The sequence below is a fragment of the Lemur catta genome, chromosome 1 (genome assembly GCF_020740605.2).
Source record: "Lemur catta isolate mLemCat1 chromosome 1, mLemCat1.pri, whole genome shotgun sequence".
In the NCBI taxonomy this organism is placed as follows: domain Eukaryota; kingdom Metazoa; phylum Chordata; class Mammalia; order Primates; family Lemuridae; genus Lemur; species Lemur catta.
The window spans coordinates 121,054,805-121,125,832 of NC_059128.1; the positions used below are offsets into that span (position 1 = coordinate 121,054,805).

General features: G+C 48.1%; 2 protein-coding genes and 1 long non-coding RNA gene across 6 annotated transcripts; all 3 read right to left on the bottom strand.

Moving 5' to 3' along the window:
- Positions 1-306: 306 nt before the first annotated feature.
- On the bottom strand, positions 307-7,272 carry LOC123639818. Of its 2 annotated transcripts, none has more exons than XR_006735808.1 (3): positions 7,071-7,272; positions 590-725; positions 307-382 (listed from the first exon to the last, which is right to left on the bottom strand). It is a non-coding gene; the product is annotated as an uncharacterized LOC123639818 (long non-coding RNA). The 2 variants fall into 2 exon arrangements; XR_006735809.1 differs by having other exon boundaries at positions 590-716; positions 7,071-7,271.
- A 7,344-nt stretch (positions 7,273-14,616) lies between these two features.
- Positions 14,617-29,989, bottom strand: LOC123639798 (cytochrome P450 4F2-like). Its single transcript, XM_045553934.1, has 12 exons — positions 29,792-29,989; positions 25,083-25,227; positions 24,713-24,766; positions 24,496-24,623; positions 22,988-23,109; positions 21,992-22,262; positions 21,589-21,655; positions 21,262-21,391; positions 15,573-15,706; positions 15,413-15,477; positions 15,167-15,249; positions 14,617-14,791 (listed from the first exon to the last, which is right to left on the bottom strand). Exons 1-12 carry the CDS (start codon positions 29,987-29,989, stop codon positions 14,617-14,619), a joined length of 1,572 nt encoding a protein of 523 aa, XP_045409890.1.
- A 7,026-nt stretch (positions 29,990-37,015) lies between these two features.
- LOC123639780 (cytochrome P450 4F2-like) lies at positions 37,016-53,102 on the bottom strand. Of its 3 annotated transcripts, XM_045553922.1 has the most exons (13): positions 52,901-53,102; positions 51,608-51,724; positions 49,521-49,547; positions 48,253-48,306; positions 48,033-48,160; positions 46,698-46,819; positions 45,729-45,999; positions 45,338-45,404; positions 45,012-45,141; positions 37,911-38,044; positions 37,751-37,815; positions 37,505-37,587; positions 37,016-37,193 (listed from the first exon to the last, which is right to left on the bottom strand). In XM_045553922.1, the coding sequence occupies exons 1-13, from the start codon at positions 53,100-53,102 to the stop codon at positions 37,016-37,018; spliced, it is 1,578 nt and encodes a 525-aa protein (XP_045409878.1). The 3 variants fall into 3 exon arrangements, with proteins under 3 accessions (XP_045409878.1, XP_045409863.1, XP_045409872.1); XM_045553907.1 differs by lacking the exon at positions 49,521-49,547 and having other exon boundaries at positions 48,253-48,312; positions 51,587-51,724; XM_045553916.1 differs by lacking the exons at positions 49,521-49,547; positions 51,608-51,724 and adding an exon at positions 49,736-49,874 and having other exon boundaries at positions 52,899-53,102.
- Between the last annotated feature and the right edge of the window lie 17,926 nt (positions 53,103-71,028).

The following is a 71,028-nucleotide window of genomic DNA, read 5'->3' on the forward strand; positions in this document are numbered from 1 at the left end:
CATTTTTAACATCAGGGAAAAAGTGTCAACTGTCCTGTCTGAATTGTTTGAACATGAATAGACTGAATGTCACAAGATGACTATTATTAAAACAATGATGTTCACATGGGTTTCTTAATACTATTTCTAAGAGAACTATATTGCAAACATTTATTAATAATATCTGTGACACATTTCAGCATATATTTTTGAAGAATATTTTCCAAGAATAAATAAATATGAAGATGGGCTCATTTCTTTTGTTTGCTTGTTTTTACAATTTCCTGTCATTCCAAGATTCTCTCCAGGGACAATTGCTTTCTCTTGTGAGTGCAAATTACTTTAAATTTCTCCTGGGATTTTTCATACTGATCTTCAGTGTTCTGGTCTTCCCATTTTTTTCCTAAAATGTAGATCCAGAAAAATCATTATGAATTATTACAAAATTATAGAAAAATTATTAGGCTCTAGGTTCATAGTACTCAGCAACCATCATGTCTGATCTAACACCAAAGTATTTCCTTTCCATGTTGGAAATCATGGAACAGCACTGATGAACAAAATCACTTGTTCTCTAATAGACTAAGTGAAGGGACGATGTCATCCTCACCTAGAGAGGTCAGGTTCCTGAAGGTTTCCCACATCACATCTCTGTAGAGATTCTTCTGGGGAGGATCCAGCAAAGCCCACTCCTCCAGTGTGAAGTTCACAGCCACATCCTCAAAGGTCACTGAGTCCTGAAACATCTCACATGTGCACAGGAGGATGGCTGAGATTCATACCATTGGGGACCTATACTGTATTCTTAAGATCATAGTATTCTGTAGTCTCCAGACATTTATTCCATGGACTTGGTCATCAGATTCTGACTCTGTCTACACTCACTTCCTCCCACACAGCAATTCTGATGCTAGAATTGAACTATCTGGTAAAGTAACAGCAGAAGAGAAACACACCTGTAGTTGTTAGGTCCAGGGAGTAAGATTTGCAGCTAGGTCACCCCTAATTTTTACCTCTTTGCACAGTGTGTCTATAGTACCTGTGATAACAAAGTCTCACTAATTTGTGTACAGAAGGGAGTTTATGTGAGTAAGCAGACCTGAGACTGCATATTCACAGAAATGCTTGTTCACAAAGCTCGACCTTTGACAGTATCTGGGATCTGGATTTTGGGAGAGACTCCACCAACCTAACAGATAAGAGAATAACTTACTGTATCAGAAACCCCAAAACTGAAACTTCCATGAGAAACAGTACAATAAAAACCTAAATTCAAATAAATGAACTGCCGAAGGCTGAGTGTGGACAAGTTTGAGAGTCAACACTCCAGGGGACGCAGTCTAGGGGGTTCCACTAATTTGTGAAATTTATCTCCTGAAACTCTACTGGTAGTACTCACAGGGAAGATTAGAGAAAAATTGCTTCCTCCTTCTAGCAGGAGGAGGGAAAGAGTAGTAATTTTGTAACATGTCCCAAGAATTCTGTTCTTAACACAGCTAAGTGATGAGAATGAGAAGTATAGCTGACCCTTGAACACAGGTTTGAACTACGGGGGTCCACTTATACCCAAATTTATTTCAATAAACATACTGGAAAAATTCTTTGAAGATTTGTGATAATATTGAGATGCCCATACTCCCCAAAATGATCTATAAATTCAATGCAGTTCCTATAAGAATCCCCAGTGACTTCATTGTAGAAATCGAAAAGCTGATTCTGAAATTCACAGAGAAGTGCAAGGGACTCAGATTACCAAAACAATCTTCAAAGAGAGCAAAGTAGAAGCATTCACATGCGACAACTTCCAAACTTAATATAAAGCAAAAGTAATCGAGACGGTACAGTGATGACACAAGGATAGTCACTTAGATCAGTGAAATACAACTAAGCATCCAGGGAGAGTGAGGTCAATAAGGTGGCAGAGTAAGCCAGTCCAAACACTCAACTCTCAACAAACAAGCATAAGTGTCAGAAACAGACTTTGTCAAAATTCTCAGAAACCATCAAGCGTTAACAGCAACCATGAACACAGAATCCCACCTCCTCCCCCCCCAAAAAGGCAAGTGAAAAATGGTAGGAAAGTTTTATGGAGTATCTACTTCTCCTTGGCCCAACCCATCCCCCATTTGATGGCCGTCTTGAAGACAGCCACCTGAGTTCCCAGTCTAGGACCCTGCTCCATGTCCAGAGGGAGCAGAGCAGATCATATTTGCAAATTATTGTATTTATATGTTCCAATCTGTCTGGGAACTACCTGAAGGTCTACCACAAGTCTTTCTTTCTTTTTGTCTAAGACAGAAGCAAATAAGGGTGCAAAATTGCCAGGAATTGCTTGAAAGTCTTGTAAACAAAAAGCCTGAAATTGCCTGGGACAAGAATATGGTTGAGACTTAATATGACCACTAAAAGCCCAGGAGGAAAACTAAGGAGAAAAATTTCTTTTGGAACTTATGGTATTCACAGGCACCCAGGTGTACTAGGGAATTCAGAAAACCCCATGCATGCCCAGGAAAGAACACATTTTCAGAAAAGACCTGAGGAGACCCTCCCCCTCCCCCTCCCCCTCCCCCTCCACTGGCTGAAGATACCTACAGGAACAGAGACTTCAGTGACTATACACCACAAGGAATACAGTCTCTGAAAAAATACTTTAGAAAAGTTATGAAACAGTCAACTATAGCCTTCAACAAACAAGAATAGCAAACACCACTGGAAAAGGGGGAGAATGTGATTTCCCAAGTTACCCCATTATAATATTCAAATGTCCAGTTTTCAACAACAAGAAAAATCAGGAACAGTACAGAGTACAGAGAAACAGGAAAATATGGTTCATCGATGGAAAAAAAACTGAGATAAACCATCTCTGAGAATCCCCTGATACTGAACTTACTAGACAATGACTTTAAGCAAATTTCTTAACTACGTGCAGAGGTAAAGGCAACCATAGAAAATGAACAAAAGGAAACAAAGAAAAGGATGTATGAGTAAAATAATATCAATAAGGAAAACAGAAATTATAAAAATGGCCATATATAGAAATTAAGGAGCTTCAAAATACATGTGAAATGAAAAACTCTCTAAAGGTTTTCAACAGTAGATTTTAACAAGCAGAATAAAGAATCTGCTAACATGAAGATAAAACAGCTAAAATTATCTAGTCTGAAGAAAAGAGAGAAAAAAGTAAAATTAAGGGAATGGGTCTCTGGTATATGTGCCTTGCAAGAATTCTTACGAGAAGCTCTTCATAGAGAAGGAAAATGATGTAGGTTAGGAACTCGGTCACATATAGAAGAGTGTTAGAAAAAAATAAAATGGAGGCAAAACAAATGCTTTACTATTCTTATTCCTATCTTATCTAATAGATAAATGTTTGCTCAAAATTATCATATAAACAATGTATTGGGTGGTTATAGTTTCAGATGCGTAAAACGGATGACAGCAATTTCCTATGGCATGGGTGGGAGGAACCAGGAACATTCAGTTATACCTGTATACCACAAACCAGTCTGCAATAGTGTTATTTAAAAGTAGATTTACATCAGTTGTAAACGGAAGGAAATAACTAAAAATAATTTAAGAAACAAGTACACTTGATATACTCACACAGGGAAGAAAACAGAATCCTGTAGAATGCTCAATTAAAATGATAAGAGAAGAAGAGGGGAAATTTTAAATAAAAAGAACTACAACTAATAGAAAACAGTTACCATATCTAACTATACCGAAAATCACTTTAAATGTAAATTATCTAAATACACCAATTAAAAGACAGACTGACAGAACTAAAAAGCAATATTGAACTTTGTGTTGTCTACAAGAAAAACATTTTAAATATAAAGGCATGGGGAAAGGGGCAATGTTGGTCAAAGGACACAAAATTTCAGTTAGAACAAGTTCAAGAGATCTATTTACAACTTGGTGATCATAATAACAATATATTCTAATCTTGAAAATCGCTAAGGGAATAGATCTTAAATAAAATAAAATTTTAAAAAATCAAACAATCCTATCAAAAAATGGGCAAATGACATGAATAGAAATTTTTCAAAAGAAGATATGAGAATGGGTAAAAAAACGTATGAAAAAATGCTCAACATCCCTAATCATCAGGGAAATGCAAATCAAAACCACAATGAGATACCACTTAACTCCGGTGAGAATGGCCTTTATCAAAAAATCCCAAAACAACACATGTTGGCGTGGATGCGGAGAGACAGGAACACTCATACACTGCTGGTGGGAATGCAAACTAGTGCAACCCCTATGGAAAGCATTATGGAGATACCTGAAACAGATTCAAGTAGACCTACCATTCGATCCAGCAATCCCATTATTGGGCATCTACCCAGAAGAACAAAAGTCATTCAATAACAAAGACACCTGTACCCGAATGTTTATAGCAGCTCAATTCACAATCGCAAAGATGTGGAAACAACCCAAGTGCCCCTCAATCCACGAATGGATTAGTATACTGTGGTATATGTATACCATGGAGTATTACTCAGCTATAAGAAATAACGATGATACGACATCTCTTTGGTTCTCCTGGAGAGAGTTGGAACCCATTATATTAAGTGAAGTATCCAAAGAATGGAAAAACAAGCATCACATGTACTCACCAGAAAACTGGTTTCCCTGATCATCACCTAAATGCACATCGGGGAAGGATACCAATTGGATATCAGACTGAGATGGGGGGTGGGGGGAGGGGATGGGTGTATGCCTACATGATGAGTGTGCTGCACACCCTCTGGGGAATGGTCATGCTTGAAGGTGCTGACTCCGGGAGGTGGGGGGGGATGGAGGTATGACTACATGGTGAGTGCCAGGCGCACTGTCTGGAGAATGGACACGCTTGAGGCTCTGACTCAGGGGGATGGGCGGGACATGGACAATGTATATGACCTGAACTTATGTACCCCCATGATGAGCTGAAATAAAGAAAAAAAATAAATAAATAAAGAGACATTAAATATAAAGGTATACAGAAATTTATACCATTCCTAACACTAATTCAAAGAAAGCAGGAATAGCTATATTAATTTCAGATGGATCAGGTTTTAGATCAGTTCCAGAGAAGACATAATAATCCTTAATATATATGTGTTTAAAAGTCTCTGATTACATGAGGCAAAAATTTATAGAACTGCAAGGAAAATAGAGAAATCCACATTTTTATTTGGACACTTCAACACATCTCTATCAGTAACTGATCAAAAAAGTAGAATCAGTTTATCAATAATGATATAGTTGAAGTCAACAACATCATCAAACAACTGGATTAAATTAACATGTATAGAACACTTCATCCAACAACTGCAGAGTACACGTTCTTCTCAAGATCCCATAGAATATTGACCAAGGCAGACCACATTTTGGGCTCTAACACACCTAACAAACTTAAAAGAATAGAAAACGTACAATGTTCTCAGACCAAACTGCAATTAAACTGGAAAATAATAACAGAAACATAGCTGGGAAAACTCAAAATAATTGGATATTAAACCATAAACTTCTAAATTACACATGGGTTAAAAAGAAGTCTCGGCCGGGCGCGGTGGCTCATGCCTGTAATCCTAGCACTCTAGGAGGCCGAGGCGGGTGGATCGCTCGAGGTCAGGAGTTCGAGACCAATCTGAGCAAGAGCGAGACCCCGTCTCTACTAAAAATATCAAGAAAATTATATGGACAACTAAAAATATATACAGAAAAAATTAGCTGCGCATGGTGGCGCATGCCTGTAGTCCCAGCTACTCGGGAGGCTGAGGCAGGAGGATCGCTTAAGCCCAGGAGTTTGAGGTTGCTGTGAGCCAGGCTGACGCCACGGCACTCACTCCAGCCCGGGCAACAGAGCGAGACTCTGTCTCAAAAAAAAAAAAAAAAAAAAAATAAAAGAAGTCTCAAGAGAAATTCAAATACTTCAAAGGAAATGAAAACAAAAGTTCATCCAATCAAAATTTCTGGGATGCAGAGGAAAGTTTTGTTTGGGGGGAATTTAAAGAATTAAATGCACATACTTAGTAAAGATGATCTAAAATCAATCATCTATCCTTCCACTTTAGGGAACTAGACAAAGCAGAAGAAAATAATCCTAAATCAAACACAGGAACATAACAACTAGAGAAGGTATCAACGGAATTGCAAACAGGAAATCAATATAGGAAATCAACAAAACCAAAAGCTGGTCCTTTGAAAAGTTCGATAAAGTGACGAAACTATAGCCAGGTTAACTACAAAAAGAGAGAGAGAAGACACAAATCACTGCTATCAGAAATGAAACATGGGATAAGACACCATCGCTACCAATCCTATGGATAAAGACATTGTGCTAACAAGTCTGCAATTCAGGAAGGTAAAGGGAAGAGAGGCACACAGGCTTTGGACAGCGGAGTGTCAGGTGGTCATGCTCTGCTTTCCTCTCCTGGTGAAATGTTCGCAAACAGAAAACAAACCTTTTATAATAATAGCCATTTATTGGTATGTGGGAAAATGACAATTTAAAATACTGAAGCTGATAAAATGTAGAATGCGGAACAAACAGATAACGTCTTGGTGAATTTCACAAGGACAGCTGGCATTTGGGAATGCAGTTAGGGGTTTAATGCCAGCCCTAGGAAGAGCTGGGCTGTGGGGACAGGGTCGTAGATTTGAGACTCTGCTTCCCATACCTTTGGAAGACTCACGGGAAACGGGTAACACCTGGAGAGAAAGGAGGGACTGGGGACCCCACAGACCGCAGCCCCGCCCACGCACGACCCCCACACACCGAGTCGGGACCCTCCCCCGATGACCTTCCCGCCGTCACTGCACAATCTGGGACCCGCGGAGGTGCGGGCGCGGAGCTGCCCAGACAGGGCGCCGGTGCCGAGGTCTCCGCGCAGGGACCGGACAGGACGTCCGGGAGCCCGGCTGCCGGTGAAGCCCCTCCCCGCTGGCCGGAGGGACGGAGGACCGAGCTGCACCAGCTGCTACTCGTGTCTGCAGACTCCTGAGCGGACCGCGGGGAGGCCCGGGTCCCGCCACAGCCGGTTCCGGCCGGTTCCAACCAACCCCTGCTACGCGTCTGCGGACGCCCAGCCCCGCACACTCACCATTTCCCAGCTTCCGGGGTGTCCCGGCGTCCCCTCCACCGCTCCTGCGACCAGCGCTGTACACAGAGCGCCAGAAGATGCGGCGGAGGCACCTGGGTCTGCAGACAGAAACAAGGCCCGGCGCGCGCAGGAGAGACAGGAAGACCCCCGCGGGTTTGTTGAAAGTCGCCCCCTGCTCCCAACAGCCCGACTGATTGGACAGTTCGCGCGTGGCCCCGCCCGACACCCCTGATTGGATGGTGCTGCTCCAGGCCCCGCCCCCTGAACTTGACTGACAGTAGACGCAGTCAGTCGCCAGGGTTTTAACCACTGCTCTGCCCAGGCCGGGTTTCCTTCTCGCGCTGGGCACCTGGCCCCACCGAGGGGATATTTGCATTTAAGCGGAGCTTGCTCCTGGCTTTCCAGAATGGGCACTGGCTTCTTCCTCTACTCAGTGGGCGCTTCCTGCTTCTTCCTTCCAGACATGGCGTCGCAAGTGTGCAAAGGAAATTCTAGACTCGGTGTCCCATGGAGCGACCCCTGGCCTCGTAGCAGGAGGGGCGCCCAGACCAAGCCAGGCCACACTGGATCAAGAGGGAGGGCCTACTGTCCTGCTGGGGTCAGTAATTTAGGATGAAGAGAGGCCAAGGCTTCCTCACACCTTAGCTCTCAATGTACTCATTTTCAGCCAAGAAGATAACACACCACCAAGGCTATAAAATTATTAAATGCCTGGAAAAACTGGAGTTATATGGCAGCAATATTCTACAAAGGAATCAAAAGGGAAGAAAAGCAAACATTTGAACGAGCTCAAAGAAGCAGCCTGGTGCACCCCCAGTTCACAAGGAAAACCCATATGGGGAAGGTGAAACATATTCCTGAACTTCAGAGTCAGGCTTTGCTGACATGGAGACCCAGAGTGGATCTCTCCCTGGTGATGAGACAGGAACAGCTAATGATTTAACTCTGGGAGCTCAACATGCCCTCCTATACCCTCTGCAGAGTGTGGAAACACTCCCTACTTCAACACTTTAATATTCATCAGCAGGAAACTCTCACCTGGGCTCAGTTTAAGGTTCTGACCTAAATAAACTGTCAAATTCATGAATCCTTTCTCCAGGAGACCTAGTGAGTCTTTCTGTGAGCCTGACATTTACAGATTTTCTTCATACACAGAAATTACAGGCTGACTCTAGTGACCTTATACATGCCCAAACCAAAAACACTGTCCAGAAAACGGGCCCGGCTCCTGACGTCCAACTACAAAAAGGACAAACAGCATCTGCACGTTTTGGGTTATTATAATATTCACTGCTTTCCTCTGTGTTGTCTACAAGAAAAACATTTTAAATATAAAGACATGGGGAAAGGGGCGATGTTGGTCAAAGCATACAAAATTTCAGTTAGAAGGAACAAGTTCAAGAGATCTATTGTACAACTTGGTGATCATAATAACAATATATTCTAATCTTGAATATCGCTAAGGGAATAGATCTTAAATAAAATAAAATTTTAAATAAAAAATAAAGAGTCATTAGATGTAAAGGTATGCAGAAATTTATACCATTCTTAACACGAATCCAAAGAAAGCAGGAATACCTGCTGTCTGGTTCTCTGGGGCTTCTCAGAATCCACACTCCCTCTGTGTCTGTCCTGAGCAGATAGAGGCCCTTGCAGGAAGCTGCCCAAGAACTCCTAGGGGAGCCCCATGTCCCTCCCTTTGCAGCCTCCAGACTGGCCTCAGCTTGGAGCCACTGGCCTCAGGCTCTGCTGCCCACTGCAGGGTGTTCACCTGCTTCTCACCAACACTGATCAGTTAAATGGGACAAAGAGCTTCAATCCCAGTGTTTGAATACAATACCAGCACAGTCCCTGTTTTCTTTCTGTGTTTATGCAGAGGAAGAAAATTCTAAGGTGATTTATATGGATTTAAAAAACTGGCAAATAGAAAACAAAGATGCTAGCAAAACTGATTTTCATGTTAACAAATTGCTCTATAAAACAACTAATCAAACAGGAACATTCTTTTCTTCTTCATCATGTCATGTTGTCACCAGGTGCTCTGTGCCTGGGGATATGCATGGCCAGTTCTTTCCATTTGAAACCCTCTCTCAACCCACCTCCACTACCATTAGCCCACCCGACTACTTCTGTAGCTAAATCCCAGGCATTGTGTAAGTAGATTTCCCTTTCAAGCAGTCTAACTGGCCTCAGGTTAAATCCAGCTGTGGCTCTCTCTCTTATGTCCCTTGACTTACATTATTCATTTGAAATTGTCTTCCAGGATAGACTGTGATATCCTAGGTGAGCACTTTATCCATTTTATTTACTTCTGTTCTTTCTAATCAGTCACCCCACCTGCTCATTGAGAGCACACACAGAATATTACAATATTGGGTCTTAATCCTGCGTTTCTAACTCAAGGGCTTCTAGGAACCTTGGACTCGCTGCAGTGATATGACTGTCTTTTGTATGTTAATGAGATTACTCTTGGCTGAGGACATCTAGATAGCTTCAGGATAGGGGCTGGGCTGGCCACCAGAAAGACCAAGGCATGATGAGAAGGTTGGAACTTTAAAAAGTTGTTTAAGTTTATTTTTAATTAACAAAGAGAGTTGGAACTTTGAACCACACCCTCTAGACATCTGGGAAGGGGAGAGGGGCCAGAGATTGAGTCAGTCACTTATGGCCAATGATCTAATCAATCATGCCTACATAACAAAACTCAACCCCCATAAAAACCTTTAAACAAAGGGGTTGGGAGAGTTTCTAGGTTGGGGAATACATAGAGATTCTGGGAGGCTGATGCACCCAGACAAGGAATGGAAGCTCTGAGCACTTCCTTCCCCTATACCTTGCCCTGTGCACCAATTGTATGTTGCTGGGTTGTATCCTTCATGATAAACTGGTCAGAGTAAGTAAAGTGTTTTCCTGAGTCTTGTGAGTCATCATAGCAGATTATCAACTGTGAAGGGAGGGGGAGATTGTTTAAAACTGATTTTGTAGCCAAGTCAGACAAAAGTGTGGGTAACCTTGTTACGGAGCAAAAGGCTCACTTCCCAACCTGTATAGAACCCAATAGTATGGCACTGGCTTTTGAGACAACAAAAGGCTTTATTGTGAGTCAACTTGCAAGGAGACAGGAGACGATAGTCAAATCTGTCTCTTCGATCTGGGGGTGTGTCAAGATTTTATGGCATTTCTAACTAGCCCCAGGTGATGCCAATGCAGCAGATCTGCTAGGCTGGTAGGGTTAACGATTAGGAAGTTAAGACCCTTTTGCTCATTGCATGTGCTGGGGCTACATAACTTGCAATTTTGGCTGTGCGACATCTGTAACAAAAGCAATGCTTAGTTTGAGCTGTTTCCACAGTTACCCTGTGGGCAGCTAATCCTTGTGACTGGTTTCTAAAGTGAGGGCAGTCTTGTAGGACTGAGCCCTTAAACATGTGAAGTCTGACACTAACTCCAGTTACTGTCAGAATTGAATTGAATTGTTAGACCACCAGTTGGTGTCTAGAGAGCTGGAGAACTGGTTGTTGATGTGGAAAGAACCCACACATTTGGTGTCAGAAGTGTTGTGGGTAAAAACAGTTCATTCCCTTTCTCCCTTGTCCAATGAGAAACATTTTCCATTCCATACCTGCAATCAGTCTCAAATCTTCCCACACATGTCATTTCACAATACTCTCACCCAGCCCTCTCAGTATCCTCCTGGGTCTCCCCAAGCCCACCCTTGTGTTCTACATCCTGTTCTCCCTACAGCATCCAGAAAGAACTTTCTAGAAACAAGTGACCATGTATCCCACTATGCTTAAAACCAACCAACTGGTGCAACCACTTTAGAAAACTGTATGCCAGTATCTATTCAAGCTGATATAGGCTTCCCTTATGACTTAGCAATTACATTCCTAGAAACAGACCTTCTATTATCCACTAAAGGAAATGGACTAGACATTCATAGGAACATCATTTATAGGAACTCCAAACTGGAAACAACACAAATGTCCATGAATATGTTCACATAATGGAATATCATACAGCTATTTTCTGTATGTATTAAAAAATATGTAGAGGTCCCCATTACCCTTGGAACAAACTCTTCCAGTGAACTTCATGGTTTTGCATGCTCTTGTCCTCCCACCTGTCTGCCTTCATGTCCCAGAAACCCTCCAGCCACATCCAACTCTACAGGGCTCACTGGACATACCATTGTCCCTGAATGCACCATGCTTCTGTCACCCTGAGCCTTGCACTTGCTGTCCCCACTACCTGGAAACCCCTCCTCCACCTGGCCATCTCATCTGGATAACACTGACTCACCTTTCAGGGAACTCACTTTAGACCACCTCCAGAAGCCTTCTGTAAGTCTCTGGTTGAGTCTTTGACTTAGCTCCTACACTTAGCTCCCCCAGGCCCCTGGGCTTCCCTTATCACACCTCTGACCACTCTTTCCTGGTTACATGACAGCATGCCCCCACTGGACCATGAGAAGCTGAGGGAAGAGACCACTCTGTCTCTGGTCATTGGTGTATGTCAGCATCTAGAATATTTCAGGGGCAACAGAGCTGGAGAATTTGTCCTCCCAAGCCCATCAGTCATTGGTGAAAAACTGTTCCCAAGAGAATGCAAATTCCTAGGCAGGAGTGCCCACAGGAATCAAGAAAAGTGGGTTCTAGTAGCCTCAATTCCTAAAGGTCAGTGAGAGCTCACCAGGTACTTCTGAATTAAGACACCTCCCACCACAACTCTCTAAGAAGTGAGCCCTTCCTGGGGGGTTCCCTGCCCTTCACAACCATAGCACAACTCTCCCTGGCTCCAGAATGGGGTGTATGACCCCACTGGACACTTCCCATTATGGGTCTCTGAACTCCAAATCCCCAGCTCTGACCTCCACACCCTTTCTATTGGTTAAGGGCAAAGAAGGCCACTGACTGTCCCTTTAAAAAGTATCAACGGACTATGTCCAACTGCTGTTCATGCTGAACCCTTCGCTACGTCAACAGTCCATTTGAATATTTGCTGCTGCGACCAAGGTTTGCTACTTGCACCTGCCAAGGTACAGGGCACATGGAAGACACTCTGCCTGGTTTACAGGTATAGGCTGAGCTGTGGGGAGAGTGGACAAGAGAACAGTTTACGGTCTTAGATGGTATGATCTGTGAGGATAAGGATGTCAATTCGTTCTCAAATTACATCTGCAATGCAATTGTACTTAAATCCCAGTGAATCCACTGTTAGTTTGATAAAAAACAATTCCAAGATTCCTTCAGAAAAATAAAAGACAGTACAAAACCATACTAATCTTATAAATATCGAGCAAAGAGGAAAGTTATCCCTTTCCAGGTTCTGAGACACACTATAGAGTCATAGTCGTTTTATTTTTTAAAATGTTTTGAAACTATTTTTCTTCCAGATTTATTGAGGGCTAATTGACAAACAAAAATTGTACATATTTAAGGTGTACCATGGAATGTTTTGATATGTGAAATGATTGCCACAATCAAGCTAGTTAGCATATCCATATCCATCTCCTCACATAGTTACCTTTTCTGCCACGAGGAGAAAACAGTAAAAATCTACCCTTTTAGCAAACTTCACGTATTATGTCGTAGGCTACATTATTAACTATATTCACCATGCTGTACATTAGAACTTCAGGACTTAATCATTCTGCATGATTGGAACTTTGTACCCTTTGACCAATATCTCCCCATGTCTCTCCCCTCTGACACACATGCAACCACTATTCTACTCTCTGCTTCTATGAGTTTGACTATTTTAGATTCTACATGTAAGTTAGATCATGTGACATTTGTCTTTCCGTGCCAGGCTTATTTTTCTTAGCATAATGTTCTTCACGTTCATTCATGTTGTCACAAGTGGCAGGATGTCCTTTTTTAAGGCTAAATAATATTCCATTGTAGTTACTGTGTAGACCACATTTTCTTTATCCATTCATTCAATGATGGACACTTAGGTTGATTCCATATCTTGGCTATTGTGAATAATGCTGCAATGAACATGGGAGTTGAGGTAGCTCTTCAAGACCCTGAGTTTGGTTCTTTTGGTAAATATTCAGAAGTGAGATTGCTGGCTCACAGGGAAGTTCTATCTTTAATTTTATGAAGAACCTCCACACTGCTTCCCTTAGCAGCTGCACCCTTTTACACTCCCACCCACAGTGTACAAATGTTCCACTTTCTCCACATCCTTATCATAACGTGTTATCTTTTTATAAACCATTCTGCAATAGCCATTCTAACAGACATGAAGCGATATCTCATTGTGGTTTTGATTCACATTTCCCTGATGAGTACGAATGTTGTACCCTTTTCATGTAACGTGTTGGTTATTTAGTGAAATGTCTTTCTAGGTGCTTTGCCCATTTTAATTCGAGTTATTTGTTTTTTTCCTAAGAGGTTGTCTTAACTGTATATTTTGGCTATTGACTCCTTATCAGAGGTATGGTTTGCAAATATTTTCTCCCATTCCACAGGTTGCCTTTCATTTTACTGATTGTTTCCTTTGCTGTGCAAACACTGTTTCATTTGATGTAGCCCCATTTGTTCATTTTTGCTTTTGTTACCTGTGCTTTTGGGGTGGTATCCCAAAAATTATTGCTAAGACCAATGTCAAGGAGATTTTTCCTTATCTTTTTTCTAGGAGTTTTATGGTTTCAAGTGTCATATTTAAGTCTTTCACCCATTTGGGTGGGGAACCTAGGGCCTTCTATTTTAATGAAATCTTTTTATTTTTATTAATACGTTTTTGTTCATGTTTTATATTTTTATCTTATTTTTAAAACCAATCTAGGATTTGTTCTATAAAATTTGAATTCAGTCGGAAGGCTGTGCTTAAGGACCTAGAAGAACACATGTTTTATTTGGTGGTTGTCTATTCTATTGCATTGGTCTAAATATCTGTTTTTATGTCAGTACCATACTGTTTTGATTACTATAGCTTCGTAATATTAATATATTTTGAAATCAAGACTCTCTGATGTGTCCTCAAGGAAGGATGCCCCAGGGCTTTGAGTGATGGGCACTGAGAGCTTTGGAGCAGGGCTGGAGGTGGTGGGTTCAGACAAATTCTACTTATTGCCTGATTTGGGGACCCCATGATATTATTTCAGTTGAATTCTCTGGGGGCTTGTTGTTTTCTTCGTTAAACATAGACCACCTGGTTATCAGTGTGAATTTTTTGTTTGTCCTCAGCTTTTTAATCACATATTAATAGGGAAGAGGAGATTTGTATAGTAGCCTGAATGGCTTCATGGTTCAGGATGCTGACTCACATCAGACAGAGACTAGGGTCCCAATTCTGGCCCAGCCACTTCCTGGCTGTGTTGCCTTGGTGAAGTGAATTGATCTCTCTGAGCTTCTGTCTGCAAATGGGGAAGCTAATAATGATAACACCTGCTTCATGACATGGTACATGTAAACTTGCTGGCACTTAGTAAATGCTCAATAAACGCTAGATAGTATTATGTTCTTTCATCATTCAGTGGGAGTCTGCAAAGGCAGGTGGGCGGGGTCGGAGTGGATCTAAAGCTTGCAGTGGTGGGTCACTGCGCGCCCGCTCTCAGCGGCTCCACCCGCCGCCAGAGGCCGCCCTCGGCTCGCAGGATAATTTCTGGCTTCCTACGCGGCTCGGTGTCGGGCAGGACGCGGAAGTGCAGCAGCGTGAGCGCCAGGGCCACCTTCATCTCGGTCATGGCGAAGTTCTTCCCAATGCAGTTCCTGGGGGTGGGGGTGGGGACTCTGACTGCACCCAGGACCCCTATCCGGGCCACATCGCACCTGAACCTGGCCCGGGACCCACACCCTCACCCTGATCAGCCTGAAGGGCAGAGGGGGTTATAACTATGCCTGGGACCCCCATATGGGCTCTCGTATCCCCTGAACCTGGCCCAGTTCCAGCCCCCAGCTCAGACCAGCAGACAGCAGATGGGGTTCTGAGCACACCCCTTTTCCAAGGATCTTGTTCAAATCTGTGTCCCCCTGAAACAGCTGCCCCACAAGTCAGAGACTGGTGGCTGGGGGATGTGACGAAATTGCCTCCTAGACTCTCAACACCCTCATCCAGTCTTCGCCTCAGACCCCCACTGGCCTCACCTGGGCCCCATCGAGAAGGGAATAAACGCCAGAGGTGACCTCTCCTGGGAATTTTCTGGGTCGAAGCGGAAGGGGTCATAGACCTAGGGACGGGGCAAGATAGAGCTGCTGAGTGGGGTCTCTCAGGAATCACAGCCACCCCCAGAAAAGACAAATGTGGGCACAGCAGAGGGAGTGTCTGATTTCACCAGTCAGGACCCCTCCCCCTCACCAGGTCCAGGATGGAGAAGGGGGGAGGGGCAGCACCTCAGGGTCTGACCAGACTGACGGGTTGTGATGAATCCCAAAGATGCTGATGGCACAGATGTTCCCTGTTGGGAGGAGGGGACAGTCAGGACAAGGCCCAAGCTGCCTGATGGGACCACCACCCCATCCAGGAGCCGCCTCCCCCTGCCACTGTGGGCACCTTTGGGGATGACCCGGCCCTCTGGGAGCACAACGTCCTGGGCACAGTAGCGGGAGATGGTCGGGGATGGAGGATACAGCCGCAGACTTTCCTTGATGCACATGGTGAGGAAGGGCAGCTGGGCCAGGTCCTCCCTAAGGAGCACCCCCAACAATTATCCAGGGAGCAAACACAGTCCTACTGATGCCCTGTGACTCCCTCTCACCATCTTTCTTTGACCCTTAGACCTATAACAAAATAAATTCCAGATGAATCCAAGATTTAAGCACTAGAAAATCAAAGTCACAAAGTGCTAGAAGAAAACTTGGCCTTTAATTTTAGAAGCATCTGTGAGCAAGATGTAACACTCAGGGGGTAGCCTTAAAAATGTGAATACATTTACATGAAAAGGTTTTTTAAAGTATATAATGAGCTAACAAAGCAGGGGGAAAATCTCCACAAAGGATCTATAAGGTTATTTGAATAAACAAGATCCCACTTCACACTATACAGCAAGATGATGTAATATAAAGGTGTCAATTCTTTCAAAATTAACCAATATATTCAATGCAATCTAATAAAAAATCTAACTGGATTTTTTTTGGAAGTTGACAATCATATTGTAATTGGAAGAGTCAATGTTCATCAAGAGGTAGGTCAATTTAGAAAGGAAAGATAGAAGAAAGAAACCCAACCTACCTGGTATTAAGACCTATTACAGGCTGGGCACGGTGGCTCACGCCTGTAATCCTAGCACTCTGGGAGGCTGAGGCGGGCAGATCGCTGGAGCTCAGGAGTTCGAGACCAGCCTGAGCAAGAGCGAGACCCCGTCTCTACTAAACATAGAAAGAAATTATACGGACAGCTAAAAATATATATAGAAAAATTAGCCGGGCATGGTGGTGCATGCCTGTAGTCCCAGCTACTCGGGAGGCTGAGGCAGGAGGATTGCCTGAGCCCAGGAGTCTGAGGTTGCTGTGAGCAAGGCTGATGCCACGGCACTCTAGCCTGGGCAACAGAGTAAGACTCTGTCTCAAAAAAAAAAAAAAAAAAAAAAAAGACCTATTACAAAGGCATAGTGATACTAATGAAATAAAGTTATTTTTAAAACCGGGGTTCTGCTGCAAGAACAGGAAAACAGACACATGGAACAGAGAACTTAAAGTCAGGCACATAAATAGGTGAGTAGTTGGCATCTGGTAAAGGAGTGTCCACACAACCCTGGGCAATGGATAGATACTTTGGTAAAAGGTATTCAAACAAATGGTAATGTGGAAATAGACAGAATCAGATCCTCGTCTACGCCATATACAGAATGGAATCTCTTCCTATAAGAGAAAGGCAAAACTGTACAGTCAAAAGTTGATAACAGAAAAGACATTTTTGTGATCTCAGAGTAGGAATTCTTAAAACCTCAAAAGCACAAAATGGGAGTTGAAAAAAGGAAAAAAAAATATGTATAAAATGAAAATTTCTGTGTAATAAAAGACACCACGGATGGAATCATCACTCCAACAAGAGATCTGGAGAAGATGTCCACAATAAATATATAGACCTAAAACAATATCTAAATCTAGAACAACATCTTGAATAGGTAAGGTATTCCTGAAAATCATCAAGAGAAAGGACAAGTCACCAGAGGGAAAAGTAGCCAAAGGATAAGATCTAAGAATTCAAGGAAGCTCAAACACAGGAGATTTAAGAAGGAATGCTCAAGGTTGCTGGTTATCAGAGAAGATGAAATTATCTAACAATGAGATGCCACTTCACATCTATTCGAGACAAGAATTAACAAGGTAGGTAATGCTAGGGGTTGGCTAAGGTTTGGGGTAGAGTGGCTTCATGCCCTGATAATGGTGTGGACAGGGGCTGCCATTCTGAGTGGCAACTGCCAGTATATGGTCAAGGAAACACGATGCATGTTTTACCACCCAGCACGCTGGCTCCCAAGTATATATCCCAGAGAGATTCTCGGACAAGCAGATAAAGAGACATGTACAAAGATGTTCATTGTACTGGAGGGATGGAAGCAGCCTGGGTATCTAGCGCTAAGAGATGATAGAGGAAAGGACTATATGATGGTTAAAAGCAACAAACTAAGTGTACTTAGAAGCATGGATTGGTAATAAAACCACAGTGCTCCATTTCGGGAAAAGTAAGAACCAGAACAAGATCTGGGATATAAGAACATATTTACAATTTTAAAATACATCCACCCCAACAACAAATTTTATGAATCCCATAAAATTCTAGAGAGACCCATCTCTCTAGAATCATATTGGTGGAGGGCTTTGAAGTGGAGAATGGGGGTAAATGGGAAGAAATAAATACTGCACGGAAAAAGCAGGAGAACTGGCCATGAATTGAAGAGCATTGTTAACTCAACTGAGGTCCCAAAAAGTAATTAATTAAAATTTCCAAGAGTATTTTTCAAACTAGCTAACCTGAGCATAAAGTTTAAATGGAAAAATAAGAACTCAAAAAATTTATAAAACAAAGTAATGAGACAGAACCAACTTTATCAAATATGAAAGTATTTTAAAAGTATGATAATGAAGACTTATTTGTGTTTATATATGGCTAATAAATAATGAAAAAGAACAGAGTCCAGAAATAAAGCCAAATGTATAAGTAATTTTAGCTTGTTGTGAAGCTGCTATTATTTAAAATCATAAGACAAGTACAAAATATTCATTAGATTCTGTTGGGACAATTAGCCATTTGGAGGAAAAAAAAGAGACTCCTACCTCAGTATTTATAAAAAAAAGGATTTCATAGAGAAAAAAGCATTAAATATTTAAAATATTAATAAACTTTAAATACATAAAATATTTGTAAATAAATAAATAAACCCTCTAAATATTTAGGGGAAAAATAAACCTGAACTGTATTTTAATATCAGAGTGTGAAAAGTTTTCCACGCATAATTTTAATAAAATAAGAAGAGAACCTTTAAAAGAAAGAATTAATAAAATTGCCTACAAATAAATGAACTAAACTAAAGCAAATAAACCAAAATAAAAAATAAAGTCAAAGACAATTGGAGGAAGAATTTTGCATAACACAAAAGCTAATTTTGGTGATATATAAAGAGTTCCTACAAAATCAATAAGAAAAAAACTAGAAGAACCCAAAGAAGGAAGGACAAATTATGCAAACTGACACTTCACAAAGAAAGAAATATGTATAGGTGATCAACAGTTGAACACAATGCTTAATTTTACCCATACGTAAAGTGATCTTCAATAAAATAATGAAGAATTTCATGGCACCTATCAGATTGGCAAACATTTTACAGTTTCATTTAAGGGCAAACATTTTACAGTTTGTGAGGATAAGAGAAAATTGGCACCCTCAAAATCTGAGTGTAGGAGTGATTTTTCCAATAGCTATAAAATTGTAAAGCTCAAACGGTCTTTGGTTTGGCAACCATGCTTCTAGGAATTTGTCTTGCAAAGATGCTCGCATGTGTAAGCAATGGTCAGTGTACAATGATGTTCACTACACCGTATTTGTTATAGCAAAAGGCTGGAGACTACACAAATGTCCACTAGCAGGGGAATGTTTTAATAAATTATGGCACATCCATATAACGGAATTCTATACGGCTATCGAAAAGGAGGAATAGGTATCACTCATCCCATCATACACTGGAGGGTAAATCACCACAGAGATACTAGCAGGAAATTTGGCAATATCTACTATAATTGAAAATGTTTGCATAAATGTCTGCAACAGAGGGGAGAGTCAAATAAACTCTGGAATGCTACACAGCACTCAGAAAAAGCTCCACGATACATTGGTGAGGAAAAAGAATAAGTGACTATTTTTTATGACAAACTGATAGCTCTAGAGACCTCTCAGAAGATGGAAGAGAGGATTAGGCTTGAGGACAAAGGTGACAAAAGTGAACCTAATTTTTCTTCCAGTGTCTTGTTTTGTAAAACAAAAGTGGGGGGACTTGTCCCGATGATTCATTTTACCATTCAAAATTAATGTTTCAAAACTTTATTTTGTAAACAAGGAAAAGATCTTGAAGCTGTATTGTCAACACACCTGCCTGAGTGCCCTGCCTGTACTCCCAGTTGTACTGAGACAGAGAGAATGAAAGATGGGCAAGAGGACAGAGAATGTGAACAGATGAATGTGGGCGTAGACTGAACTGTCTGGAAGGACACAGGAAGAGGAAAAGAATTGGGATGCTGGTATGAGAAGGAAGCCTATATTCATTGTAACCCTTTAGTACTGTTAGAATTTTTACCAAGTGCATAATTATTTTGAAGTTAGGGGAAGCACAAAAATGTCTCCCTACTTCACAGGATTGCTATACTAAGCAAAGCCTTGAAGTTGGCATCACCCCATAACGTGTGTCGAGTCCAGCACCTCCTCTCAATCCCTCAGCTACTGCCCCAGAAACTGTTCTCTGGACCTTCAACCCCCATCTTGTCCCCTCCAGTTTGCCCCCATAGCCACAGAGAGATATTTCTAATGCCCAGATCTGACCTGTATCTCTCCTGCTCAAACATCTCCCGTGGCTCCCCATTGCTCTCCAATGTTAGTCATGGAACTCTCTTCAAGAAAGAGTTTGCCATCCAGCTGTAAGGATTTAGGTGAGCTGCTAGCCTCCAACTATAGGATCTTCAGACTCTGCACCATTCAAGCTAAGACCACACTATCTTGAGCAGCCCCCAGCCAATGACTGAGCATGGTCATTCGCTAGTGTCTCACCATTTCTTCCCAGTGTCTGACTTCCCTAACAATAGCATCTCTGCCCACTTTTAGCTGTTATCTAACATCAGCTTCCCAAAGGACTTGAACTGACACACATCAGGTTAAAGTCCAATCTCTTTACATGGTTTCCATGGCATCCCAAGAAGGGCTTCCATTACCAGCTCCAACCTCCTGGGGAGCCCCTCCCTGTTCCTCACACTGTGCATTTCACAAGGATTCAGACACCTTTACTGCTCCTCACCCTCCAAACACACCAGGCTCCCTGGTGCATGCCTCCATCCTGGCCTTTGCATGGCTGTCCGCTTGAGTGGAAGCGCTGTCCTGTCCCCATGCCCAGTGTGGTGAGTTTGCATTCACTGCCTCCCTCCCCAGCCTCTCCTCCTTTTCCTTCTGCCCCAGCTTTGACCTTGTAGGATGGACCCCAAGTTAGAAAAGGTAAGGCAGTGTGGAAGTGTTTACTGAACGAAGAGACAGATGACTTTTACCCACTAAGATTTTTGTAAATCAATGGAATAGATGGTAAGGTGTGAATTAGAGGGAAGGGCAAAAATTAAGGAGGGTGAAGGTCTTGGAAAAATGTAACTTTAGCCAGAAAAGCAAGTGGGTGGAGGAGAAGCTTGTTGACTGAATACATGCTGGGAGGCATCTGCTCTACATACATTGTCACTAATTCTCCAAGCAGCCCTGCAGGGTAGAAATTCATCCACATTTACAGAGGAGAAAGTAGTTCAGAAGAGAATATTGCATTACTAATGTCAATAGCAAGTTATGGGACGATAAATATGGACTCCCTGATGTTTCCGCCCCAAAGCCTGCAAGCTTTCCTTTGCTGGCCAGGCTGGGTACCAGACCCGGCTTCTGCGTTCTGCTCCTACTGCCACTAGGCAATAATGGCCCAACCAGGATAAAGATCTTCCCCTTCCCACCTGGGCAGCCAATGAGAGGGGCTCAGGAACAGGCCATGAAGAGCTGCACTCACCATTCAATTTCTTTAGGCTCGCGGTCCCTCAGGAGCTCTTGCACCTCCTGCCGGCAGCGCTCCTGGTATTCTGGGTGCTTCGCAAGGTTGTACAGGACCCAGGAGAGGCCACTGGCCGTGGTGTCATGGCCTGAGGGGCAGCCAGGCAGGCTTGAGTCTCTGGGCTGCTCCAGCACCAGGGTGTGGACAGTGCCCACACATTGAGGCTCTCAGGGAGGAGGGGAGGAGGAGAGGACGGGCAGAATGAAGTGATCCAGGGTCCACCCACCACATCCCTGGGATGGAGAGACCCCTGTCCTCATGGCAGTGGTACACTGGAACCCTCACCTGCAACCATGAAGGTATCAGCCTCTGCTCGTATGTCCTCATCTGACAACTCCTTCCCATCTTCATCCTGGAAACAAGGCAAAACCCCCGAATCACACCAGCTCTAAGGGCACCTGAGTCCAACTTGAAAAATTCCTGAAGAGCCATCGTCCAAGCAGGATGCCGCCATTGTCTTCTCCAGAACTTCCCCACAGGCTTCCTCCCTGGTCTCCTGCCTCCTAATTGCTCTCCCCAAGCACCAAACAGGAGTCACCTCAAAAATTTATCTCTGACTTGTCCCTCCCTTCCTCAAGTGCCTTCCATAGCTTCCCAGTGCCCTCTGAATCAAGTTGAAATTGTTTGAGCTGACATTTGACATCACTGTCTATTCTGCCTCATGAATTCAAATCCCAGAGAAGCCCACCTTGGCCAGCAGGAGCACATCAATGAAGTCCAAAGTCTTGGACTTGGTCTTGATCTTGAGGAAGTCATCAACACCCTGGGTGGCAAGAGTGCGGCGCCGTTCCTGGATAATGGGAACCGTGAAGTTGCACACCAGGTTGCAGACCCTGCGGAAGCGCTTCCCACTGGGAGTGAGGTAGTACAGGAAGTCCATGTGCAAGAAGATCTTCTTGTACCATTTTAATATGAGAGCACTGAGCTCCAAGACAGCAGCAATGTATTCACTGGAACTCCTGCAGGACCGGGCCAGAGAGAGGAAGCAGCTCATTAACACACACAAAACCCTGGGATCACTTCCCAATCAGAATCCCAGAACCACGTTCCATCCAGGAAAAAAAGTGCCCCCGGCGCCCACTTCTCTCTCCGTCTCCCACTCTCTGAGAGCTGCCTCATGCTCCAGGTTCCCAGGGCAGAGCTTGGGCATCATGCTCATTTTCTCTCTTTCTTACTCAACACATGGTCCTGCCCATTCTTCCATGGTTTCTCCCAAATCTGTCCCATTTTCTCCACCAAGCTCAGACTCCTCCTGTCCAGGTCTCTCTCCATTCTGTCTCTGTGTAACAGTCAATTCTCTACAGAGTCAAATGTCCAAGCTCAGCCCTGACCATGACTGTCATCTGTTCCGTAGCTCCTTGGAAAACTTGAATAAAGTTTATACTCTTTTGCCTGGCTTTTCAATGTCCTTGAGATATGGCCATTGCCTACACCGCCTCCCACACAAACTCATTTCCAAGGTGTCTCCTTAATGCCTGTTGCACATGCTCTGCTTGGCCTATCCTCCTTACCTTCACACACACAGTTCCACCTACCTGGAAGAACTGCTCATTCTCTCTCCTATTCAGGATCTTTCAATGCCTAGTTTTGGCTCACCTCCTCCAGGAAGGTTCTTTTGGTTGCTCTGACCAGTCCTCTTTCCTCCACCTACTCTCAAGAGCCCACGCCCTGGGCAAGGACCCACTCCTGACAATTGCTGTCGAAGCTGAAGATGCATTTCAGCAGACTGTCCAAGATCATGAGGCTGATGTGCTCAAACATGTCCAGATGGACACTGCCCTCTGAGGCCAGACACTGCCACTTGACCTGGCCAGAGGAAGGGACAAAGCTGGAGCCAGGCCCTGGATCCCCTGAGCCCCTCCTGAACTCCCACCACCAGGATAGACTCCCCAGAACCAGACTCCTGGTCCTCTGCCAGAGGCACCCACCCCCAGGGAGGACCAGAGGTGGGTGGGAGAGGAAGCTGCTACTATTACGAGATGAAGACCCCAAGGCTGGGAGTTAGGAGACCTGAGTTCAAGTTCCAGCACTGCCTCCTATGATCTGAGTCCCCTTGGTCAACCCATTGCCCTCCCTTAGGTCCCACCTACTCACATCTTCAATACAAGTTAAGTTGACCTGCTTTACTTCCAGACAAACCAGATTGGGACCCCTGCCCCTCCACTCCTATCTCACTTACTAACTGGTTGAACCTGGGCAATCTCCCTGAGCTTTCTGATCCTCAGTTTCATCATCCATCATGTGGCCATCACGGTCATCTCTACCTCATAGGGTTGTGAAAATTAAATCAGACAACATGTACCATGGAATTGACATGTTTTTTCTGGTATGCAGTAAGTGCTCAGCAAATGTTAGCTCTCATTTTCAACCTCCACTTTAGCATAGAAGCAGGTGATGACAGAAATGTCCCCAATTTTTCATCTCTCCCTATATCCTCAGCTTTTTTCAATGAGACTTTGCATCTCCTTCCATTGGGAAGCAGAACCTATTTCTCCACCTCTTGAATTCCAGCTGGCCTTGGGACTTGCTCCAGCCAATAAAGGAAGGTGACATCACGATGTGCCCGTTCTGAATGTCTCTATGCACTCTCTGGAACCTCCAGCCCCTGAGCAAGCTACTGGAGTATGGAGAACAAATGCAGGAGTCCAGTTGACCCACCAAAGTCATCCTAGACCAGCCTACAGCCAGCCCCACACATGAGACAGAGCTCAGCTTGGATCTGCAGAGTGTTCTACCAGACCCACTCATGACCACATAGGAGGGAGCCTGGCCAGGATGAGAAGAATGGCCCTACTTACCTGTCCTTTCATGATCAATAACAAATACTAATTCTTTCAAGCCAGTGACTTTTAAAGTGTTTTAAGAGTTTTAAAGTTATGCAGAAAGAGTTACTTTATAAGTTTCATTATTATCATCCATACTCAACAGCCTGCAGGGCTTCTGTGAGAAATACTGAAAACTAATGCATTCTGAGCACCTACTATGTGCCAGGGGCATGACTCCACTAAGTCATCTTAGCTACCCTTCAAAGGGGAATTGCTATTTCCATTTTACATATGGGGAAACTGAGGCTGGGGGAGGACAAGCAATGGCTCCAAAATCACCCATCACATCCTGGACTCTAGATCAGGTCTCTCTGAGGTCCCTTTGCCCCCAAGGCTCCAGCTGGGACTCTGGGTTTAAGGAACTCACATACATGATGTTCATGCTTTTGTTGAAAATTGTAACGTAGGGCTTCAGGATCTTGAAATGGAAGGCGGGTGTCAGCATGATACGGCGGTGTTTCCACTTGTCACCAATGCTCAGCAGGAGCCCCTCCCCTAGTAGGACAGCCGAGGGCAGTGGGCAAAGACAGCATCTTCTGGCCCCACAAGGTTGTCCCCAGCCCTGTTCATCTGCAAGTACTCACCCAGCCAGGGCTTCAGGAACTTGCTGAGGACCATGTCCTTGTGCCTGATGGTGTCTGACAGAAGAAATAGACCCTCAGAAGCCATGGAAAGGAGCAGGTGGGAACTTCAGAAGTGAGGGGTGGGCTCCCAACCAGGGATTTCCCTTCCTTATCCTGCCTGGCATAGAAAGAATGAGGCCAGTGGTGTCCAGAACACAGGTGATGCTGAGGTGGGGGCTGGTTGAGTACATGTAGAGAAGAGGAAGGTGGCTGAGGGAGCAGAAGGAGGAGGGACCCAGGCACTGCAGGGGCCACACAGTGGCTTGGTGCAGGAGGAGCTGGAAGCCCTCAGACATGCCACAGCACCACCACCACTAGCTCTGCATGGTACCTGAGGCATTGAGGACAGATTGGACGAAGTCGGGGTGGCACAAAGTGACGACAGGGAGGGTGGGGCCCAGCCACTTCATAAAGCCCTGGGGATAGGTGGCCACCAGGTGAGTCACTTCCCACATCCCCTGCTCCGTGTTCATGACCTGCAAGCAAGGCAGGGCCGTCACCTCCTGTGACAAATAATTTCAGGTGCCAACATGACTGGGCTAAGGGATGCCCAGATAGCTGGTAAACATTTTGCTGGGTGTGTCTGCGAGGGTGTTTCCATAGAGATTAGCATTTGAATCGGCAAACTGAGGAAGGAAGGTATGCCCTCCCCAGTGGGGCCAGGCACCATCTAGTCCATTGAGGGCCCAGAGAGAACAAAAAGGTGGAGGAGGGGACTTGGCTCTGTCTTCTGGAGCTGGGACATCCACCTTCTCCTTGGACATCAGAACTCCAGCTGCTCAGTCTTTCAGACTCTGGGACTTATGCCAGCAGCTTCCAAGTTCTCAGACCTTTGGACTCACAGTGGATCGGTTCCTTGGTTTTCCAGTGTGCACACAATGTACCACGGGACTTCCCAATCTTCATAATCATGTGAGCCAATTTCCATAATAAATTCCCTCTTATCTCTCTGTATCTGTATCTATATGTATATATCTTATTCATTCTGGAGGACTGTGACTAATATACTACCCCAAGAGGAGCCACAGCAGGGCCCCCCTGCAGCCTCCAGACATGGCGCAGCCTCTGCAGTGACCGGCGTGTCCAGTTTCCGCACAGGTGGAGGGAATCTCTGCCTCCTCCTGCTCCTTCCCTATCAGGACTGTCTCAAAGTCCCAAGCGTTCATCCCAGCCCACAAAGAGGCCCACCTTGGATGGAAAAGATGGATTTTCTCATGTTGGGAGTGGTTCCAGCCCTGGGGGCAGCCACAGAGCGAGGTCCCCAAAGGGCAGCAGTGTGACCTCAGGACTTCAGCATCAGGGCTGATTTCCTACATCTTCCCAGGTCACAGCCAATGGGTTCCCAGTTCCTCCAACCAAGAAGAAAGAGTCTGCAGACCTGGGAACTTTTTCATGCCAGCCTCGGGGAGCGTGCAAAAATGTGGACTCAACTTAAGCCTGGCCTCAGCCAATCCCACAGGCAGCTCAAGAATGCAACTCAGTTGGAAACTGTCTTCAGCCTGAGGTCACAGGGAGTTCCAGACCATGACGAGTACAACAAGGATGTGGGCTCAGCTAATGTCTGGCTGCTGCCTGAGGCCCTGGGGATCCCCCAAGGGTGCATTGCATCACAGAGTTGCACCACTCAGAAGGAGGGAGAACTGGGCGTTTGCATACCCCTAGCAGTCAGTTACTGGCAGCAGGATCCCACCCCACCCTGGGAGTGAGGGATTCAGCCTCCCAGATTTCTCTGAGCAAGCCCCCATCTCTGGAAGTTCCCATGAGCTGAGGGTGATCCTCAGAATTCGGGGACAGCCGTGCATAGTGGGGACCACGCTCACAGCAGCTGGCAGAGTGTGCCCTGGCCTGTGGAGGGCTCTGGGCAGGATACCAGCAGCATCTACCACAGACACATGGAGAGAGACAGAGAGAGGGACACATGGAGGCAGACACAGACAACTGAAGGAGGACGCTGCAGCTGACAAGGCTCTTCCTCTAGACACTTTCCTCCTGGCTTCCAGGGCAGCTCCGTCTCCTGGTTTCCCTCCCACTTTCCTGGCAGCTCCTTCTCTGATATCTCACTTCTTCTCCTCCACTTGACCTCCAATGATGTTGGGGTTCCTGGGTTCAGCCCTGAGCCCTCCTCTCTCTCGGGGCTCTCTCATTCTCCCAGAACCCAGCTTCAGTCCCCTTTTCAGCCCTGGCACCCCAAAGCCCCCACTGCCAGCCACTTTCTGGGCAGCCCCCTGGACAGCCCAGACCTCCAGACTCAGGGTGACTCAAACAGCTCTGTCATTTTCCTGCAAACTGCTGACACACCCTCCCCGGCTCCCCACTGCCATCTGTATTAACCCCAATCCCCACCTCCTCAACCCCTTTTCTCTGCCCTGGTCACTCTGGTGGCACCAATTCTCTTTCATTGCTGAAAAGCCAGGTACTAACACTCCAGCCTCCAGGCCCGGGGGTGGGCTACCCCTCTATAGGGAACACACCTTCTCTTCTTTGCTTAAAAAATTCCTACTCATCTTTCCAGACCCACTTCTAACAACCCCTCTTCCAGGAAGCCTGCATGCCTGCCCCAATGGCAGAAACCTTGATTCCCCTCGGGGCTCCCCCAGCCCCTGTCTCTCCCTGGAACCAGCCCTGACCACACAAGATTAGGGGAGTCTCAGTCTCTCTAGCCCTGGGTTCCCAAGATTGAGTGTGCCTCCAGGGAAGGGCCTGGGCTGAGTCTCCCCAGAGATCCCCACAGGCGGCTGGCAAGTCAATGAGAGAAAGGAAAAGGTGACCAAGGTGCCCAGAGCTGCAGGGGCCTTGGGTTCTGCAGGGGCCACGCACGAGCTGGGCAGGGAGGGGCCATCAAGTTTCAGAGGGTGCCACGGCCCCACCACCAGGTGTTCCAGGTGGGTCCTAGTGGCATTGGCAACAGACCAGGCACCGTCGGGGTGGCAGAGACTGAGGAGGAGGAAGATGGGGCCCACCCACCCCTTAAAGCCATGGGGATAGGAGGCCAGCAGCTGAGTCAGGACCCTCAAGCCCTGCTCTGTGGGGTGACCTGCAAGGTGGCTGTCACCTCCCCAGAAGGAGCCACAGCCCATCCTCCCTGCAGCCTCCAGAGGCGGGTGGCCTTGGCAATGAGCTGTCTGTCTGGATTCTGCACAGATGGAGGGAATCTCTGCTTCCTCCTGCTCGTTTCCTCTGGGGACCAAGGTGCATCCCAGGACAGAGGGAGAAGACCCGCCTCCGCCCATGGAGACGGTCCCCTTGGCTCACGGGGAAGGGTTTCCTCATCCTGAGGGAGCCTCCATCCCGGGGCAGCCCGGGTGAGAATCCCCGCAGGGGAGGCTGGCAAGTGGCAGGAGCCCCAGGGCTCTGAACGCCTGAGGGGGTCACTGGGGCAGGGGGGCCTCTCCTGCAGCTGGGGCTGGGCAGGCAGCATTCATGCCTTATCCTCAGAGTCATGGGTTTTCAGCCCAGGAGTGTCGTGATCTAAACTAAATTTCGGAAAAGTCTCCTCAGGGCTGAGGAGAGAGTGGACCAAGCGGGGCAGGAGAGGCAACAGGGAGGTGTCCAGGAGACAGATGGCAGCGTAGGGGGCCGGGGGTGAAAGGAGGACGCAGAGAAGGGACCCACTGAGGAGAGACTGTCCAGGTGTCAGCACCATACGTGCTGAGAGATGGGATGTGTGGGCGAGAGAAAGAGGGGTGAGGGGACCCCAAAGCGTGAGGTCTGGGCAACTGATGGACTAGACCGAGGGTGGGGGCGGTGCGGGGAGGGGGCTGTGAGTTCAGATTCACACCCGTTGCGGTTGCAGTGTCTGCGAGACCCCCCACGAGGAGGGGCGGCATGGCCTCCTGCTCAGGAGAGACCTGACCTTGGAACTCCCCCCACCCCGGAGGGCACGATGGTCGCGCAGCAGCCGGAGCCCTGGGGGAGGAGGGGCCTGGGAGAGAGAGAAGAGGGAGGAGGGGCTGGGGCCCTGGGCGACCTCCACATGGGAGGGGAAACGACAGCAGAGAGAGAGGGTCCACGGGGAGGGCCGGGGGACCAGGCGAGGGCGGCATCCTGGAACCAGGAGAAGAGGAGGTGCAGGAAGGACGGGACAGTCAACAGTCAGAGAGCTGCGGGAGACAGACGAGGTGGGCCAGGAGGTACCCCTGGGATTTGGGGGCCTGGAGGTCGCAGTCATCTCAAGGGAGCATGATAGGGCTGAGGAGCAGGGGAGGAGGGAGCGGGGAAATAGAGGCAGTGAGTGAACACAGCTCCTTGCCCAGGAGGGGCAGTTTGGGTGCAGAATGAGGTGCCCTGCCCAGGGGCCGGGTGGGAATTTACATGTCACCGTCTGTCCTGTTTAGTGACTCTCTCCTGCACCCCTGCAGAGAAGCCTCAGAGGAGCTGGGTGGTTTATCCCATCCAAGGAGAAGGTTTCTCCAAAGAGCCATGAGGACGGGGTTCCAGGCTGGGCTCTGGGACGCATCGGGACAACACGGACACTGGACGATAGGGTGAGAGGAGGAAGCTGCCCCAGGAAGGGGGTGGGGAGAGACTGCGATTTCTCCCCGTGGCCCAGCTGTGCCGTGGGCAGGGGTCGCAGCTGATCCCTGTGGGGAAGCCGCTGGCCGGAGAGAGGCAGAATCTGGCCTGAGGCCGACTGAGATGGCCCAGGCAGGGGTCAGACCCCGGTCAGTGCTGCCCCTGAGGAGGTCTCAAGTCTAGTGATGAAGACTATGGGTGGAGCGGGGTCCCTGCTCTGTGCAGCCCACCCTGGAAGCCCCCAAGTAAGAGAGGGGTGCGCTACTGTGGAACAGATGGGCAGAATTTGACCCAAAGCAGGCTTGGGGCACGGAAAGGTACGAATGGCAAAGGCATGGGGCATGGGCGGGACTGAGGGAGGAAGGGATCTGGTGGGGCGGTGGGAAAGAGGGGCTCCCCTCGGCCGCCCTCGCTTCTCTGCCGTCCCAGACCCCAGCCCACCTCCGCCCCGGCTCCCTGAGCCCCTTCCCGGCCCTGGGGACGTCCACCCGCCCTGACACCCCAGCCCCGTCCTGCTGCCACACTCACCAGGCCCAGGTGACCCCAGAACCAGCTCCGCGTCGGGGGCTGCGGGAAACAGCGGAGGCGGCTGCAGGTGCCATAGAAGGCGTAGGTCCAGGCCAGGACGCGGGCCAGGAGCCAGGAGGCCCCGACCAGCAGCAGCACCAGCCACGGGGAGGCGGCCACCGGCCCCAGGCCCAGCCAGGACAGGCCCAGCTGCGGCATCCTGCAGGGCAGTGGGTGCAGGGGGAGTTCCTGAGGCCCCGGGGAGGGAAGGGGGCTCCAGGGCCGATGCAGAGGGGCAGGGCCGGGAGGGGTCACAGATGGGGACGCAGGGACTGAGAGCAGGGAGGGAGACCCAGGGACCCCAGGGGAAGAGGCAGAGTGAGGGGACAGAAACACAGTCAGGAGTGTCTTCTCCCCCTACAATCTCGTCTCCCCTCCTCCTGGGACTGCTATGCCCTGGTCTGTCCTTATACCCTGGACAAGGCTGAAAGGGCTGAGCTGGGCCACCCGGTCCAGGTCCCAGCTCGTCCCTCCCTAGCAGCCAACCAAAAACAAAGGGCATGGTGCAGAGGCGTTCAAACAGCCTGAGGCGCCAGATCCGGGTGAAATTGGATGGGAACCGAGCTCTCATGACTCTGCAGTGCTGAATCTACAATTAGAACACTCAGATTTTGGGGTTGGACGTCGAGCAGAAAATTCTATACCTGCCAAGGCTGCTTCTACAGCTGTGTGTTCACTGAGCACCTGCTTGGTGCTGGGCCCTGTTCCAGGCATTGAGGGTGCAATGTCCAAGTCCCTGCTGTGAAGGAGGAACATCTGGTAGAAAGAGGGGCCATGGCCACATAGAGAATCAAGAACACACAGTGAGAGAGACAGGAGGGCTTCCAGGAGGAGGCGTCCTTGAGTAGGAGCCAAAAGAAGAGAGAGTGAGGGCTGTGTGACTGAAAGGGCCTCCTTGATCATGGGTGAAGTGCCCAGTGGTGTGCACAAGCCAGTGTGTCCTTGCCCCTGTAACACCCATGCCCTGATGGCAGTCGGCGGCCCTGAGGAAACCAGCCAAGGAAGAAAAATCTGGTCCATTATCCAATCCAGAAGCAGGTGTCAGAGATTCCTTCAAACCCCAGCAGGTGTCTGCAGCCATCCAGGGGGCAGGAGGCAGAAAGCGAAGCAGCTTGGGAAGCAGGAAGTCTCAGGCAGGGATTTTTTCAGCCTCAGGAAGCTGGAGTCTCTCCAGTGGTTTCTCATCCAACAAGGAACTTCTCAGCTGCCAAATCACACATCCTGACTGATGCCATGTCCCCAGCGAGTGCTGTGGGGAGGGGTCACCTAGGGAAGACGGAGGCTGGTGCTTCTCTCCAAGGGCCCTCCCACCCCACCCGAAAGCGGGCAGTGGGGAAGTGAGTCAGAGCAGCAGTGGGGGTCACTCTGCGTGACCAGCCTCACACAGGACCCATCAGCTTATAAGCCTTGGTATTCACGTCTGCAAAATGGGCCCGATGAAGCTTCACAGGGCTTAGCAAGTGTTGCACCAGACAAAGCAGAGAGAGCAGGGAAAAGCCAATCTCAAATGATACGTGAGTGATGTGTATATACATCTCTGTATAAAATGTGTCAGAGCCTGTGTGTGTCTGTGCGTGTACATTTGTATAAAAAATTCCAGAAGAATGCACATATCACATTGGAAAGGAGGGACGTAGAATTGGAGTACAGACACTTCATTTCCTACATGTCCCTGTTGCTTTGTTTTCACGCTGAGCTGCTATAAATTTCAACGTTAAAGCAAATTAAAACATTGCAGTTTGTGTCGCCAAGAAGACACACCTCCCAGGAGTCAGCCTGGAGTCTCTCCAGGACAAGCATGCGGGCTGCACGCTGGCTGCGGTTTCACATTTCCTTTCCTCATACGTCAGGGGGGAACAAGTTCTGGATTCAGCAGAGCTGAGTTCAAATCCATGCTCTGTCACTGGCTGGCTGCGTGTCCCTGGATAAGTCGCTTGCCCTCTCTGAGCCTCAAATCCTCCTAGGTCCAATGCACAGTGACTCTGCACCGTTCCTCAGCAATGAAGTTTACTTGAGCCCCTACACGGTACCAGGCACAGTGCTGGGACCCAGGCATGAGCTGAAGAAGACAGGCGAGGTCTCTGCCATCCTGGTGCTCATGTCTGATGGGGGAAAACAAAAGTGTGTAAGACCAAGTGACGTGGTGGTGGTCATGAAAGAATTGACCAGAGTAACGCAAGCCAGAAAGTGACAGAGAAGGCTGCTCTGGACACAGTGACCAGGGAGGGACTCTCCAAGAGGTGACCTTTGAGCAGAAACCTGAGTGACATGTAAAAGGGGTCGTGCGTAAGAACCACCCTCTGAAGCCTTGCCCGGAGCGTGTAGACCCAGCACGCAGTGCCGCGATGGGATGATGCGAAAAGCGTGTCTGTCCTTCTTGCTTCCTTCCCCATTCATGCTGAACTGAACAGCCATGGAGCAGCCTCCCTCCCGCTCCAGGGGGAAGCAGGAACCCGCCTTGCTGCAGACGCACAGTGGTGATGAATCCCGCCCAGCCTCAGGTGGGAGGCGGTTGCTGCGTCCCATTTCTGGCGATACAAACCACGAGTGGTAACCAGCCCCTGAAGGCACGGCCAGGGCCAGATCCACTGGGCGAGGCTGCCAATGTCTTGGCAGAGGTACCAGGAGACCACATGAGCTGGTTTGGGGAGCAGTGGCCCAAGGAAAGCCTCAGAAAAGTCCAGCAGACCCACAGTAGTTGGAACCCACCTCCCCAGGTGGGACCCCTTGGTTGGTGTCAGTGCTGAGCAGTTGCCAACACCCCCACCCCAGCAGCCCCAGCCCCAGAAAGGAAGGACTCAGGGTGGGGTCCACAGAGAACATCCCTGTGGAGGGGGAAAGGGTTTTTTTAATCCAAAAATTGGGAATGAGACACCAAGAACATCACTCAAAAGGCACAGAGGCCAGGTGTGTTGGCACACTCCTACAGTCCTAGCAACTCAGGAGGCTGAGGCAGGAGGATCGCTTGAGCCCAAGAATTTGAGTCCAGCGGGGGCAATACAGGAAGATCCTGTCTCAGTTTTTTTAAAAAAGGAACAGAAGAGCTTGTGGGGTAGGAGGTCAGGGGTGGGGGGGCAGAATTTTGCTCCTCATCTGCACGACCAGCAGGCAAGGGAACCACCGGGGGCAGAGGCACTGAGTGAATCCCCCTCTGCAGGGGCATGCAGAGCCAGCGCTGACCCGCTGTGGGCAATGAGCTGCCACAGCAGTGTGTGGGCACCTGCTGCAGCCTCTCCAGTCAGATCAGGAGGTGGTGCTTTGGTCAGTGGGCACAGCCAGAGGAGATCAGAGGGGACAGGGGACTGATGTCTGTCCTCTGCCTTCCTGGAACAGCTACAGACACCCTCTCTGGGTTCCATCTACTCCCTGGTCCCACACCCTGGGCATCGTGACAGCTCTCAGATGATGCTACCCCCAGGGTGCTGCTCCCTCCCTCATGGTTTCCCTGGACGCTGCCCACACCTTTGGAAGTGGCCCCTTCTTAAGCCCCCCTCCGTTAGCCCATTTGAGGTCTCTGCCAGGACCCAAATGCTACACTCCCCCAGGGGATGGGACTCCCCAGAAAATTGGTTATGTGGGTGTTGATGTTTGTATAGGGACGTACAAAAAACCACTCCCAACTATTGGAATGGAAGGAGGAGAGAAAAGTAGAATTGTTTTCAAAAATGTCTACACCTACCAATTGTTTCCTTTTCTTATGTGAAAGCTGTTTGCTATTTTTAATTATAACTACTAATCTATATAATTATAAATTTCAGTTTTAAAGAAAGTGCTTAGTGCCATGCCTGACTCCACCTGTGTGACTTGTGGAACGATGGAGAGCATCGTAGGTTAAGAACCGGAACACAGGGTGCAGATGGCTTGGTTCAAACCCCATCTGTGGGCCCCTGAATGAAAGGCACTCAGTCCTTGGACTCTGATCCAAGGAAGGCCCTACAGCAACACAGTGGGGAGTCCCTCTGGGCCGCTGTCCCTGGTGCTGAAAGGAAGGGCCACATTCCCACCCCTCTGCCCTCCTCTCACTGTTGAAAACCCACACGACCTCCAATTCCTGGAACATCTAGATGAAAATGAAGCCTGGGTCTTGTCTCTATGACAAAAAAGTAAAAAATTATTTTTAGTTCTAAGCTTTGAGCCAGCTCCACACCACAGAACCTTGCAATTTCTCAGATCTAACTATGGATATTTTGTTTTTGTTTTTGTTTTGTTTGTCTTTTTAAAAATTTTTTGTAGAAGTGGGGTCTCACTATGTTGCCCAGGATGGTCTCAAGCCCCTGGCCTCAAGCAATCCTCCCACCTTGGCCTCCCAAAGTGCTGGGATTACAGGTGTGTGCCCCCACATCCTAACTATGGATACTTTGAACTTACTGAATATTCTAATGAATGTTTTTCAACAGCAGGTTACTACATTTCTCAAAACTTAAAGTTATCTTTTGTGACTTAGAACCTTTGCAAAATTTAAATTGCAATGCAAAAAGGAGGGAGAGGGAGGAAATTAACCCTCGTGACCTATTAATTCTTAACATATTTGGCTCCTATGTTATACATACTGGCATGTTCAGTTCTCACAATAGCCCAGTAAGGTGGACACTATTAGATAGTAAAAGAACTGAAGCTTAGAGAGATAAGAAGTTTTCCCCAAGCCAAACAGCCAGTAAATACAGAATGGGATTCTGACCTCGGTAGTACAACTCCATGGTGACGTGGATTGTCTTAGTCCACTCAGGCTGCTATAACAAGATACTGTAAACTGGGTAATTTATAAACACCAGAAAGGTATTGCTCACAGTTCAGGAGTCTGGGAAGTCCAATATGATGGTTCCAGCAAATTCAGTGTCTAGTGAGAGCATGTTCCTTGTAGATGGCATCTTCTTTGTGTCCAGCCATGGTGGAAGGGACAAACAAACTCCCTCATGTCTCTTTTTTAAAGACATTAGTCCCATTTATGAAGGCAAAGCCCTCGTGACCTAGTCACCTCCCAAAGGACTCTCGTCTTAATACTGCCACATTGGTGGTCAGATTAAAAGGTATGAATTTGTGGGGGACACAAACATTCAGATGATGGTATGGATTCAGGATCATCTGGCACTGACTGAATCTACCTAGCCGCCACATCTTCCCTAAAGAGCTGTCCTTGTCCTTAGGGTCCAAGAGGACCATGGACAGTGGTTTGAGGTGAAGGAAAGGGAGGTTTATTAATTTGCTGGCCAATGAGGAAAATGGCAGATTCCCATCTTAAAACACCACTTTTCCTAACTACAAGCAGAAATACAGAGCTTTTAAAGGAAAGGTTTTCAGCTTTGGGCTATTGCTGTTTAACTACAGTGTATGGTTCTGATCGAACCCATCTCAGGTGAAGACAATCTTGTGACCTCCACCCAGACCTCCACCGGAACAGTTCCACTGAGCCACCTCCTGTGGTACAAAGAACAAAGGACACTCCCCTGCCCCTCCTGACCACTGGCCTGAAGCAGGGATGCAGGTTTTAAATCCCAAAAAGAGTGGGGGAAGTTTTAAAGAGACAGCTCATAAAACATCTTTACCCTTTTTAAGGCCGTTCCCTCTGTTACACTGTCCCCACGTGGAAAAGTCAAAGATTAGGTAGCGATTCTGGTAACCTTCCTTAACAGAAAACTGCTCTCCCAAGTATCCCCCTCCTGCTTCCTGCTGCTTGCAAGATTGGTGTGGTATCTGGAGCTCAGTCGCTCAAGGCTGCAGTGAGCTAGGATTCTGTCACTAAATGCTGGGAGTGGGGGCGGGACTCTCAAAGCTGGATGCTTTTCCAATTCCTTACATGAATAAATGACATGAAGCCAGGCACAGTGGCTCACACCTGTAACCCTAGCACTCTGGGAGGCCGAGGAGGGAGAGATCACTCGAGGTCAGGAGTTCGAGACCAGCCTGAGCAAGAGCGAGACCCTGTCTCTACTAAAAATAGAAAGGCATGATTTGGACGGCTAAAAATATATATAGAAAAAAAATTATCCAGGCATGATGGCACATGCCTGTAGTCCCAGCTACTCAGGAGGCTGAGGCAGAAGGATTGCTTAAGCCCAGGAGTTTGAGTTTGCTGTGAGCTCGGCTGACACCACAGCACTCTAGCCTGAGCAACAGAGCAAGACTCTGTCTCAAAAATAAATAAATAAATAAATAAATAAATAAATAAATAAATAACATAAAAGGAAAATTTAAAAATGACAAAGACATGATAAAAAAGAAAAACAGAAACCTAAAATATACATAAATTATACGTTCACACTAGGAGCATGTCTCAATTAAGAAAATGTGAAACTCTGTTTTAACAACTTCATGATGAGAGGGGAATAATATCAAAGCCCAGGGGTGATACAAGCAGCGGAATTTGAAATAAGACCCTAGTCACTTAAGAGGAACCCTCAAAGGGCTCCCATCTCCCAGGGTGAGAGTAAACTGAAGTGGAGGAGACTGAACATGTGATTTCAGCTTAAATTTAAGCTGGCTTAGTGACCTTGAACCCCACAGGCCTTTAACTTCTTTTAACATAATTCAAATTGTAAAAATATTATTTCAAATATGACAGCCAATACCAAGGCAAAGATAACCAAACAGACAAAAATCACTGACCCCATGAGTGAAAACCAGCAGAAACGACAGGCAATATAATAGACACAGATACCGCAATGATCAGACACACACTATAAAGCAACCCGGCTGATTATGTTTAATAAACATAGTATTTTAGTAACCATAGAAACACAGTGAAGAAAACTTAGGAGAGAAAAGACTGGGTGTTTTAGATCAGACACAAGGTCAGGGTAGTAGAAGTGTAATGCCTCTGTGGGTTTGCTTCTGCGACTCAAGAGCCTCAAACCTGCCTCTTATGTCCCTCTTTAATCCTGGTCCTTCTCCTGCTCAAATACCTCCCATGGGTCCTCTGGCCCACAGAAAAAAGTCCATCCTTGGACCCTGGGAGAACCCACCATCAGTGTGGGAGCCCTGTGTTCAGCCAGAGAGTGACTCAGGTTCCTGGGCTCAGGGACACCACCCCGCCTCCACCAGGAGTCCCACCTGCAGGTGCCTGCAGTCCCCCCGCGCCCCCTGCTGGCTCTGGGTGAGGCTCAGGCACAGGTGACAGCAGTTTTATTCCTGGGAGTCTGCAAAAGCTGGTGGGAGGGTCGAAGTGGGTCTTAAGCCTGCAGCATTGAGTCACTGCTGGCCGGCGCTCAGCGGCTCCACCCACAGCCAGAGGCCGCCCTCGGCTCGGAGGACCAGCTCCGGCTTCCTGCGCGGCTCCGTGTCGTGGGGCAGGATGCGGAAGCGCAGCAGCGTGAGCGCCAGGACCACCTTCATCTCGGTCATGGCGAAGGTCTGCCCAATGCAGTTCCTGGGGGTGGAGGTGGGGACAGTGACGGCACCCAGGACCCCCATCCGGGCCCCATCGTGCCTGGAACCTACCCTGGCCCCCCCACCCTCCCCAGATCAGCGTGGGGGGCAGAGGGGCGAACTAACAGTGCCTGGGACCCCGCTGTGGGCTGATATATCCCCCCATGCTGGCTCAGACTCCAGCTCCCAACTCAAGAAGCAGATGGGAGAAGGTCTGAGAAAGCTACAAATGCAGACATGGGAGGGCTCTGATGAGGCCACTACTTGGACCACCCTCCCCCCATTCATGCCTCAGACCCCCACTGGCTTCACCTGGGCCCCGCCGAGAAGGGAATAAATGCCAGAGGTGACCTCTTCTGGGGGTTTTCTGGGTCGAAGCGGAAGGGGTCATAGACCTGGGGACGAGGCAAGATAGAGCTGCTGAGTGGGGTCTCTCAGGAATCACAGCCACCCCCAGAAAAGACAAATGTGGGCACAGCAGAAGGAGAGTCTGATTTCACCAGTCAGGACCCCTCCCCTTCACCAGGTCCAGGATGGACAAGGGGGGAGGGGCAGCACCTCAGGGTCCGACCAGACTGACGGGTTGTGATGAATCCCAAAGATGCTGATGGTACAGACGTTCCCTGTTGGGAGGAGGGAACAGTCAGGACAAGGTCCAAGATGCCTGATGGGACCACTACCCCACCCAGGAGCCGCCTCCCCCTGCCACTGTGGGCACCTTTGGGGATGACCCGGCCATCTGGGAGCACAATGTCCTTGGTGCAGCGGCGGGAGATGACAGTGACTGGGGGGTGCAGCCGCAGACTCTCTTTGACGCACATGGTGAGGAAGGGCAGCTGGGCCAGGTCCTCCCTAAGGAGCACCCCCAACAATTATCCAGGGAGCAAACACAGCCCTACCCCTGCCCTATGAGACCCTCTCACCTCCCTCTGAGCCTGAGTCATACAACAAAATTAACTCCAGAAGAATTAGGGATGTAAGCGTCAGAAAATCAAACTCACAAAAGCACTAGAAGAAAACTTGGCCTGGTAATTTTAGCAAAATACAAGCAAAAGCAAAACGCAAGTAAAGGGTATCCTTAAAAGTTTTAATGCATCTGCATGAAAATGTTTTAAAAATTACAAAATAAACTAACAAAAGCCAGGGTGGGTGGGACTCTCCAAGAGGGCTTATAAGTTTATTTGAATAAGTAAAGTCCACTTCACACTCTAGGGTGGGATGACCTAATATTGTAAAAGTACCAATTCTTTCTAAAATAATCAATATATTCAACACAATCCAATCAATATCAGACTGCATTTTTCTTTAGAATTTGACATTCTTATTCTGATTGGAAAAAACAAGCCTTGGCTAGAGTTAGGTCAATTTAAAAATAAAAGATCCAAGAAAGGAAACACAACCCACCACATATTAAGACCTATAACAAAGGCATAGCGTTATACTAAAAATGACATAAAACAATTTTTTGAAGTCTGTGGTACTGCTACAAGAACAGAAGAACAGGTCCATGGAACAGAGTAGAGAGCTTTCTGTCAAGCATGTGATAGGTGACAAGGGCAGGGACACAGACCAATGGAACAGAACAGAAAACCCAAATATAAAGCCATCCTCATATAGCCATCTAATCTTTGACAAAATAGACAAAAACATACTCTGGGGACAAGAATCCCTATTCAATAAATGGTGCTGGGAAAACTGGATAGCCACACGTAGAAGACTGAAACAGGACCCACAGATTTCTCCTCTCACAAAAATCAAATCACGGTGGATAACAGATTTAAACCTTAAATGGGAAACGATTAGAATTCTAGAAGAAAATGTAGGAAAGACTCTTACAGACATTGGTCTAGGCAAAGAATTTATGAAGAAAACCCCTAAGGCAATCGCAGCAACAACAAAATAAATGAATGGGACCTGATTAAATTAAAAAGCTTCTGCACAGCAAAGAAACAGTCACGAAAATAGACAGCCTACAGAATGGGAAAAAATTTTCGCATACTACACATCAGGTAAAAGACTGATAACAAGAATCTATTTAGAACTCAGGAAAATCAGCAAGAAAAAATCAAACAATCCTATCAAAAAGTGGGCAAATGACATGAATAGAAATTTTTCAAAAGAAGATATAAGAATGGCTAACAAACATATGAAAAAATGCTCAACATCCCTAATCATCAGGGAAATGCAAATCAAAACCACAATGAGATGCCACTTAACTCCGGTGAGAATGGCCTTTATCAAAAAATCCCAAAACAACACATGTTGGCGTGGATGCGGAGAGACAGGAACACTCATACACTGCTGGTGGGAATGCAAACTAGTGCAACCCCTATGGAAAGCATTATGGAGATACGTGAAACAGATTCAAGTAGACCTACCATTCGATCCAGCAATCCCATTATTGGGCATCTACCCAGAAGAACAAAAGTCATTCAATAACAAAGACACCTGTACCCGAATGTTTATAGCAGCTCAATTCACAATCGCAAAGATGTGGAAACAACCCAAGTGCCCCTCAATCCACGAATGGATTAGTATACTGTGGTATATGTATACCATGGAGTATTACTCAGCTATAAGAAATAACGATGATACGACATCTCTTTGGTTCTCCTGGAGAGAGTTGGAACCCATTATATTAAGTGAAGTATCCAAAGAATGGAAAAACAAGCATCACATGTACTCACATGTACTCAGGGAAACTGGTTTCCCTGATCATCACCTAAATGCACATCAGGGAAGGATACCAATTGGATATCAGACTGAGACGGGGGGTGGGGGGAGGGGATGGATGTATGTCTACATGATGAGTGCATTGCGCACCGTCTGGGGAATGGTCATGCTTGAAGGTGCTGACTCGGGGAGGGGGGGAAGGGATGGAGGTATGACTACATGGTGAATGCCAGGCGCACTGTCTGGAGAATGGACGCACCTGGGGCTCTGGCTCGGGGGGATGGGCGGGACACGGACAATGTGTGTGACCTGAGCTTTTGTACCCCCATGAAGAGCTGAAATAATAAATAAAAAATAAAAAAAAATAAAAAAATATAAAGGAGGATCCACACACCCCTGGGCAATGGATACTTGGTGGCAGGTGTTCAGACAGTTGGCAATGTGGCCACAAAAAGACCAGATGCTTGTCTACTCTGTATACAGGGTGGAGTCTCTTCCTAGATGAGAAAGGTAAAACTACAAAGTTAAAATAAGATAACATAAGAGATATTTTTGTGACCTAGGAGTAGGAATTCTTAACACCCCAAAAGCACAAGCAGAAAGATCAAACAAAAAATATACATGAAAATTAAGAATTTCTGTGCAATAAAAGAAACCATGTAGCAAATTACATTCTGATGAGAGATTCAGAGGAGATATTTACCATAAATATATAGCTCTAGAACAATGTTTTGAATAGGTAAGATATTCCTGCAAATCAACAAGAGAAAGGACAGGTGAACTAACAGAAAACTCAGCAAAGAATATGACCCAAGAACTTAGGGAAGCCCAAATAGGAGATATATTAGGAAGTGCTCAAAGTCGCTTGTTATCAGGGAAATGAAAATTGTCTAACAATGACACGTCACATCGCATCTATTCCAGCAAGAGTTAGCAAGGTAGGTAATGCTAAGGGTTAGCTGAGGATAGGGGTAGAGGAACCTCATGCACTGACGATGGTGTGGACAGGAGCTGCCATTCTGCAGGGCAACTGCCAGTGCACAGTCAAGGACAGACCACATGTGTTTTATGGTACAGCAAGCTGGCTTCCACGTATAGATCCCAGAGAGATCCTCAGATACGGAGACAAAGAGACATGTACAAAGATGTTTATTGCACTGGAGAGACGGAAGCATCCAAAGGATCCAACGCTAAGGGGTGGGAGAGGAAAGAATCATAGGATGGTTTAAGCAATAAAGTCACTGTACTTAGAACCATGAATGGCTGATGAACTCACAGTGCTCCATTGCTGAAAATTTTAAGAACCAACACAAGATCTGTGATGCAGTAACATATTTGGAATTTTAAAATACATCCACTCCAACAACAAATTTTGCAAATAAAAGGCTCTATCTCTATAGAATCATATTTTTGCAGTGCTGGAAGTGGGGTATTGGGATTAAATTTGAAGAAATAAGAATTGCATGGAAAAATGAGTAGAACGGACCATGAACAGAGGAGTGCGGTAAACTCTCCTCTTGACAGCTGAGGTCAAAAAGCTAATTAATTAAAAGTTTCAAGAGTATTTTCAAACTGGTCAACCTGATAATAGAGTTCAAATGGAAAAGTAAGAACTCAGAAAATACTGTAAAAGCAAACTAATGAAACAGGACCAACTTGATCAAATATGGAAATATTTTTAAAAGTGTGATAACGAAGACTTCTTGGTGATTATGTATGACAAATAAATAAATGGAATGGACTAGAATCCAGGAGCAAACTCAAATTTATACATAAATTTAGCTTATTGTGAACCTGCTATTATTTAAAATCATAAGACAAGTACAACATAATTGTTACATTCTTTTGAGATAATGCATTAGCCATTTTGAGAAAAAAATAGATTCCTACCTCAGTACTTATTCCAATGTAGATTTCATAGAGGAAAGATATTAAATATAATCAATTAATAAAATATTAAATAAAATATTTTTAAAATACATAAAAACATTACAGGATAACACACAAGAGTTTTACACTTTATTATTAGAGTGTGAAAGCTTTTCCAAGCATGATTTTTTTAGGGGAAAAAAAACCCCAGAAACTATAAATGAAAGAATTGATAAATGTGACTATAAATAAGTGAACCAAACCAAAATAAATAAGGCAAAACCAAACATACAAAGACAATCCAAGGAAGAATTTTGCATAATGGAGAAAATAAATAATTTTCTTAATATTTAAAGAGATTTTATAAATTGGTAAGGAAAAAAACTAGAAAACCCCAAAGTAAGAAGGGAAAATTATGCAAACTGACACTTCACAGAAAAAGAAAACTGCATGGTGAACACAATACTCAACTTTACTCATATTTCAAGTGACATTCATTAAAATAGCAAAGTCTTATATTGCACCCATTAGATTGGCAGATGTTTTAAAGTTTCATAGAGAAAACTGTTGTGAAGGATATGAGGAAATGGGTATTCTGAAAATCTGTGTGTAAGAGTGGATTTTCTAAGAGCAATTGAACTATAAAACTCAGGTGATCTTTGATTCAGCAACTGTACTTCTAGGAATTTGTTCAATGGTGCTCACACGTGTAAGCCATGGTCAGTGTACATGGATGTTCACTGCATCGTATTTCTTACAGCAAAAGGCTCAGAACTATCCAAATGTCCATCAATGGAGAAATGTTTTCATAAATTATGCTGCACCAGTATGATGGAATCTTATACAAGTAGCAGAAAGGAGGAACCAGAGATCACTAGTCCTATCACAAACTGGAGGCTAAATCAGTAGAGAGATACTAACAGGCAATTTGGCAATATCTATTATAATTGAAAATGTTTACATAAACGTCCTCAACAGAGGGGTAGGCTGGGTTAACTGAGGATTGGTACATATCACGCAGAAAGGAGGAGCTCCAAGACACTCATTGAGAGAAAAGAACAGTGACAATATATACATATGTAGACTATATTGCCAAGGGAAAGGTCTAGAAGGGCTTACGACAAATGAAACAGATAAGATTAGGCTTGAAGTAGAGGATAACAATGGTGAACTTAATCTTCCCTGTAATGTTTTCTTTTGTGAAAATGGAAAATAAAACTTGTTCCTCTGATTGTCTTTTCAATTCAAAACTAATTTTTCAAACTTCATGCTGGAAAACTGAAAACATCCTAAAGCTATATTGTCAGTGCGCATACCTGAGCGCTCTGTGTATACTCCTAGTTGTGCGGAAACAGAGAGAGTGAACGAATGCATGAGGGGAGACAGACTGAGCAGACGAACATGGGTAGAGACGGAACACTGGAAGGACACAGGACGCCATGAAGGCAAGAATGGGGTTGGGGTGCTGGCACAAGAGGGAAGCTTATAGTCATCATAACCCTTTTGTACTGTTTCAGTATTTACCAAGTGTATAATTTTTTGAAGGTGAGGGCAGGACAAAAACAGGACAGCTGTGCTGAGCAAAGCTTTGAGGTTCATGGCAATACCTCCAAAGTGTTTGGTTCAATGTCTCCTCTCCGTCCCTCAGCCCTTGGACCAGAATGTACCCCCTGGACTCACAGCTCCCAACTCATCCCCTCCACTTTTCCCCCTTGTAGCCACAGAAAGATATTTCTGATACCGCGATCTGACCTGGACCTCCCCCGCTCAAACATCTCCCGTGGCTTCCCATTGGCCTCCTATGCTAGTCATAAATCTCCCTTCAAGAAAAAAAATTGCTATCCAGCTGCAAGAAGAGCAAGGAGTTGTCAGCCCCCAGCTCTAGGGTCTTCAAGTTCTGCTGCACCATTCAGCCAAGGCCACACTGTCCTGGGCAGGCCCCAGCCAATGACTGAGCATGAACATTCACTAGTGCCTGATCATTTCTGCCCAATGTCTGACTTCCCTAACAGCAGCCTCTCTGCCCACATTTATCTCATATCAACTTCCCAAAGGACTGTGACTGGCACACCTCAGGTTAAAGTTCAATCTCCCTATTTTTTTTCTTGAGACAGAGACTCACTCTGTCACCCCAGCTAGAGTACAGTGACATGATCATAGCTCACCACAACCTCGAACTCTTGGGCTCAAGTGATCCTCCTGCCTCAGCCTCCTGAGTAGCTGGGACCACAGGTGCATGCCATCATGCCTGGTTATTTTTTCTGTTTTTAGTAGAGATGGGGTCTCACTCTTGCTCAGGCTGGTCTCGAACTCTTGACCTGAAGTGATCCTCCCACCTCGGCCTTCCAAAGTGCTAGGATTACAGGTGTGAGCCACCGTGCCCGGCCTAAATTCCAATCTCTTTACATGGTTTCCACAGCATTCCAAGAGGGGCTTCCATTGCCAGCTCCAGCCTCACCCGGAGCCTCTCCCTGTGCCTCGCACTGTGCATTTCACAAGGATTCAGACACTTTTACTTCCCCAAACACACCAGGCTCCCCCGTGCATGCTTCCACCCTGGCCTTTGCACGGCTGTCCCCTTGAGTGGAAGCGCTGTCCTGTCCCCACACCCAGCGTGGTGGGTTTGTACTCACTGCTTCCCTCCCCAGCCTCTCCTGCTTTGCCTCCTGCCCCAGCCTAGCCCATGCAGAATTAAGACGGGACTGTACACTACATCAGGAAAGGGCAGGCAGTGTGGATGTGCTTACTGAATGAAGAGATGGGTGCCCTTTACCCACTAAGATCTCTGTGAATCCGTGGAACAGACTATAACGTGGGAATTAGGGGCAAGCGCAAAAACCAAAAAGAGTGAAGTCTTGGGGGAAAAATGCAACTGTAGACAGAAAAGCCAGGGGGTGGAGGAGCAGTTTCTTTACTGCATACCTGCTGGGTGGCATATGTTTTATACACATTGTCACTAAATCTCCAAGAAGCCCTGGTGGGTAGAAATGTGTCCCATTTACAAAAAAGAAAGGGGCTCAGAAAAGAGGATTGATTATACTAATGTAGCATAGCAAGTTATTGGGCCAATAAATATGGACTCCTAGAACTTTCTTCCCCAAAGCCTGTAAGCTTTCTCTTGCTAGCCAGGCGGGGTACCAGGCCCTGCTTCTGGGCTCTGCTCCTATTGCCACTAGGCAATAATGGCAGAGTCAGCAAAAACCATCCCCGCTTCCCCACCTGGCAGCAGAGCCAATGATAACAGGCTCAGGAACAGGCCATGAGGACCTGCACTCACCATTCAATCTCTGTAGGCTCGCGGTCCCTCAGCAGCTCTCGCACCTCCTGCCGGCAGCGCTCCTGGTGTTCCGGGTGCCTCGCAAGGTTGTACAGGACCCAGGAGAGACCACTGGCCGTGGTGTCATGGCCTGAGGGGAGCCAGGCAGGCTTGAGTCTCTGGGCTGCTCCAGCACCAGGGTGTGGACAGCGCCCTACATTGAGGCTCTCAGGGAGGATGAGGGGTGGGGGAGGATGGGCAGAATGGAGTGATCCAAGGTCCACCCACCGCATCCCTGGGATGGAGAGACCCCTGTCCCCACTGTAGTCCCACACTGGGACACTTACCCCCAAACATGAAGGTATCAGCCTCTGCTCGTATGTCCTCATCTGACAACTCCTTCCCATCTTCATCCTGGAGACAGAAGGCAAAACCCCCAATCACACCAGCTCTGAGGGCACCTGAGTCCAACCTGAAACAGTCCTGAAGACCCATTGTTCAAGCAGAATGCCTCCCTTGTCATCTCCAGACCTGCAACACATGCTTCTTAACTGATCTCCTGCCTCCTGCTTGCTCCTCCCAGGCACCTCCTACACAGTCACCTCTGCAACTTATGTCTCACTTGTCCCGCCCTTCATGGCTCCCCAGTGCCCTGTGGATCAAGTACAAGTTCATGAATCTGATATTTGACATCAGTGTCTAGTCCACCTCTTGAATTCAGGTCCCAGAGAGGCCCACCTTGGCCAGTAGAAGCACATCGATGAAGTCCAAAGTCTTGGACTTGGCCTTGGCTTTGAGGAAGCCATCAACACCCTGGCTTTCGAGAGTGTGGCGCCGTTCCTGGATGGCAGTATTCGTGAAGTCGTGCACCAGGTCACAGGCTCTGCGGAAGCGCCGTCCGTCGGGAGTGAGGTAGTACAGGAAGTCTGTGTACAAGAAGATCTGCTGGTGCCGTTTCACTATGAGAGCACTGAGCTCCAGGACGGCTGCAATGTATTCACTGGGACTCCTGCAGGACCAGGCCAGAGAGAGGAAGCAGCTCCGTGACACACACAGAACTCCAGAAGCACCTCCCAGACAGCATCCCAGGACCACGTTCCATCCAGAAGATGTTGCCTCCATGTCCATTTCTCTCTCCACCTCCCACTCTCTGTGAGCTGCCTCATGTCCAGGTCCCCAGGGCAGAGCTTGGGCACCATGTTCATTTTCTCTCTTTCTTATGCAACATCCAGTCCTGCCCATTCTTCCTCAGTTTCTCCCAAAACTTCCCCATCTTCTCCACTGAGCTCAGACCTCCTCCTCTCCAAGGTCCTAATCCTCACGTCTACATGACCATCAATCCTCTATAGAGCCAAATGTCCAAGCTCAGCTCTGACCAAGACTCTCATCTGCTCAAACACCCTCCATGGCTCCCTGGGAATCTCAGGACAAAATTCCTGCCCCTCTGCCTGGCTGTCAATGTCCTTAAGACCTAGCCAGTGCCGACCCTCCACCTCCTTCCATGGCGTCTCCTTACCACCTGTTGCACGTGCTCTGCTCGTCCTCGCCTCCCTGCCTTCATGGACACGCCTCCACCTACCTGGAAGAACTGCTCTTTCTCTCTCCCCTTCCCTGTTTTTAATGCTTCCCACCTCTTCTGGGAAGGCTCTGGTCTGTTCTCCCTTCTCCACTTAATCGCATGTCCCCACGCCCTGAGCAAGGACTCACTCCTGACAATGGCTGTCGAAGCTGAAGATGCATTTCTGCAGACTGTCCAAGGTCAGGAGGCTGATGTGTTCAAACATGTCCAGACAGACGCTGCCCTCCGAGGCCAGGCGCTGCCACTTGGCCTGACCAGAGAAGGGCACAGAGCTGAGGCTGGTCCCTGGCTCCCTTGAGCCCCTGCCCAACCCCAACCACCAGGATAGACTCCCCCAGAAGCAGCCTCCTGGTCCTCTGCCACAGGCACCCACCCCCAAGGAGGACCAGGCTTGGGTGGGAGAAGAGGCTGTTACTGTTTGGAGATGAAGACCCCAAGGCTGGGATTCAGGAGACCTGAGTGCAGGTTCCAACTCTATCTACTATGCTCTGAGTGCCCTTGGTCAGCTCATTGCCCTCCCCTACGTCCCACCTGTCAAATCTTCAGTAATAGTTAAGTTGACCTGCTTTGGTGCCAGATAAACCAACCCCTCCTCCACCACTCCTAGCTCAGTTACTAGCTGGGTGAACTTGGGCAAGCTCCCTGACCTCTCTGACCCTCAGTTTTCTCATCTATAATGTGGCCATCACAGTCATCTCTACCTCACAGGGTTGTGAAAATTAAATCGGAGACAACATATATCATGGAATTGCTGCATAGTCTCTGGCATACAGCAAGTGCTCAATCTATGTTAGCTCTCATTGTCATCACATCAGCATACGGCTATGTGATGGCAGAAATGTCCTCAAGTTTTCATCCCTCCCCCTTTGCCATGAGATTTGCAGCTCCTTCCATTAGGGGGTAGAACATTTGTTTCCATCCCTTGAAGCTGAGCTGGACTTGGGACCTGCCTTGGCCAACAGAATGTGGCAAAAATGACAGCGTGCTAGCTCCGAAAGGAAGAATCAAGAGGCACTGAGTGTTTCTGATCACCCTCTTGGAACCCAGTTTCCACCATGCCAGCAAGCCCAGGCTAACCTCCTGGAACATAAGGGGCAAATGGAAGAGTCCAGTCGACCCACCAAGGCCAGTGAGTTTTAAAGTGGTTTGTCTTGCAAAAAGAGCTACCCTGCAATCTTCATCACTATTACCTTAAGCTTACAGGACTTCTGTGAGAGAGACTAGAAATCACTGCCTTCTGGGCACCCACGATGTGCCAGATACAGGTCTCCATTTCATCAACTTGACCATTCTTTAAGTAGGAATTGTTATGCCCATTTCACAGATGAAGAAACCAAGGCTCAAAGAAGAAAATCAATCATCCCAAAGCCACCCAGCAGAGCCAAAATTTCAGACCAGATCTGTCTGAGGTCATTCCCACTTTCCCAAAGCTCCAGCTGGGACCCTGGGTTCAAGGGACTCACATGCATGATGTTGGCACTCTTGTTGAAAATCTTCACGTAGGGCTTCAAGATTTCAAAGTGGAAGGCGGGTGTCAGCAGGCGGCGGTGGTGGCTCCACTTGTCACCGGCACTCAGCAGGAGCCCATCCCCTAGTGGGGGCAGGCAAGGGCAGTGGGCCTGGGTACCACCTTCCCCTGGCCCCCAAGAGTGTCCCCAAATCCCTTCACCTGCAGTTACTCACCCAGCCAGGGTTTCAGGAAGCCATAGAAAGTCATATCCTTGGGTGTGATGGCAGCTGACGTGAATGAGGACCGTCAGGTGACACGGAGAGGGCGAGGGGAGGGGATTAGGGTGGGAGATGGAGGGTCCCAACCAGGGGTTTGCACTGCCCCGCTCCAAGCCCAGCATAGCAGGGAGGGGACCAAGGGCAGAGGAAGCAGGGAGGATCCGGGTGGGAGGGACCAGGCCAGGCTGCAGCAGACAGTAAGCAGGAAGCATGACACGCCCTAACGTAGCACAGCACACCCTATCATGCCTTGACACGGCTACTACATGGTCCAACATATTCTGCAACACCGGCGCACAGCCCACACCCTACAAGACACCTTTAGAGGGACCTAAGATAAGCTGCCTGCCTCCGCACTCCCTGACATCTCCTGACATGGACCTGGGACATGGCACTTGGCCTGACACATGTTGGCATGCTCCTGACCGTGGCCACAACATACATGACCTGTTCTGACATGACACGACATGCTCTGACATGGACCTGAAATGGTCTGACGTGACCTCAATTTGCCCCACAAATGAGCCCCAGATAGGACTTAACTATGGTCCTGCTGGTGTCCCAGGTGTGGCACAGACATGACCCAGACTTCCTCAGTGTCCTGCTCCACTCCACACTAAGTACCAAGTGCTTACGGTCAAGGGCTCCTCTGTCCTCTAAGAGACCAGAGGATGCTACCCCTCAGATGCTGAGCTCTGCCCACCACGATGAGCTGCCACAGCTCCCTCCAGCCCTAGAAGCCCCCAGGGCTGACCTGACACAGTTTACCAATCTGGGGGTCTGGCGGACCTTCCTCTGGACACCCCCTCCCTCCCAAACCACCTTTCAGCTTAGGGTCTCTCCCAACCGAGGCAACTGGGGCAGCAGAGAGTGCACAGGACTAAGATGGAGGCCTCGGTATGCTGTGTGACCTTGAGAGGTCATTGTGCCTCCCTAAGCCTCAGTTTCCTTACCCAGGAAATCCCCATCTCAAAAGTGGGCCTGCGACCTGGGCCAGGCAAATTTAAGGGAATCCTGTAAATACAGGGAATTTTCCATGGGGGTTGAGCTTCTGAGACCCACCTTTATCAGCCTGAGAGTGAAGCCATCACAGAGAGATGCAAAACTCAGAGATGAAGACAGGATCCTGGTCTCATTGTCTAAACACCTGGATCCAGCCATGCCTGAAGGCCACCCTTCCTGGACTTTACAGTCAGTAGTTTCTCTTTCTTTGCTTAGACCACATGAAGCTGAGTTTCCATTATTCACAACTGAAAGAGACCTCAGTAGCCAGAGAGAGCCGGGGACCTGCCCAGAGTCACCCAGCAGGTTGGTGGCACAGCCATGGTCTCTGTTGGTTGTTTCCGTTTCCCTGCTCAGCCTGGCCTGTCAGGGGGTGGGAGGGGCTGGGAGCAGAGGCAGGGAAGAGGCCGGGGGTATAGGCTCCTGGGAGACATACCTGAGGCCTGGAGCAGGGGGGCAACAAACTTAGGGTGGACGAGTCGCAGGATGGGGTAGAAGGGCCCGACCCACCAGAGGTGGATGTCACGGAAGTAGTGGCCCAGGTGCTCCATCAGCCGCATGCTTTCCTCGCTGCTCTGGGCCGGGGGATGGTCAAGGCTGATGCAGGGAGCCGCAGACACTACCACTGCCCACTGCAGCCGCCTGGCCACCACGCACCCCCACCCCTCTCGGCCCCTCTGCCTGGATTATTGGTCTACACCTCTTGTGGAGTCAGCTTCTCTCTGTCTCTGTCTGTGTCTCTATCTATGTACCTCTTGTCACTCACCCTCCTCTTCTGTGTGTCTTTCCCTAGATGGATACGTAGATGATGGATGGACGGATGGATGGATGGAGAGAGAAACAGGATGGATAGGTAGACATGCTAGATAGATATAAATGAGAGGTAAAGACACAGAAATGTGGAGAAATGGATATATAGGTGACTGGTAGGTAGATAGATGTGTGGGTATCAGTGCGTGTATGTGTGTCTTTTACTCCCTGTTTATCTGTTCCTTGCTCTGTGGCCTCCCCTCCCTCCCCCCTCTCCCATCTGTCTCCCTCGCTCTGTTTCTGTCTCTCTGTGTGTCTCTCCCTCTCTGTCTCTCCCCATCCCCCCGACACCTTACCATTCAGCCCACTTACTGTTCACCCCCCAGTTCACAGCTAATCTCACCCCACCCCACTTTCTCCTTTGTCCCCCAGCCCCAGCACAGCCACCTGCCACCAGCTCGGCAGCAAGTAAGCTGGGAGCAGGTGCAGCTATGCCCCTTCCCCAGAGCCTGGCTGCACCGCCCCAAGACAGGTCAACATCCCGGGCTGGAGTTCACCAGGGGACACTGTGTCCCCTCTCCACCCCTGACGCTCCCATCACCCCTACATGGTGCCCAGGCTGGATGCAGCTGGGAAGGACCTAGGAGACACAGGGATGGACTGAGAAGGAAGTGGAAGAAAACGCTGGACGCCACTCAGGGAACAAAAGCAGAGACAGCGGGGCAGTGGGAGTGGACACTGAAGGACAAAGGGACACGATCTTAGCGCGGACTCTCTGGAAGCAAAGCCTGAATGGCAGATGCCTGTGCAAGCGCTGTGCTGATGGAGGCGCCTCAGAGGGAGCTTGGAAGAAAGAGGGAGAAGCTGAATGAGCAAGAGAAGAAACCAGGCACGTGTAGGCTCAGCTGGTGTCTCCCCTCCCTAGCTCACACACTCTCCATGGCTCCCGGTGGCCCTCAGAATCAACTCCCTTCCCTATCTCCCCTTCCCCTTTTTTCTGCCTCTGATCCTGATTACTCCAGGGGCACCAAACTCCTCCTTGCTCAAAAGCCAGGTGCTCGCTCTCCAGCCTCCAGGCCCGGGGGTGGGCTACCCCACCATAGGGAACACATCTTGTCTTCTTTGCTTAAAAAATTCCTACTCACCTTCCAGACCCAGTTCCAACAACCCCTCCTCCAGGAAGCCTGCGTGCCTGCCCCAACGGCAGAAACCTTGATTCCCCTCGGGGCTCCCCCAGCCCCTGTCTCTCCCTGGAACCAGCCCTGACCACACAAGATTAGGGGAGCCTCAGTCTCTCTAGCCCTGGGTCCCCAAGATTGGGGGTGCCTCCAGGGCAGAGCCTGGGCTGAGTCTCCCCAGAGACCCCCACAGGGGGGTTGGCAAGTCAATGAGAGAAAGGAAAAGGTGACCAAGGCGCCCAGAGCTGCAGGGGCCTTGGGTTCTGCAGGGGCCACGCACGAGCTGGGCAGGGAGGGGCCGTCAAGTTTCAGACAGTGCCACGGCCCCACCACCAAGTGTTCCAGGTGGGTCCTAGTGGCATTGGCAACAGACCAGGCACCGTCGGGGTGGCAGAGACTGAGGAGGAGGAAGATGGGGCCCACCCACCCCTTAAAGCCATGGGGATAGGAGGCCAGCAGCTGAGTCAGGACCCTCAAGCCCTGCTCTGTGGGGTGACCTGCAAGGTGGCTGTCACCTTCCCAGAAGGAGCCACAGCCCATCCCCCCTGCAGCCTCCAGAGGCGGGTGGCCTTGGCAATGAGCTGTCTGTCTGGATTCTGCACAGATGGAGGGAATCTCTGCTTCCTCCTGCTCGTTTCCTCTGGGGACCAAGGTGCATCCCAGGACAGAGGGAGAAGAGGAGGTGCAGGAAGGACGGGACAGTCAACAGTCAGAGAGCTGCGGGAGACAGACAAGGTGGGCCAGGAGGTACCCCTGGGATTTGGGGGCCTGGAGGTCGCAGTCATCTCAAGGGAGCATGATAGGGCTGAGGAGCAGGGGAGGAGGGAGCGGGGAAATAGAGGCAGTGAGTGAACACAGCTCCTTGCCCAGGAGGGGACAGCAGAGCCAGCAGGCTGGCAGTTTGGGTGCAGAATGAGGTGCCCTGCACGGGGGCCGGGTGGGAATTTACATGTCACCGTCTGTCCTGTTTAGTGACTCTCTCCTGCACCCCTGCAGAGAAACCTCAGAGGAGCTGGGTGGTTTATCCCATCCAAGGAGAAGGTTTCTCCAAAGAGCCATGAGGACGGGGTTCCAGGCTGGGCTCTGGGACGCATCGGGACAACACGGACACTGGACGATAGGGTGAGAGGAGGAAGCTGCCCCAGGAAGGGGGTGGGGAGAGACTGCGATTTCTCCCCGTGGCCCAGCTGTGCCGTGGGCAGGGGTCGCAGCTGATCCCTGTGGGGAAGCCTCTGGCCAGAGAGAGGCAGAATCTGGCCTGAGGCCGACTGAGATGGCCCAGGCAGGGGTCAGACCCCGGTCAGTGCTGCCCCTGAGGAGGTCTCAAGTCTAGTGATGAAGACTATGGGTGGAGCGGGGTCCCTGCTCTGTGCAGCCCACCCTGGAAGCCCCCAAGTAAGAGAGGGGTGCGCTACTGTGGAACAGATGGGCAGAATTTGACCCAAAGCAGGCTTGGGGCACGGAAAGGTACGAATGGCAAAGGCATGGGGCATGGGCGGGACTGAGGGAGGAAGGGATCTGGTGGGGCGGTGGGAAAGAGGGGCTCCCCTCGGCCGCCCTCGCTTCTCTGCCGTCCCAGACCCCAGCCCACCTCCCCCCCGGCTCCCTGAGCCCCTTCCCGGCCCTGGGGACTCCACCCACCCTGACACCCCAGCCCCGTCCTGCTGCCACACTCACCAGGCCCAGGTGACCCCAGAACCAGCTCCGCGTCGGGGGCTGCGGGAAACAGCGGAGGCGGCTGCAGGTGCCATAGAAGGCGTAGGTCCAGGCCAGGACGCGGGCCAGGAGCCAGGAGGCCCCGACCAGCAGCAGCACCAGCCACGGGGAGGCGGCCACCGGCCCCAGGCCCAGCCAGGACAGGCCCAGCTGCGGCATCCTGCAGGGCAGTGGGTGCAGGGGGAGTTCCTGAGGCCCCGGGGAGGGAAGGGGGCTCCAGGGCCGATGCAGAGGGGCAGGGCCGGGAGGGGTCACAGATGGGGACGCAGGGACTGAGAGCAGGGAGGGAGACCCAGGGACCCCAGGGGAAGAGGCAGAGTGAGGGGACAGAAACACAGTCAGGAGTGTCTTCTCCCCCTACAATCTCGTCTCCCCTCCTCCTGGGACTGCTATGCCCTGGTCTGTCCTTATACCCTGGACAAGGCTGAAAGGGCTGAGCTGAGCCACCCGGTCCCGGTCCCAGCTCGTCCCTCCCTAGCAGCCAACCAAAAACAAAGGGCATGGTGCAGAGGCGTTCAAACAGCCTGAGGCGCCAGATCCGGGTGAAATTGGATGGGAACCGAGCTCTCATGACTCTGCAGTGCTGAATCTACAATTAGAACACTCAGATTTTGGGGTTGGACGTCAAGCAGAAAATTCTATACCTGCCAAGGCTGCTTCTACAGCTGTGTGTTCACTGAGCACCTGCTTGGTGCTGGGCCCTGTTCCAGGCATTGAGGGTGCAACGTCCAAGTCCCTGCTGTGAAGGAGGAACATCTGGTAGAAAGAGGGGCCATGGCCACATAGAGAATCAAGAACACACAGTGAGAGAGACAGGAGGGCTTCCAGGAGGAGGCGTCCTTGAGTAGGAGCCAAAAGAAGAGAGAGTGAGGGCTGTGTGACTGAAAGGGCCTCCTTGATCATGGGTGAAGTGCCCAGTGGTGTGCACAAGCCAGTGTGTCCTTGCCCCTGTAACACCCATGCCCTGATGGCAGTCGGCGGCCCTGAGGAAACCAGCCAAGGAAGAAAAATCTGGTCCATTATCCAATCCAGAAGCAGGTGTCAGAGATTCCTTCAAACCCCAGCAGGTGTCTGCAGCCATCCAGGGGGCAGGAGGCAGAAAGCGAAGCAGCTTGGGAAGCAGGAAGTCTCAGGCAGGGATTTTTTCAGCCTCAGGAAGCTGGAGTCTCTCCAGTGGTTTCTCATCCAACAAGGAACTTCTCAGCTGCCAAATCACACATCCTGACTGATGCCATGTCCCCAGCGAGTGCTGTGGGGAGGGGTCACCTAGTGAAGACGGAAGCTGGTGCTTCTCTCCAAGGGCCCTCCCACCCCACCCGAAAGCGGGCAGTGGGGAAGTGAGTCAGAGCAGCAGTGGGGGTCACTCTGCGTGACCAGCCTCACACAGGACCCATCAGCTTATAAGCCTTGGTATTCACGTCTGCAAAATGGGCCCGATGAAGCTTCACAGGGCTTAGCAAGTGTTGCACCAGACAAAGCAGAGAGAGCAGGGAAAAGCCAATCTCAAATGATACGTGAGTGATGCTCCCATCTCTGTATAAAATGTGTCAGAGCCTGTGTGTGTCTGTGCGTGTACATTTGTATAAAAAATTCCAGAAGAATGCACATATCACATTGGAAAGGAGGGACGTAGAATTGGAGTACAGACACTTCATTTCCTACATGTCCCTGTTGCTTTGTTTTCACGCTGAGCTGCTATAAATTTCAACGTTAAAGCAAATTAAAACATTGCATTTTGTGTCGCCAAGAAGACACACCTCCCAGGAGTCAGCCTGGAGTCTCTCCAGGACAAGCATGCGGGCTGCACGCTGGCTGCGGTTTCACATTTCCTTTCCTCATACGTCAGGGGGAAACAAGTTCTGGATTCAGCAGAGCTGAGTTCAAATCCATGCTCTGTCACTGGCTGGCTGCGTGTCCCTGGATAAGTCGCTTGCCCTCTCTGAGCCTCAAATCCTCCTAGGTCCAATGCACAGTGACTCTGCACCGTTCCTCAGCAATGAAGTTTACTTGAGCCCCTACACGGTACCAGGCACAGTGCTGGGACCCAGGCATGAGCTGAAGAAGACAAGCGAGGTCTCTGCCATCCTGGTGCTCATGTCTGATGGGGGAAAACAAAAGTGTGTAAGACCAAGTGACGTGGTGGTGGTCATGAAAGAATTGACCAGAGTAACGCAAGCCAGAAAGTGACAGAGAAGGCTGCTCTGGACACAGTGACCAGGGAGGGACTCTCCAAGAGGTGACCTTTGAGCAGAAACCTGAGTGACATGTAAAAGGGGTCGTGCGTAAGAACCACCCTCTGAAGCCTTGCCCGGAGCGTGTAGACCCAGCACGCAGTGCCGCGATGGGATGATGCGAAAAGCGTGTCTGTCCTTCTTGCTTCCTTCCCCATTCATGCTGAACTGAACAGCCATGGAGCAGCCTCCCTCCCGCTCCAGGGGGAAGCAGGAACCCGCCTTGCTGCAGACGCACAGTGGTGATGAATCCCGCCCAGCCTCAGGTGGGAGGCGGTTGCTGCGTCCCATTTCTGGCGATACAAACCACGAGTGGTAACCAGCCCCTGAAGGCACGGCCAGGGCCAGATCCACTGGGCGAGGCTGCCAATGTCTTGGCAGAGGTACCAGGAGACCACATGAGCTGGTTTGGGGAGCAGTGGCCCAAGGAAAGCCTCAGAAAAGTCCAGCAGACCCACAGTAGTTGGAACCCACCTCCCCAGGTGGGACCCCTTGGTTGGTGTCAGTGCTGAGCAGTTGCCAACACCCCCACCCCAGCAGCCCCAGCCCCAGAAAGGAAGGACTCAGGGTGGGGTCCACAGAGACCATCCCTGTGGAGGGGGAAAGGGTGTTTCTCATCCAGAACTGAGGGAGGGGACCCCAAGCACATCAGTCGAAAGGAGCAGAGGAGCCTGCAGGAGGAGAGACGGAATTTTCCTCTTTATTCGAGCGTCTGCTTAGCCAGCAGCAAGGGGACCGCCCAGGGCAGAGGCGCTGAGTGAACCCCAGGCTTTGCAGGCTTGCAGAGACGTTGCTGACCTACTGTGGGCAGTGAGATTCTGCAGGAGTCTGTGGGCACCTGCTGCAGCCTCCACTCAAATCAGGAGGTGGGAGTTCAGTCAGAGGGGGGCTTCTGTCCTCTGCTTTCCTCGATCAGCTACAGAGTCTCCCTCTGGGTTCCAGGAGCAGCTGCTCCCTGGACCCCCAGCCCTGGCAGTGGAGACAGCTCTTGGACGATGCTACCCCAGGGTGCTGCCCCCTCCTCCACGGCTTCCCTGGATGCTGCCCACCCCTTGGAAGTGGCCCCTTATTCAACCCCCTCCTTCAGCCCATTTTGAGATCCCTGCCAGGACCCCACTGCCACATTCCGCAAAGTGAGGGGACTCCCAGACAAACCAATCTTGTGGGCGTTGGTGTTTGTATAGCCATAAAGGAAAAACTACTCCCAACCTTTGGAATGGGAAGGGGGAGTGGAAGGTCGAATTTTGCTTATAAAGGCCTACACTTACCAAGTGTTTCCTTTTCTTATAAAAAATCTGTATAGCATTTTTAGTTATACTTACTGATCTATATAATTGTAAATTATATTTTTAAAGGAAATTGCTTAGCATCATGCCTGACACATAGCAGGACTCAATCTATGTGACTGGTGAGAAGGCAGAGAGGGTCATGGTTAAAAACAAGGACTCCAGGTATAGACAGCTTGGTTCAAATTCAGAACAGCTGTGTGACTTTGGGCCAGTCTCTATACCTCTCTGTGCCTCAGTTTTCTAACTTGAAAACAGAGGGTAATAACAAGGTGACTGTGACAATTAAATGAGTTGAAATGAGGAAAGTGCTTACAACAAGAATCCCCAGCTTACAGTCAGTACCCAGCATGTTTGACCTTATTACTCTGATGGCAGAACAGGGACATGGGCACCAGCCATGACCTTGGGACCCTCTGGCACAAACATCAGGAAACTTCCTGGCTTTGAACATCCCTCATGCATTCCTGTGGCCCTTAGCAGGGAGGAGTCTCTCAGGAGAGGAGCGAGTGCCCAGTTTGGGGACACACAGGCCATGGTCAAAGCCAGACTCTGCCACTGGTCAGCTGTGTGACCTTGGGAAAGTGACTTGCCTACTCTGAGCATCATGTTCCTCATCCATGAACAGGACACGATGATAGGCTGAAGGAGATTAGAGGAGAGAGCTGATGTGCGTGCCTTACCTTGGGTTCCCTGGAAGTCGATCCTCATGCAAAGATTTGAATGCAAATATTTCATCTGGAGGTGACCCTAAGACAAGTATTCAACTGGGAGGCAATCCCAGGAACCACCAGTAGGGCAGTGGGGAAGTGAGACAGGAAGGAAAACACAGCAGTTGGGGGAACTCATTAGAGGAATTTCCACTGTGGGCAGCAGGGGCTCGGCCCTGCCTGGTGCCTCTGGGAGACAGCACAGGACATGCACCTCGGAGTCATCCCAGAGCGAGGGAACAGGGGCATCGATCCACCGATACCCACCCGCCATTACTCAGGGCTGCTTCCAAGGGCGTTATTTCTCCAGAATGTCCTGCCGGCGCTGCCAGGGTCAGACCTGGGGACTGGGCAGGGGCTCTGACATCAGCTCAAGTGGTGAGCAGGAGCACAGCCAGTGTGGACTGTTACAGCCGCTCAGTGACACCGACACACACACACACACACACACACACACACAATGTGCACACACCACAGTCACGCTCCAACACAGTATGTAAGTACACACACACACACACACTTGCACATGTGAACCCACACATGCACACATTGTACACACTAACATACACATGGGCACACGCTCACGTATGTCACAAAAACAAACACACAGACATTGAACTAATGGAGACCAGACTCCTTAGAGCCCATTGTCCCCAAACCATCCAGCAGAAGAGGGAGCGTCCTTCACACTCAGGAGAGGAAGGAGACTCCCCGCAGGGTAGCCCCTGACAGGACCAGGCCTGGGTGTGGTTTGAGAACTACACACTCAGGTGCAGCAGAGTCCCGGGGACCCACAGACATCAAGTGTCCCTGCTCCCTCTCTCATTCATTCACCATCACTCCCCTTGGGAATCTCAAAGCCTGTTGGAGTGGGAGAGGAGAAATCTGACACCCTAACGTGTAAATGACTCTTTGAAGGAGTTTACTGCATCATGGAGCAAAGATGTGGAGCAGCAGCTGGTGGGAAAGTGAAGCCAATAGAAATTTCTTTGACAATGAGGAAATAGCAGCATTATTTGTAAACCAGAGGCAATGACTCAACAGAGTGCAGGACACACAGACAACATACAAAACTCAATTCCATTTCTGTATTCCAGGGATCAGCAAACTATGGTCTATGGACCAAATATGGCTTATGGCCTGTTTTTATGGTCTATGAGCTAAGAATGGTTTTTATATTTTAGAAGATTGTAAAAGGAAAAGAAGGAGAAGGAACCAGAAGGGACATCCAAGGCCTAAAATATTTACTACATGACCCTTTACAGGAAAAGTGTGCCAACCCCTACCATGTAAAATATTATAAGCAATTTGAAAATGAATGTTTGAAACTATAGATTTTTTTAGTCTCCTGCACCAGAAAAAGTGAAATTCTCAGCTGTAAATTCAACAAAATACATGCGGGATCCTCATGGTGAAAGCTTCAAGACATTGATGAAAGAAATGCAAGAAGACATAAATAAATGGAGAGGTATACAATGTTCATGGATTGGAAGACTCGATATCCTGAAAATGTTAATTCTTTTTCAATTGATCTACAGATTCAAAGAAATCCCAGCCAAAATCCCAGCAGGTCCTTTTGTAGAAATAGACCTGCTGATTATAAAATCAACATAAAAATACATACAACATACAATAGCCAAAAATTAATTGAAAAAAAACATACTTAAAGCATGCTAATTACCCCTTTCAAGGCATACTATTATATGAAGCTATAGTAATCATGACTCTGTGGTATTGGCAAAAGACGGACCATAACAGGCAGCTCAGAAATACATCCACCCAAATTTAGTCAATTGATTTCTTACAAACCTGCAAGCCATTTTAACACAAAAAGAATAATCTTTTCAAAAATGAAACTGGAATAATTGGATGCTCACATGCAATAATTAAAAACAATGAATAAACAAATAAAAATAAATATGATCAATTTAAGAAATAAAAATAAGTCAAACCTTACCTCACACCTTACACAAAATTTTACTAAATAGAGATCATAGAATTAAATGTTAATCTAAAACTATAAAACTTTTAGAAGAAAACATAGAAGAAAATCACTGTGACCGTTGGTTAGGAAAAGAGTTCTCCCATGTAACAGTGTAAACATAATTCATAAAAGGAAAAAATTGATAAATTATACTTCATCCAAATTTAGAACTTTTCTGTGTGAAAGAAACTTAATGAAAAGATCAGCCACAGACTAGGAGAAAACCCTTGCAAATCACATATCTGACGAAGGGCTTGTATGCAAAATGTATACAGAAGTCTCAAAATCCAACAATAAGAAAGCAAACAACCTATGGAAAATTAATGGGCACAAGATTTGAATAGACACTTCACCAAAGAAGATATACAAATGGCCAAAAGGCACATGAAAAGGTGTTCAACACCATAAGTCATCAGTAAATGCAAATTAAAGTCTCAGTGATATACCAGCGCACATGCATAAGGATGGCTGGAAAAAAACTGACACTGCCAAGTGCCGATGAGTTCGTGGAGGAACTAGAATTTGCAGACATTATTGACAGGGATTAAAAATGACAGACACTTTAGGAATGGTTTGGCAGTTTCTTACAATGTCAAGCGTGCATTTATAATATGATCCATCCATTCCACTATGACAGCCATGAAAACGTAAGTTCTCCTGAAAATCTATACACACATATTCATAGCAGTTTTATTCAAAACTGAAAACAATTCACAGATCCTTTAACTGGTGAGAAAAAGTGGCCAATCTGTGCTCAGAAATGAGCACTAAATATTACAAACTTTATGAAAATTTGAATATAATTATAAGATGGGACAGAGGGTGATTAATCACACAGATTATTTGCCTAAATATACTATGAAAGGCTACATAAAAGTACAAATGTTTACCTTTACAATGAAGAAGAAACTGGGCAAATGAAGGCCATATGTAGCACTCATATTTCTCACTAGGTGCATTTTATTTTGTACATGAGTGAATGTATTTCCTGTGAAATTATTACAGTTGAAAATTTAGGCACCATCTGTCAAAGGGTCCAATCTGCTAAGTGGTTCCCAGGTGATCTGATGTGCCGAGGGCTGAGACCCCCTTTGAAAACCACTTTCTTTGCAGGTTAAGGCATGACCTCTGAAGCCACACTGATCACATTCACTCCAACTCCACCTACCACTGACCTTAAACAAGTGAGTTAATCTCTCCAATCCATAAGATTGGTGTGAGGAAGAAATCGACATATTTACCTGGGGGAGCTGGAGTATCACCTTCTCCCTTCTCAGTGGGTCTACCTCTGTTAATAGAACCAAACAGTCAGTGTTTGTGGAGTCTCCAGGCCATACCTATTCTGTGAAAGGTGTCTCACTACACCCATATCTACTATGAATATATGTGCATCTGTTGCTACAAAAATGAAGTATCTACCCCAACATTATTTGATGAAGAGTAACTCAATTTGTAATTGACAATGATATCGCAAGCCATCAATGTGTATGCAGAGAATTCCTCAAAAGTGAGACAAAGCACTTTTAAATTGTTTCCTAACCTAATTCCATCTTTCTAAAAAATAAATAAAGGGTGGCTTGAATACTTAACACAAATATTTTAAAGACAGCCAAATAATATTTCATAAGATGATTTAATGTCATGGAAAGATGTTCACAACATATTCCTGTGTGAATGACAAGATTAACAAAAAAATAAAATAGCATTCTTTTGTTGAAATAAAGCTGCATAACATAAAACTAACCATTTTAAGCATTTTAAGATGTACAATTCCATAGCATTTAGTAAATTCACAATGTTGTGTAACCGTCACCACTACCTAGGTCCAGGACATTCTCATCATTCCAAGAGGAAATTCTTCACTTAGGAAGCTGTTACTTCCCATTTCCACCTCCCCAAGTTCCTGGCAACCACCAATCTGCCTTCTGTCTCTATGTATTTGCCTAGTCTGGACATTTTATATAAACAAATCATAAAGTATATGAACTTTCATGACTGACTTCTCTGATGACAACCTTTAATATGTTCAAGGTTCACCCCCGATGTAATATGAATGATTACTTTATTCCTTTTATGGCTGAGTAATTTGTGTGGATGGAGGACACTTTGTTTACCCATTTATCTCTCAGTGCCCATTTGGTTTTTTTTTTATATAGATGGTGAAAATCTATAACAAAATCCTGGATAGTGGTAACTTATGCGGAAAGAGTGAGGATTATGATTATGGAAGAATATACAACGGGCATCAAAGGTTCTGGTAATGTTCTGTCATTACGTTGGATGGTGGGTATATAAATGTATGTTTCATTTGTATTATTTATTCTATACATATGTTATATAGTCTTTTTTGACATATTTTATAATGAAAATGATCAAATAATTGTATATATGTATTTTTAAGTTGAGTAAATTTAATTTAATGGAAAATTGACTGAATTGTTTTTATTTTTCTTATTTTCTAGCAGACTGGTGAAAATATCTTTTTTTTCAGCATATTATGGGGGTACAAATGTTTAGGTTACATATATTGCCCTTGCCCCTCCTTCTCCCTGAGTCAGAGCTTCAAGCGTGTCCATCCCCCAGACAGTGCGCATCACACTCATTATGTATGTATATACCAATCCCCTCCTCCTCCCTCCCATCTTCCCAACTTCTGATGAATGTTATTCCTATATGTTCGCTTAGGTGTTGATCAGTTAAAACCAATTTGATGGTGAGTACATGTGGTGCTTACTTTTCCATTCTTGTGATACTTCACTTAGTAGAATGGTTTCCAGCTCTATCTAGGAAAACATAAGAGGTGCTATATCACCATTGTTTCTTATAGCTGAATAGTACTCCATGGTATACATAGATCACATTTTATTAATCCACTCATGTATTGATGGGCACTTGGGTTTTCCACATCTTTGCAATTGTGAATTGTGCTGCCATAAACATTCGAGGGCAGATGTTTTCTTTACAGAATGTCTTTTGTTCTTTTGGGTAGATGTCCAGTAATGGGATTGCTGGATCAAATGGTATACCTACTTGTATCTCTCTGAGGTATCTCCATATTGCTTTCCACAGAGGTTGCACTAGTTTGCAGTCCCACCAGCAGTGTATGAGTGTTCCAAGAGACTCCTGGAATTGATAAATGAATTCAGTAAAGTCTCAGGATACAAAATCAATACATACTAATCAGAAGCATTCATATATGCCAATAACAGTCAAACTGAGAACCAAATCAAAGACTCAATACCCTTCACAATAGCAACAAAGTAAATAAAGTACCTAAGAAAATATTTAACTAAGGAGTTAAAAGACCTCTACAGGGAGAACTATGAAACACTAAAGAAGGAAATAGCAGAGGACATAAACAGGTGGAAAACCATACCATGCTCGTGGATGGGAAGAATCAACATTGTTAAAATGTCTATACTACCCAAAGTGATCTACAGATTCAATACAATCCCTATTAAAATACCAACATCAATTTTCACAGATATAGAAAAAATAATTTTACACTTCATATGGAACCAGAGAAGACCCCGTGTAGTAAAAGCAATCCTAGGCAAAAAGAACAAAATGGGAGGCATCAATTTACCAGACTTCAAACTATACTATAAGGCAATAGTAACTAAAACACCATGGTACTGGCACAAGAACAGAGACATTGACCAATGGAACTGGCACAAGAACAGAGACATAGACCATGGTGTGTGGTGCGTGGTATGCACATATCATGCTTAGTGCGCGACTCATGTGGTATGCAGTTAGGTAAGGGTTAGGGTTAGGGTTAGGGTTAGTGTTAGGGTTGGTTAGGGCAGGGTTAGGGTTAGGGTTAGGGTTAGTGTAGGGTTAAGGTTAGGGTTAGGCTTAGGGTTAGGGTAGGGTTAGGGTTAGGGCTAGAGTTAGTGTAGGGTTAAGGTTAGGGTTAGGCTTAGGGTTAGGGTAGGGTTAGGGTTAGGGCTAGGGTAAGGGTAGGGTTGGGTTGGAGTTAGGGTTAGGATTAGTGTGATGCCTAGGGCTAGGTTTAGGTTTTGGGGTAGGGTAGGGTTAGGGTCAGGGTAGGGTAGTGTTAGGTTTAGGGTTAGTGTTAGGGTTTGGGTTTAGAGTTGGGTTTGGTGTTAGGGGTTGTGTTCCAGGTCAGGGAACACATACCCTTACTCTGACCCCAACCGCGACCCCGACCCGGATCACAACACCTAACACCAGTATGTGTTAGGGATAGGGTTAGGGCAAGTGTCAGGGTCAGTTGTAGAACTAGTGCTTGGGGATGGTGTTAGGGTGTGCAGAGTGTGTGGTATGCGCATGTAGCGTGAGGTGCACTGAGCGTGCCCTATGTGCTTGTCATGTGCGATGCACGGACCTTGTGGTTAGATCCGGTTGCCTATGGTACACAGAGTGTGCATTATGTGCATGTTGTGTGTGGTGCGCCAAGGGCGTCATATGTGCCTGCCACGCTTGGTGAGCAGATAATGTGATATGCACATTTTGCACACAATGCACAGAACGCACGGTATGCATGTTTGGCGCACGGTGCATGGAATACACTTCATGGGTGTTTGCTGCCTGGTGTGCGGATCACATTGTATGCACCTGTCACGCACTGTGGTGGAACGTACATTATGAGCCTGTCACTCGAGATGCGTGCACGGCGTGGTATGTGCATGTTGCGCACGTTGGGCAGTGTCCGCATTATGTGCCTGTTGCGCACGGTGCACGGAGCATGTGGTATGCTCCGGTCGCACATGATATGCTGAGTGCACAGTATGTGCGTGTTGTGTGCGGAGTGCGGTGTGCGCTCTACGTGTGTCATGGTCAGTGCGCGGAGCGCACATTAAGCATGTGTCACGCATAGCGTGTGGTGCACTCAGTATGTGCATGTCGTACATGGTGCACAGTGCATGGGAAGCACATTTCATTCACAGTGCACGCTGCACACGTTATGTGTGTTTGGTGCATGGTTCGCGAATCATGTGGTATACATGTGTCACACACGGTGCCAGAGCGTGCGGTATGGGCATGTCCCACGAAGCAAATTGAGCATGCGATATGTGCATGTCACCCATGGTGTGTGGTGCACTGTATGTGCGTGTCGCACTCGGTGGGCAGAGCATGTGTATGGGCTTGTTGCACAGGGCACCCAGAACGCGCACTAAGTGCATGTGGCACACGGTGCATGGATCACGTGATATGCGCATTTGGCAGGTGGCACATGGAACGCACGATATGCATGTTTGGCGAGTGGTGTGCAGATCACGTGGTATGCACCTGTGGCATACCGTGCGCGGAGCCCAGGTATGTGCGTGTCCCATGCAGTCCACGGATAGTGTGTTATGTGTGTGTTGCCCATGGTGTGCAGTGCGTGGTATGCCCATGTCATGCTCAGTGTGCACATCACGTGGTATGCACATGTTGCACCCCGTATGAGGAAAGCATGTCATGCATGTTTGGCGCATGGTGTGTGGATCGCATTTTATGCATCTGTCACACGTGGTAGCTGAACGTACATTATGAGTCTGTCACGCGAGGTATGCACACGGTGTGGTATGTGCCTGTTGCGTACGGTTCACAGTGTGCGTGTTATGCACCTGTTGCGCATGGTGTATGGAGCATGCAGTATGCTCCTGTCACGCATAATATGCTGAGTGCACACTATGAGCGTGTTGCTTGCAGAGTGCGGTGTGTGCTATACGCGTGTCACGATCAGTGCATGGAGCACGTGTTAAGCGTGTGTCATGCATCGTGTGTGGTGCGCTCGGTATGTGCATTTCATATGCAGTGCACAGTGCGCGGCAAACACGTTTTGTTCATGGTGCACGCTGCACACGTTATGCAAGTTTGGTGCACGGATCGTGGATCACGCGGTACGCATGTGTCACGCTCTGTGGGGAGATCACATGTATGTGCATGTTGCACACAGCACCCAGAACGTGCATTATGTGCGTTTCGCATATGGTGCACAGCTCGCATAATATGAGCATTTGGCATGCGGTGCATGGAACACATGATATGTATGTTTGGTGCACGATGGGCAGATCACGTGGCATGCACCTATGGCACACTGTGCACGGAGCTCACGGTATACATGTCTCCAACGCAGTGCGTGGATTGTGCATTATGTGCAAGTTGCCTATGGTGTGCGGCGCATGATGTGCACATGTCATGCTCTGTGCGTGACTCACATGGTATGCGGTTGGGTTAGGGTTAGGGTTAGGGTAGGGTTAGCGTTAGGACTAGGGTAAGGGTAGGGTTGGGTTGGAGTTAGGGTTAGGATTAGTGTGATGCCTAGGACTCCGTTTATGTTTTTTGGGTAGGGTAGGGTTAGGGTGGGGGTAGGGTAGCGTTAGGTTTAGGGTTAAGGGTTAGGGTTAGTATTAGGGTTTGGGTTTAGGGTTGGGGTTTGGTATTAGGGATTGTCTTCTCGGTCTGGGAACACATACCCTTACTCTGACCCCAACCACAACCCCTACCCGGATCACAACCCCTAACACCAGTATGTGTTAGGGTTAGGGTAAGCTTAAGTGTCAGGGTCAGTGGTAGGCCTAGCGCTTGGGGTTGGTGTTAGGGTGTGCAGAGTGTGTGGTATGCACATGTAGCGTGAGGTGTGCTGAGCTTGCGTTATGTGCCTGTCATGTGCGGTGCGTGGACCATGCGGTATTGCCGGTTGCCTATGGTACACAGAGGGCGCATTATGCACATGTCATGTGTGGTGCGCCGAGCACACGCTGTGTGCCTGTTGTGCTCGGTGAGAGGATAACGTATGCACATTTTGCATGCAGTGCCCGGAACACACAATATGCATGCCTGGCACACAGTGTGCAGAATATGCATCATGCGTGTTGCTGCCCGGTGCATGGATCGCGTTTTATGCACCTGTAGCGCACAGTGACGGAACGTACATTATGAGCCTGTCATGCGAGGTGCACGCACAGTGTGATATGCACCTGTTGCACACGGTGCACGGAGCGTGCTGTATGCTCCTGTCGTGCATGCTATGCCATGTGAACAGTATGTGCGTGTTATGTGCGAAGTGCGGTGTGTGCTATATGTGTGTCACGGTCACTGCGCAGAGTGTGCGTTAAGAGTGTGTCGTGAATCTCATGTGGTGCACTTGGTATGTGCATGTTGCACGCAGTGTGCAGTGCACAAGAAGCACGTTTCATTCACAGTGCACACTGCACACACTATGTGTGTTTGCATTCATGGATCACGCAGTATGTGTGTGTTGCACGCGGTGCCAGAGTGTGTGGTACGGGCGTGTCCCACGAAGCAAATGGAGCATGCGAGATGTGCTTGTCGTCCATGGTATGTGTTGCACCATATGCACGTGTCTCGCACGGTGGGCGGAGCACGTATATTTGTGTGTTGTACAGGGGACCCAGCATGTGCACTAAGTTCATGTGGCACAGTGTGTGTGGATTGCATGATATGTGTATTTGGCATGCGGTGTGCAGATAGTGTGTCATGCACTTGTGTCGTACCATGCACGGAGCACATGGTATGTGCGTGTCCCATGCAGTCCGTGGATTGTGTGTTATGTGCATTTTGCCCATGGTGTGCAGTGCGTGGTATGCCCATGTCATGCTTAGTGTGTGCATCAAGTAGTATGAACATGTTGCACCTTGTATGCAGAATGTGCATCATGTGTGTTTGGCGCCTGGTGCGCGGAACGCATTTTAGGCCCCTGTTGTGCATGGTATCGGAACGTACATTATGAGCCTCTCACGCAATGTGCGTGAATGGTGTGGTATGTTTCTGTTGCGCACGTTGCACAGTGTGTGCGTTAGGCGCCTGTTAGGCATGGTGCGTGGAGCATGCGGTATGCTCTGGTTGCACATGATATGCCGAGTGCACAGTATGTTTGTGTTGCGTGGAGCATGCAGTGTGTGCTATACGCATGTCACGGTCAGTGCACAGAGCGCATGTTAAGCGTGTGTTGTGCATTGTGTGTGGTGCACTCAGTATGTGCATTTCGTATGCAGTGCGCAGTGCGCGGCAAGCACATTTCCTTCATGGTGCACACTGCACACGTTATGTGTGTTTGCTGCACAGTTCGTGGATCACACAGTATGCCTGTGTTGTACTCAGTGGGCAGATCACGTGTATTTGCATGTTGCACACAGGGCCAAGAACATGTGTTATGCGCCTTTCATGCATGGTGCATGGCTCGCATAATATGCGCATTTGGTATGTGGTGCATGGAACGCATGATATGCATGTTTGGTGCACGGTGCTCAGATCATGTGGTATGCGCCTGTGGCACACTGTGTGCAGAGCACACTGTATGGACGTCTCCAACACAGACCGTGAATCTTGTGCTAGGTGTGAGTTGCCCAAGGTGTGCGGTGCGTGGTACGCACATGTTATGCTCAGTGCGCGACTCACATGGTATGCATTTGGGTTAGGGTTAGGGTTAGGGTTAGCATAGGGTTACGGTCGGGTTAGGGCAGGGTTAGGGTTAGGGTTAGGGTCAGATTAGGGCAGGGTTAGTGTTAGGGTTAGGGTTAGGATTAGTGTAGGGTTAGGGTTAGGGTTAGGGTTAGTGTGATGCCTATGGCTAGGTTTAGGTTTTGGGGTAGGGTAGGGTTAGGATCGGTGTAGGGTAGGGTTACGTTTAGGGTTAAGGGTTAGGGTTAGTGTTAGGGTTTGGGGTTAAAGTTGGAGTTTGTGTTAGGGGTTGTGTTCCGGGTTGTGGAACACATACTCTTACTTGACCCCAACTGTGACCCCAACCCAGATCACAACACCTAACACCAGTATGTGTTAGGGTTAGGGTAAGGGTAAGTGTCAGGGTCAGTGGTAGGCCTAGCGCTTGGGGTTGGTGTTAGGGTGTGCAGACGTGTGGTATGCGCATGTAGCGTGAGGTGCGCTGAGTGTGCAGTATGTGCCTGTCATGTGTGGTGCACGGACCATACAGTATGGCCCGGTTACCTATGGTACACAGAGGGCGCGTTATGCACATGTCGTGTGTGGTGAGCCGAGTGCATGGTATGCGCCTGTCGGCCTCGTTGAGCAGATAACGTGGTATGCACATTTTGCATGCTGTACACAGAACACATGATATGCATGTTTGGCGTATGGTGTGTGGAACGTGCGTCATGTGTCTTTGCCACCCGGTGCATGGATCGCGTTTTATGCACCTGTCACGCGTGGTGGTGGAAAGTATATTATGAGCCTGTCATGCGAGTTGCGTGCACGGAGTGGTGTGTGCCTGTTGCCCACGGTGCAAGTTGTGCACGTTACTAGCCTGTTGTGCACGGTGTGCGGAGTATACAGTATGCTCCGGTCATGCATGATATGCAGAGTGCACAGTATGTGCGTGTTGCATGCACAGTGCAGTGTATGATATATGTCTGTTACAGCCTGTGCACGGAGCATGCTTTAAGCATGTGTTGCACCTTGTGTGTTGTGCACTCAGTATGTGCATGTCGTACGCAGTGTGCTGTGCACTGCAAGCACGTTTCGTTTACAGTGCACGCTGCACACGTTATGCATGTTTGGTGAACGGTTCGTGGATCACACTGTACATGCTTGTCATGCTCAGTGGGGGGATCACTTTTATGTACACATTGCACACAGGACCCAGGACGAGCGTTGTGTGCATGTCGCACATGGTGCACAGATCGCGTAATATGTGCGTTTGGCATGTGGTGTACGAAACGAACGATATGCATGTTTGGCGCACGGTGCACGGATCACATGGTCTGCGCCTGTGGCGCACTGTGTGTGGAGCGCACAGGTTGTGTGTCTCCAAGGCAGTGCGTGGATCGTGCTTTATGTGTGAGTTGCCCATGGTGTGCAGTGTGTGGTATGCACATGTCATGCTCACTGCGTGCCTCACGTGGTATGCGATTGGGTTAGGGTTAGGTTTAGGGTTAGGGTAAGGTTAGGGCTGGGTTGGAGTTCGGGTTAGGGTTAGTGTTATGGCTAGGGCTAGGTTTAGGTTTGGGGTAGGGTAGGGTTAGGGTCAGGGTAGGGTTGGGTTAGGTTTAGGGTTAAGGTTTAGGGTTAGTGTTAGGGTTTGAAGTTATGGTTGGGGTTTGGTGTTAGGCGTTGTGCTTCAGGTCGGGGAACACATACACTTACTCTGACCCCAACCGCGACCCCGACCTGGATCACAACCCCTAACACCAGTACGTGTTAGGATTAGGGTAAGGGTAATTGTCAGGGTCAGTGGTAGGCCTAGCGCTTGAGGTTGATGTTAGGGTGTGCAGAGTGTGTGGCATGCGCATGGAGAGTGAGGTGCACTGAGCACGCGGTATGTGCCTGTCGCGCTTGGTGAGCGGATAATGTGGTATGCACATTTTGCATGCGATGTGGGGAACACACGATATGCATGTTTGGTGCACGGTGCATGGAATGTGTGTCATGCGTGTTTGCCAGCTGGTGTGTGGATCGCGTTTTTTGCACCTGTTGTGCAGGGTGGTGGAACGTACATTATGAGCCTGTCACACAATATGCGCGAACAGCGTGGTATGTTCCTGTTGCACACGGTGCACAGTGTACTCATTAGGCGCTTGTTTGGCATGGTGCGCCAAGCATGCAGTATGCTCCGGTCGCACATGATATGCCAAGTGCACAGTATGTGCATGTTGCATGCAGCGTGCTGTGTGTGCTATACGTGTGTCACGTTCGGTGCGTGGAGCACACGATAAGTGTGTGTCACACATCGTGTGTGGTGCACTCAGTATGTGCATGTCGTATGCAGTGCGCAGTGCGCAGCAAGCATGTTTCATTCAAAGTGCACATTGCACATGTTATGCGTGTTTGGTGCACAGTTGGTGTATCACATGGTACGCACGTGTCACGGCCAGTGGGCAGATCACGTGTATGTGCATGTTGCACACGGCGCCAACAGTGCACGTTTTGTGCATTTCACTCATGGTGCACAGCTCGCATAATATGCACATTTGGCATGCGGTGCACGGAATGCATGATATGCATGTTTGGCGCACAGTGTGCAGATCACGTGTTATGCACCTGTGGTGCACTGTCTGCGGAGTGCACGGTATGCGTGTCTCCAAAGCAGTGCGTGGATCGTGCGTTATGTGCGTTTTGCCCACGGTGTGCGGTGTGTGGTATGCACATGTGATGCTCACTGCGTGCCTCATGTGGTATGCGGTTGGGTTAGGGTAGGGTTAGGGTTAGTGTAGGGTTAGGGTTAGGGTTAGGTTTAGGGTAGGTTTAGGGCAGGGTTAGTGTTAGGGTTAACGTTAGGGTAGGGTTAGGGTAGTGTTAAAGTTAGGGTTAGTATTAGGGTTAGGGTAGGGTTAGGGTTAGGGTTAGGGTTAAGGTTAGGGTATGGTTAGGGTTAGGGTTAGGGTTAAGGTTAGGGTAGGGTTAGGGTTAGGGTTAGGGTAAGGTAGGGTTGTGTTGGAGTTAGGGTTAGGGTTAGTGTTATGGCTAGGGCTATGTTTAGGTTTTGGGGTAGGGTAGGTTTAGGGTAGGGGTAGGGTAGCGTTAGGTTTAGGGTTAAGGGTTAGGGTTAGTGTTAGCCTTTGGTGTTAGAGATGGGGTTTGGTGTTAGGGGTTGTGTTCCAGGTTGGGGAACACATACCCTTACTCTGACCCCAACCACGACCCTGACCCAGATCACAACCCCTATCACCAGTATGTGTTAGGGTTAGGGTAAGGGTAAGTGTCAGGGTCAGTGGTAGGCTTAGCGCTTGGGGTTGGTTTTAGGGTGTGCAGAGTGTCTGTTATGCACATGTAGCATGAGGTGCACTGAGCATGCGGTATTTGCCTGTCATGTGCGGTGCACGGACCATGCAGTATGGTCCAGTTGCCTATGGTACACAGAGTGTACATTATGCTCATGTCGTGTGTAGTGCGTTGAGTGCGGGGTATGGGTCTGTCATGCTCGGTGATTGGATAACGTGGTATGTA

Bases quoted from the DNA above. Each gene is read 5' to 3' on its own strand.
- LOC123639798 (XM_045553934.1), bottom strand. From the start codon at position 29,989: ATGCCGCAGCTGGGCCTGTCCTGGCTGGGCCTGGGGCCGGTGGCCGCC. The intron at 25,228-29,791 runs GTGAGTGTGGCA...CCTTGCTTGCAG, and splicing joins TCTGGGGTCACCTGGGCCTG to GTCATGAACACGGAGCAGGG. The intron at 21,392-21,588 runs GTGAGGGTTCCA...GCTGCCCCTCAG, and splicing joins TGATACCTTCATGGTTGCAG to GCCATGACACCACGGCCAGT.
- LOC123639780 (XM_045553922.1), bottom strand. From the start codon at position 53,102: ATGCCGCAGCTGGGCCTGTCCTGGCTGGGCCTGGGGCCGGTGGCCGCC. The intron at 49,548-51,607 runs GTGCCTGGTCTG...GGTCTCTTTCAG, and splicing joins CAGTCTCTGCCACCCCGACG to TTGTGAATAATGGAAACTCA. The intron at 46,000-46,697 runs GTGAGTCCTTGC...CTGGTCCTGCAG, and splicing joins TTCGACAGCCATTGTCAGGA to GAGTCCCAGTGAATACATTG.